Source organism: Quercus suber, unplaced genomic scaffold (assembly GCF_002906115.3).
Source record: "Quercus suber isolate HL8 unplaced genomic scaffold, Cork oak 2.0 scaffold_458, whole genome shotgun sequence".
Lineage (NCBI taxonomy): Eukaryota > Viridiplantae > Streptophyta > Magnoliopsida > Fagales > Fagaceae > Quercus > Quercus suber.
In genome coordinates this window covers 122949-195037 of record NW_027069909.1, presented here as the reverse complement: position 1 = coordinate 195037, position 72089 = coordinate 122949, and the positions used below count along the sequence as shown (strand labels likewise).

Sequence of the window (72089 nt, the reverse complement as noted above, 5' to 3'; positions counted from 1 at the left end):
GTACAAGGACAGGTCAACTGTAGTGTCAGGTGTTATAGAGATAGATCAAAAGAAATCTGAGTTTGTCAACTTAGATGGATTGACTGAAAGTACTGTTCAGAAAAATGGTGAAAAAGATAAGGAGAATGTAGATTCACAGGTAGATCAGAGTACACCTGTAGCTGAGTCCGCATATCTTCCAGGAACATTAGACCTCCACAGTGTTATTCACCTGCTTTAAATTATCTCCTATTTACTGATGGTGGTGAGCCAGAGTATTATAAAAAAGCCTTGCAATATGAGAGTTCAAGCAAGTGGGAGTTAGCCATGAAAGATGAGATGGATTCCTTGTTGGGGAATCAGACATGGGAACTAACTGAATTATCAGTAGGAAAAAAGGCTTTGCACAACAAGTGGGTTTAAAGAATAAAGAATGAGCATGATGGTAGTAAACGTTACAAGGCTAGATTAGTTGTTAAATGGCTCCAACAGAAGGAGGGCATTGACTACACAGAGATTTTTTCTCCAGTTGTGAAGATGTCAACAATTAGACTGGTGTTGGGAATGGTGGCTGCAGAAAATTTACATCTTGAGCAGTTAGATGTGAAGACGGCATTCCTTCATGGTGACTTGGAGGAAGACCTTTACATGATTCAGCCAAAAGGGTTCATTGTTCAGGGACAAGAGAATCTAGTCTGTAAACTGAGAAAGAGCTTGTATGGCCTAAAACAAGCTCCAAGACAATGGTATAAGAAATTTGACAGTTTTATGCATAGAATTGGGTTTAAAAGATGTGAAGCTGATCATTGTTGCTATGTCAAATTCTTTGACAATTCTTATATCATTTTACTGTTGTATGTGGATAATATGCTCATTGCAGGGTCTAGCATTGAGGAGATTAATAATTTGAAGAAGTAATTGTCGAAACAGTTTACAATGAAGGATTTGGGAGCTGCAAAGCAAATCCTTAGTATGAGAATCATTAGTGATAAGACTAATGGTACATTGAAGCTTTCACAGTCAGAGTATGTGAAGAAAGTTTTCAGCAGGTTCAACATGAATGAAGCTAAACCAGTGAGCACCCCCTTGGGTAGTCATTTCAAATTAAGTAAAGAACAGTCACCGAAGACAGAAGAAGAAAGGGACCATATGAGCAAGGTACCTTATGCCTCAGCTATTGGTAGCTTGATGTATGTTATGGTATGTACAAAGCCAGACATTGCACATGCAATGGGAGTTGTGAGCAGATACATGAGTAGGCCTGGAAAGCAGCATTGGGAGACAGTCAAATGGATTCTGAGATATCTGAAGGGTTTATTAGATACATGTCTTTGCTTCATAGGTGCAAGTTTGAAATTGCAGGGTTATGTAGATGCTGATTTTGCTGGCGATATTGATAGTAGAAAGAGTGCTACTGAGTTTGTATTTACTCTGGGTGGTACAGCTATATCATGAGTTTCACATCTACAAAAGATTGTTACTTTGTCTACTATAGAAGTTGAGTATGTTGCAGCAACTGAAGCTGGAAAAGAGATGATTTGGCTACATGGTTTCTTAGATGAATTGGGTAAGAAGCAGGAGACGGGCATTCTACACAGTGACAGTCAGAGTGCAATCTTTCTTGCCAAAAATTTGGCTTTTCATTCAAAATCGAAGCATATACAAACAAAATACCACTTTATCCATTACTTTGTTGAAGATAAATTGGTAATACTTGAGAAGATTTGTGGATCTAAGAACCCGACAGACATGTTAACTAAGGGTGTCACTATTGAGAAGTTGAAGCTGTGTGCAGCTTCAATTGGTCTTCTAGCTTGAGGACAGGAGGATGAGTTGCAGGGATGAGGGATTGTTTCTTGAAGGATAACGGTTTGATGTTGGTGATTGAACTAGTCTCCAAGTGGGAGATTTGTTGGGCTTTGTGGAGCCTAGTTTTGTTTGATCAGGTTTGATGACCTGACCTGACTCGAATAATGTTGCGTGGTTTTGAATGGAAGATTTACTGAGGCTTAGTCCATGGAGCGGAGGCTTGGGCCAATAGGCCCAAGTCGGAGTGCTCATGGACAAGCCTTCTGGGGGTCTGGGGGCAATGCCCCCAAGAAATTTTTTTTGGCCCATTTAGCCCATTGTGGAACCGCCTTTTGTAATTAGGGATTTTTAGTGTGGTGTTGTTGCCGTGTTTTGATATATAAAGAGAAAATATTGTAGCCGCAAGTTGTACTCTATATTCTTCCCTGATAATAATGATATCCCTGCAACTCCATGAACGTAGGCAAATTGTCGAACCACGTAAATACTGTCTCGTGCGTGTGGTTGTTTTTTTTTTTTCTTTGGCGTGTGTTTTCTCTATTTTTTTTTTTTTTTGTTTCTCACAGGTTGGAATTTTGGTTGAATTCCCCCTAACATTTTCATGGTTGATTATAGGTCCTATTTAAGAGTGTTTTGAGACTTTTTGGAGGTTGTTTCGGCTAGACTTTTAGAGAAATTCAAGTGCCGTAAGTAATTTGCATAATATACACAAGTTTGTTCATTAGGTTAGAAGCCAAAGGTTTTTCAAAAGTTATGTTTTTAAGCTTACGTTTTCTAAGTTTGTCAAAAGCATTTTTATGTTATTGAAAGAGAAACTTCAACTTTTAAATTATGTTTTAAAGAGAAGTTTTGAATTTTAAACAATGTTTTGAATGTTAATCTCATTTAAAAGATGATTTCTAAATTAAACTATTTTCAAAAAAGAAATGAGTTTCAAGATAAGTTTTCTAAAAAGGTTCTTGTTCTTTAAATTTGTTTAAAACCAAGTGATTTCAAAGTCATATTCCTATTTTATAATGGTATCAAAACATTTCTTTTAGCAAATTAAAATTTCAGATTTACGCAAGAATTGTAAAATACTTGTATAAACTCCTCAGTTCGAATAATTGTTAATATTAACTAAATTTTTCTATTTTGTTTAAAACTTTGCTTTTGTGATATGTGACTCAAAATAAGTGTTTTTTTTAAATTAATCAGATATATGTGTAAACTTGCTCACAGGGTTGTATGTGAGAATAAGTGTTAATCCCTCACTAGCAGGGTGAGATGTTGGTATCCGTTCACAGGATTGTATGTGAGAAGATGTGATACGTGTATATGTGACACTGTGCTCTGATCAATTATCTGTATGTATTTTCAAATGATTTTAAGATTTGATTACATATGTATTAAGTGGTTCATTATATGCTTTGAAATAATTACATTTGATATCATTGAATGAGTTTGTGAAAAATCAAAATACTCGTGCTTTGCTTGACTCTATTCTACTGTATTTTGTGTATAATTGCTTACTAGATGTGTGGCTCACTCCATCAATTATAATTTTCATATTAAATTTTAATTGAGAAATAGAAACTTTGGATCTCTTCGTAAGGTGCAAGGTAGAGTGTGGGAGTTTTAAGGCGACATCAATAATGCTTGAAGCTTTAAAGGATTTTTAGTTATTTTTATTTCACTTAAGATTTTATAGTATTTGGAGATTATTTCTAAATTGTGGATTTTAGTTATTGTAGGAGATTTATTAAGAGCATTGTTTATTTGGAGTTTATTGAATTTTGGAAATTAATTATGTTTATTGAGTTATGTAAGAACAGCAAGTCAGTCGTGCTTCTAAATTAATGTTCCATGGATTTGGGTTGTGACAAGTATAGGTAATCTTGTCAAAAACACTAAGTCTATTTTGGGTTTGTTCCAAACCCACGCATTCTCTCGCGTTAGGAGGTAGGGCAACGTTGTTGCTCATGCCTTAGCACAGAGAGATGAGCTTTATTTTCATTTGGTTTTCTAGATGGAGAATGTTCCATCAGACGTTTTGCATTTTGTGTTTCTGATTTTTACACTTAATTTGAATAAAGTACCATCAAGTATGGTTTTCTCAACAAAAAAAAAAAAAAAAAAAAATTGACACTCACCCAATTAACCCATTAGACAATTTAAAGTTTAGGACTATATTTTATGGGAGATATAGTCTTTTTTATTAAAAAAAATTAAAAGATAGAAAATATTCCAATATTTTAAAAGATTGAAAGCTCCTAGTTGTCTTATCATTCCTCAATTTTCTCTTGAACATGTTGTAGATTATATTTTCCTCTATTTTCTCGTGAAACAAACAAGATGTAAAACAAAGTGAGAAAGAAAACGAATAGGATTTGGGGCTGACCCTCCCTCTTATTTGATTTGAACTTCTTAGCCACCAAGATAATTTCAGCATTGATTCATAGTTGAAGATAAGAGATTTGCTTAAGGAAATCCATAGATTGATTCAAACACATAGATTGAGATGATGAAGAAAATGAACCATGACATTGAGATCTAGATTGAAAATTAATGAGAGAGAAAGAAAGGAAAATCTTGAAGTCGTTGCCATACCTAGGAGTAGATCTCAATGTTTGGTAGGAGGGAAAAATGAGAGGAAAACTTTAAAAAATTAACAAGAAAAAGAAAAAGGAGAAGGGAGAGAGGAACTAGGCGTTTGGAATGTTGGAAAATGAGAGGGAAACATAAGAATTAATCAACAAGAAAAAGGAAAAAGGAGAAGGAGAGAGGATCTTAGGTTATGTTTGGTAATAGTTTTTGTTTTCTATTTTCAAAAACTTGTTTTTTGGAATATTAAGAAAAAAAAAATTCTTGTATTTTTGAAATAAAAAACATGTTTGGTTAGTTTAAATTAAAAATAAAAAATAGATTTTTGAAGAAAAAAATATAAAATATAAAATATGTTGTTACTAGGATTTGAACTCTAATGCTAACTCACTAAATGAGTCAGATTAATTAAATTAAATGTGTGTTTTCAATAACTTTTGAAAATTAAAAACTGAAAACAACATTTTGCATGTTTTCAGTTTCCTTCATAAATTGAGTTTTAATAATAGTTTTTGTTTTCTATCAATTTTGGGTTGCCAACAAGTTTTTTAGTCTCAAAAGTAGAAAACTGTTTTTAGAAATAGAAGATAAGAGAAAAAAATAGTTACCAAACATACCTTTAGTATTTTGAATGTGGAAAAATGAGAGGAAAACCTAAGAAAATTAACAAGAAAAAGAAAGAGGAGAATGGGAGAGAAGAGGTCTAGGTGCCTACATTAGGGAATTAGGATTTCGATTTTGTTATGTTTTTGTTCATAAATGTAAATGAATAATCCACTAGGTAACTAGTGGGGTTTATCCATTAAGATCATTTAACTAATTTACCCAATATGTTTGTATCCATTCAACCCAAATGTTTAATTGAGTTGAGTCAAGACTTATCCAAATTAAGTAGGTTAATGTGTTTGGGTAAAAATTACCATCCTATCTAATACCATGATGTTAGAAATAAAGTCTGATAGGAATGTGTAAACTTTGGGCAATGAAAATGTTACTTGGGATGTGTAAGGGTGAAATGTATTAAGCCTATAAGGGAGATGTATATCCATAAGTATACTCATTATTACAACCTTATCTCATAAACTCTACAAGCATTCTAAGGTCCTATATATATATATATATATGAGATTACTTTACTGTTATTGTACACACATCTAAGAGAGATCAAAAGAATTGTGGATAACCACTTGAATATAAGAGTTTATCAATATATATTTCTTGTTTCTTTTACTTTATTTTATATATTTCTATCATTTTCCAATATGTTATTAGCACAATACTCTAACCAATTTCGAAAGGAAGTTGTAATCCTATTGTTCTTGAAACATCAAAGGTTATTTGTGTTGTCTTCTTAATTTACTATAAGTTTTCTTTTCTTCCTAGGAATTAGTGTTTATCCTATCTCTTTGTTATTACATTTTATGGTTATAATTTTAGTGATAATTTTAATTGATTAAAAAAATTTTATGGGTCTCATGTTATCTCTATATGAATATTGTTAAAATGATTAGTGATTAAAAAAAAAAAATCAATTATAGCTATAGCTATATGTAACATATATTGATAAATTTTGAATGTGTATGTATTGTTTCATTACAATCAACTTTTGAATATGTATGCGTAGTATTGTTTCATTAAAATTGTGTATGAAAAAAATTAGTTATTTAATTTCTTTTGTAATTTTATATTTGATATAGATGTCAAACCTTACAAAGCTTAAATTTGTTGCCCTTGACATCTTAGGCAATAATTCCTTATCATGGATCCTTGATACTATGATTCATCTAGAAATGAATCTTGATGAGATCTATGTTGATGTAATAAATCTTGAAGATATTATTATGGCAACAGAGTATCTTAGAAGGATCATTCAAAAGCAATAATTTTTATTTGTTATTATTTACATAAAAACTGAGTACTTTAATATAAAAGACCCCTTAGGAGAATTACAAGTTCTGGAAGAACTTAATCATCCTAAAAGCTCAGTATGACTAAAGTTGCAATAAACTAAAGGTGCAAGTGAGTTAATCTGGCACTTTGAAATCATCCCACAATTAAAATTATATAATAAAAGACACATATATCATGTTTCGAATGTGCTCCTACAGTAGCAATATCGAATGCATATGTTCATAAAGTGTTATAAACTAATATTTAATCTTCTAATGGTTGAATAAAATGATGAGTTATTGCTGAAAACCATTGAAGGGCCATGAAATTAAGTGTTATAGGTGCGGTATGGAAGGTCATTGGTCATGTACCTGTAGTACTCCTAAACATTTGGTAGATTTGTATCAAACTTTCATAAAAGAAAAGGGAAAGGGAATTGGAACAAACTTTGCTCATCATAATGATCCCGAAGATCCTATGAATTATGTTGATTTTTCCAAATGGAGTGGATATGACTCATCTTGATGTCTCTAATTTCTTTGAGGATGTTGATGGAAAATTTGATAATTTGATTGGTGATGGAATGTCCATACCAATTAATTATTTTCTTTTATTATATTATCGTATTCTATTAAGTATGATTGGTGATGGAAATGTCCATACCAATTAATTAATTTTCTTTCATTATATTATGACATTGAAATAAGTATTTTTATTTTGATATGTTTTATTTATATTTAAAGTAATATAGTTTAATTTATATTTTGCATATGTGAAGATGCATGAGTCATACTAGTAAAATCAATTCCAAGATGAATAGAGAAGATTTTTGTCTAGCAGACAGTGCAACAACTCATACGATCCTTAAAGATAAAAATATTTTAAAATTTTAAAATTATGCAAAGCCAATGTCAATACCATATCAGGTTCATCAAACTTAATTGAAAGCTTTGGAAAAGCGATTATCATGTTGTCAAAGGGCACAAAACTTTGTATTCTTCTAAATCAAGCAAAAATTTACTCAGTTTTAAGGACATACGTTATAATGGTTATCATATTGAAACTAATAATGAAGGCAGTGAAGAATTTCTTTATATTACTTCAATAGTATCGGGCCAGAAGTTCATATTAGAAAAATTGCCTATTTTCTCTTCTGGGTTATATTATACTATAATGAGAACAGTTGAAACAAATGTTGCAATATACCAAAAGTGTTCGGACCCAAAAGTTTCTATGCTTTGGCATGATCATTTTAGACATCCAGGATCAATAATGATGCATCGAATTATTGAAAACTCTCATGAACATCCCTTAAAGAACTAGAAGATTCTTTTATCTAGTGATTATCCATGTAGTGCATGTTCTCAAAGTAAATTAATTATCAAACCATCACATTCAATGATTGTTGTTGAGTGTCCATCTTTCTTAGAAAGAATTTAGGGTGATATATGTGGACCAATACACCCACCTTGTGGTCCATTCAATTATTTTATGGTTTTAATTGATGCATCAACCAGATGGTCACATGTATGTTTACTTTCTACTAGAAACGTTGCATTTGCTAGGCTTCTAGCTCAAATAATTAGGTTGCGAGCATAATTTCCTAATTATCCAATTAGGAAAATTCGTTTAGATAATGCTGGTGAATTCACATCTCAAGCTTTTAATGATTATTGCATGTCAATTGGAATTGATGTTGAGCATCCTGTTGCCCATACACATACTCAAAATGGTTTAGCAGAATCACTCATCAAGAGACTTCAAATTATTGCTCAACTTTTGCTTATGAAATCAAAATTACCAGTTTTTGCTTAAGGTCATGCTATTTTACATATTGCATCATTAGTTCGCATCAGGCCAACTACTTATCATATATTCTCACCATTGCAACATGTACTTGGCCAACAACCAAATATTTTTCACTTGCGCACATTTGGTTGTGCTGTATATGTACCTATTGTGTCCCACAACGCACTAAGATGGGTCCTTAATGTAGACTTGGAATCTATATGGGTTTTGATTTTCCATCTATCATTAGATATCTTGAACCTTTAACTGGTGATGTCTTTAAGGCATGTTTTGAGAATTGTCATTTTAATGAAACAATCTTCCCACCATTAAGGGGAGAAAAGTCGTTGCCTGATGCACGACGTGAAATTACTTGGAATGTTTCGACGTTATCTCATCTTGATCCTCGTACAAATCAATGTGAATTGGAAGTTCAAAGGATTATTCATTTGCAAGGAATTGCAAATCAATTACCAGATGCATTCATCGACAATAAGAAAATAGTGAAATCTCACATTCCAGCTGCTAATACTCTAGTACATATTGAAGTCCCTGTAGGAAAATTAGTTAATATAGCAGCAAATGAATCAAAGCTACACCTGAAGCATGGAAGACCTATCGATGTTAAAGATAAAATTCCCTGGAAGAGAAAAGTATAAGAAAATCAAGTTGCAGCCTATAAAGAGGCTATACCCAAGAAACAGGTCACAGAAATAATTGATCTATCCAAAACTTATGACAAAAATCTCCTGAAAATAAACCTTCTGAAGAGATATCCCCTAAAGTGGATCAAGTACCTGAAAATAACGAGACCTCGATACATTATGTACATACAGAAGAAATATGGGATAGAAATAAAATTGTTGTCGACAACATATTTTCCTATAAATTTTCCCTTGATATTACCAGAAGTAATGATAATGAATATGAATCACAAACTGTTGATGAATGTCAACGTAGAAATGATTAGCCAATGTAGAAAGAGGCGATTCAAGCAGAATTAAATTCACTAAGTAAATGTGAAGTTTTTGGACCTGTAGTTCGAACACCTAAAGGTGTAATGTCTGTTGGATACAAATGGGTATTTGTACGTAAGCAAAATGAGATAAATAAAATTATAAGGTACAAAGCGCGACTTGTAGCACAAGGTTTCTCATAGAGACTTGATATTAATTATGAAGAAACATATGCTCTTGTAATGGACACAATTATATTCAGATTTTTGATTTGCTAATAAGAAAATTTGGATATGCGATTAATGGATGTTGTTACAGACGCACACACATGCACTGTTACTTATTTTCATGCATTGTGTCTATTTTTGTTTAGCATATTGTTTAGAGTTGATTATGCTCTGTTTTAAGTTACTTTAACTTTGTTTTGGAACGAACTTGAATCTAATCAAGTTTTGTGTTCTAGTTTGTGTTTGTGCTCTTGTTTTCTATCTGCTTTGTGACATTTGTGCAGATGTCTCCTTTCAAACGCTCTGCAGTGAAAGGAAGCAGCACCAAAGGGAAAGAGAATGTTATTGATGTTGACGAACCCTCACCAAGGTCAAAAAGGCCTCCTTTTCAACTGAAGTCTATGACCCTGATTTGTTTAGATCTTATGCTGCCTTTCAGAACTATTGGAACTATTTTTGAGGAGCTCCTTTGCTAGTTGAAAGCAGCGTTGATCAGCCATCACTAAGGGACACAAATATACCCATTTGGTTTGCCATGAAAGATTGGAACTATCTGCTTTCAACTTTCGAGGATACATACGAGAACATGGTTAAGGAATTCTATGCCAATGCCATTGTCGTCGGAGAAGAGATTAAATGTTAGGTTCGAGGAAAAAGTTTTTCTGTCACACCAATGTACTTGGCGAAAATTCTACACATTAACCGGCCAATACTCCCCATACCGCAAGTATATGATGAGCTGAACCCAGATGAAGAGTATCTCAAATAGTCTTTAGGAGCCAATTTGGAATTCTCCTCCAATAAGAAGTCAATCAATGTGGCATCCCTTTCTCCTGAATTAAGACTTCTCTCAATGATCATGTGTAGCAATCTCTATCCTTTGTCCAGCATCGGATATATGAATCTTGGTCGAGCATTGTTTTTGAATGATCTGATCACTGACATGGTGATTAATGTGTGCTCTCATATTTTTCACATATTGGCAAAAACAGTTAACCAGACTGCTTCAAGGAATTGTATTCCTTTCTGTCGCCTTATTTCAAGGATTTTGCAGCTTAAAGGTGTCCGTCCATTGGAGGATGAGCGTCCATACACAAGGCCAAGTCCAATTAACATTCGATCTCTCCATGCGAGTATGAGCCATACCAAGAAGAACACCAAGCAAGAAAGTCATGCACCGTCGGGAACCTCGAGCTCTGCAACCTGTACCTATGATGAACAGTTCAACAATATCTCCACTACTCTTCAAGAGATTAGCACAAAGATGTCCGGGCTGGAGACTATCATGTACTCTCATCACAGACGTCTTGATTCACAGTTCACATCACTTCAAACTCAGTTGGATGAAATTCAACGGAAGCTAGAAGAAACTGACTAGCTATTATATGACAAAAAGGGGGAGATGATGTCATTGATAGGGGGAGTATGGTGATAGGGGGAGAAGAAGCTAGAAGAAGAAGCCACCAGTTCTTATGTTTGATGTTTTATGCTTACTGTTTTTACTGCTTATGTTTTAGACTTAAATACTCTGGTTTAATCTCAGTTTTTTTTCTGTTTTAATTTTGTGATTCTCTAAATGCTTTTGTAGCATTTATCTTGTACTTTTAAGATATTATGTCTTAAGTACCTCACTCTTGTGCCCTTGTAGGATTGTTCCTAGATGCAAATACTTCATGTATTTCGCATTGGTTGAGTGTTGGATTTGCAAATGATACTCTTCAAATGAGCTTATCATCTTGCATTTCTGTATGTTCATTCCTTATGTGAATGAGCATAGTGATCACTTTTGTATAGTGATTGCTTGTTTGATCTTGCCATGGTCTATTGTTTTTATTCCATTTTGCTTGATCATGCTAATATTGCTCTATATGCTTTTCAAGCTTTTCAAGTGTTGTTGTGTTTCAGGAGATACTTATTCATATGTTTCAAGAGCCTTTCAACTTCTAGATTAGGCGTGAGTGAGTTTTGCCTTTGTTCCCAAAGTCACGTTTAAGTCTAGAGTCTATTTTAGGGTTTCGTCACGGAATAGCCAAAGGGGGAGATTGTAAATATGTTATTTACAACTATGTATTTTGTTGGCTTTTATTTCGTGCCAAATTTGATTGTAATTATTATCAATCATTTATACCTTGTATCTATTGTGGGATTTGTTGTAAGGGTTGTGTGATAGAGAGAGAGTGTGAAGACTCAAGCACTTGAAGGCTGAAGAATTCTCGCGAGTATGTCGCGACCTAGCTTCCCGTAAAGTGAATCATGTGCCCTGTACATGTTGGAATGCGAAGAGTTAGGCCAGGTGGAGATAGCTGTGTCTCGCGAGTATCTCGCGAGTAAGGCCTTCCTACGAGACACCCGCGAGGTAATCTGTTCTGCCAGCCTGTATTGAATGACTCATACTTTCTGTGCCTATCCTATATATACCTTTATTACCCACAAACCTTACCCGCGAGACACCTGCGAGGTAATCTATTCTGCCAGCCTGTACTGAATGACTCATACTTTCTGTGCCTATCCTATATATATCCTTATTATCCACAAATGTTAGGGAATGCTTCAGAGAGAAAACCCTAGCCAAACACATTGAGAATTAGAGATTGTCATCGCCACCTTTCTCTATACACTTGCTTGTTGTATTTTCTCAACTCTTCCCTCTCCATTTCCATACCATTGAGAGGTTGATAGCCCAAACACTTATCACACCCTTTGAGAGTGTTGTGTGACGTTTTGGTGCAGCTGGGAAGCATTAGAAGAAGCCAAGGATGGCAGATGCAACATAGAGCTTGTTGCAAGATCCGAAGAGCTAGACAAGACACTGTTCCGGGAAGCCTTGTTGGAGTAGGAGCTTGGAGGGCTTAGGTACATCGGGTAGATTAGGTTTGGAGGGTCTCTTGCTAATCCATGTATCCCAACTGATTGTCTAGTGGATTGATTTCTGCTTGGAGGGCGGAGGAGAGATTTTTCTCCGAGTTCTTCGGTTTCCTCTTCGATAACACGTCTCGGTGTTATCTATGTTTACATCCTTCTTCCCTACTCTTGTTTATTTCATTTTTACTACTGTGTTGCTTTAAAATATGGATTAGAGTAGTTGTCTTGTTTATACCCTTATGTTTACACTATTCCGCACATAGTATTAAGTTAGTGTAAAATCAACCAAATCGTAATTTTAATTTGGGGGTCTAAATTGCTCTTGTGTTTTCAACACATTTTCGAGCTTTCACATACCATGTAGCTTTATGGGATAACCATGTATCATCTGTCATGTCTTCTGTTCTGATAAATACTGTAGAGACTAGAACTTTGAAAAGATACATCCATCTGTCATAAGAACTTGTCAAAGCTCTATGAGTTAATATATTTTGTTGGATTTCAGGAGGTAAAGTTCTGATGGCAAGCCTCGTTTTTTGCTATATCTTAGGGTGGAGCCTTGAAAAGCTTGTACCCAAAAGATAGCTTTTTAGAGACTGTGATTTTGTCTTTGTGGAGCTTGAATCTCCATCCTCCTTGCCAGGGAGTTGACAACTAAGTGCTTCAATAAATGCACCAGTGCTAACAAGATGTAATTCCAAAGCCTAAAGGGTCTTTTAGAATAAGGGTTTCTGTCTGAGGGTAAAAGTTACCTGTAAATTATCAAGAAGTAGTTTTATATGAAGAGGAAGGTCTATAAATTCTCCATCTTGAAACATGAGATCAATACAGAGCACTTTTTGCAGAATTACACTTTTTTCACCACATGAATACATTGCCTCTGCTAGCAACGTATCCTGAAAGGATATTGTCTCTATCGAGACACCTTCATGCCAATCCAAAATCCTTACTGAAGGCTTTCGGGATTTGGGTTGCATCGCTGGTGCCTTGCCTTTTCCTTTCATGTCTACTAGGGAGGTTCTTTTACTCATAGTAGTCTGTATATGGGTTTTAGGGAAAATATTATGTTTTGAAATATGAAATTGGGAATAAATTTTTTCTTGCAAAGCTTTTGTAAAATTTATTTCAAAAACTGTTCTATCAATGTCCTTTTGTAAAGTCCTTTTAAAATGTTTTATAATAAAGTCTTTTTTAATAAATCATATATAATAAAACAAACTTTTTTCTATACACCTTTGTGCTCTTGCTGAGTAGTGGTATAAGAGTAGTCATAATGAAGTCTTTCAATGTTACCGGAATTCAAAAACTTTATAAAATTTGCTATGATTCTATTTGTTCTCTATGTATTACTATATGACTCATTCTGTGAAAATATGTGAAATAAAGCTTCTCCATAAAGTTTTTTAACAACTGCTAAAATAATCTGGGGAAAACCTATTAGAGACTTATAATTAATTCTATCTGTCAAAAAAGTAAATCTGTCTTTACTCAAGAAATTACCACAATTAATATCTTCTTTAATGATTAGTAAAGGAGAATCTTTCAAGACTTCTTTTATTAAAGCATTTGTTACATAAGTATTTGAGATTACTACAAAGGGTGCAAGAATGCCATTTATTATAATTTTGTTTGGTACATCTGTCAAACTTTCAGTTCGTTTAGTCCAATCATATTGACTTGTAAGCATAATCCTATCTTTTGTACTGAATTCTTTTTCATAAAGTGTTTGGACTATTGTTTGGATTATATGTTGGTACCTATGCAGAAGAGCAATAGGGGAATAAGAACAAATCTCTGTCTCTATGTCTTGTTTAACCTTTTTTATGTCCTTATCAGTTAATTTGTGAACAAGTGATATTTCTATCTCTAACAATGACAAACCTCTTTTAATTCCATAGATTCTTTCTTTATTAATATCTTGTAAGATAGTGACTTTATAGGGGAAATCAATTTCGTTTGGGATAAAGGGTAGGAAGGAATTGTAACACCCCAAACCCATACCAAGGATTTAGATGCATAACCTGTCTTATTAATAATCAGCACTAATATGATATCACCACAGCACCATCAAAGAAAGAAATAAGAAATCAGAACCCAAAAAAAAAAAAAAAAAAGCCGAAGAAGAAAAGAAAGCCCCAAGAAGTGGCGACCCAGGCTGGCGTACCACAGCACCATCAAAGAAAGAAATAAGAAATCAGAACCCAAAAAAAAAAAAAAAAAAGCCGAAGAAGAAAAGAAAGCCCCAAGAAGTGGCGACCCAGGCTGGCGTGACCCAAGGCCAGGCCACGCGACCCAGGAGGAGTGAGCCCCAGGCCATGCGACCTAGGCCTCGCACGAGCCCCAGGCTGCGCGACCCAGGCCTCGCGCGAGCCCTAGGCCGCGCAGCCTCTTTCTCTCTCTCTAATCTGGTCTTTCTCTTTCTCTCTGATCTGATCTGATCTTTCTCTCTCTCTCTCTGATCTGATCTAAACTGATCTTTCTCTCTCTCTTATCTGAACTGATCTGATCTTTCTCTCTCTCTAATTTGGTCTTTCTCTCTCTCTCTCTCTTCTCTGATTTGGTGAGGTGAGGCGCGTCTGAGACTTAAAATTTTTTGAAATTTTTTTGGTTTATAAATCAAGTCTTTGAGACTCGATTTCCATGTGGTTGCCACATGAAAAAAATGCCACATCAACCCATGAAAATAGAGTCCCAAAAACTCGATTTATAGGCCCTAAATCGAGTCTCTTAGACTTGAGATGCTAGTAAAAAATATCGTTTAGGAACCGAAACTACTAACTAAATAGTGAGAAAAAAAAATTAGTTTACTATTTTCCCCACGTTTTCCAGTAGAAGTCTATTTAGGGTTTCACAACGGTTCGCCATGTAATATAAATACAAAAATTAACCTTAAACATCCACCAAACTTGGTAGAAGGAGAGGAGGAAAAGTTGAGAGGAAAGAGATTTTCTCGAGTTTTACAATCATTCAATCAAGAGGTATGTTTCCTCAAACCCTATTAGATTGCTTTTAACTACTATTTCAAATTTGTTTAAAATCAAGTATAAGATGATTGCTTTCCCAATAAGAACGATTATAATTTACATCGATAGTGTACAGTGATTTTAAATTCTAACTCAAGAACGAATCGAATCAATTAATAAATTATTTAAGTTTGATTCGTCAATCTTTCAAGTCAAATAATAGATTGTTTAGAAAAAATGTAATCTTAGCCAATTTTAATATGCTATCTCATTCTATTATTCTCACTCCATCAGCCTATTATCAATTTTGTTTTGCATAAATCTCACTTTTGATTCGATTTCCTTTTTCGTTTTTTAATTGTCTCTCACCCCCTTCTGTCTCTTCCTTATAATTCTTCAATCTTCTAATTAAGATCCACATTCCCGAATCCAAACCAGTCACCCCTCGAGCAAAAATTGAATTCCTTGCATAATATTTCACCACAATGCCACATTATTCTTTCTTAATTATACCAATATCAACGTGCTAATCCAACAACACAAATATTAAGTAATCGGTGAAACCAACTGTGATTGTATTTGTTAAATTAATAATGAAGCTGGGATAGTTGCTATAATGTCGCATATTGGTTAGATATTGATTGGAGGTGCATCGTGTAGGTGTATTTTGAGTCGCACATTGGACATATATTCACTCGATTGCTCGCTGATGTGGCTAACACCCCACAAGGTAAGTGGGGGTGTTTGTGATATCCCAAATTGATTGAGTATGTTTTGTGTGGGTTATATTTAGGCTTCCACGTCTAGTTATAAACAATTACAAGGAGTCTAATTTTATTAGTCCCCTATTTGAGACTTTTTGTATAATACTATTCTTTTAAAATATATATATTTTTAATCAGGTTTGCAGGGCCGAATTGGAAAGGATTATTATGACACCAAAACATTTGTAGAATGGCAATATTGCAAAGTGGTAATAATGGTGAGCAGTATAGAAGTGAGAATGGTGTTTTGCCTAAACTCATCTGCTGCTGGTCTAGACACATTGTTAGTTTGGTGGAAAAGACTTGCCTTGGACCCTAGCAATCCAAGAGGATCGAGGTCGTTTCGGAAATTTTGGAATCAAACTCTCAAAAGTGCGGAAATCATTGTCTTTGAGTGATGGGGAATCTCCTCAGGTAAGCACTCAACTTAATTTGTTTTTATCTTTAATGAATGTGTTTTTGAAATTTGGAAAAAGGATTTGTAGCCAGAATTAAGGTTCCTCACATACTTTTAAATTTTGTCAAGCAAATTCCTTGTTTGGGGGTATTAAAAGAAGAAAATGTAAATTCCATCCAGGATTTGTAGCCATGATTTGGGGGCACCAAATTCTTTATTCAAATTCAGCCTAAATATGACCAACCTGATCGGTTGACCCCACAAAATGTCCGTTTTGATTTTACTACTTCCTCAATTTAAAACAAATCTTTAAAAAAAAAAAAAAATCATATACATGAAATTCTCCTAGATTAATTATTCATGAACCTTCTAAATCTGTCTTTAAATCTATCAATTTTAATTCTAAGTGGTTCATTTAAAACCGCAAATTAATAACCTTCTCATTCATTTCCTTAAGAGAAAGAGGAAATATGATCAATTTGTAAAAGGTACTAAGTTGACAACCGCTTCTGCATTGGCTAAAAAGGAATCTGATAATCAAATATTCAAAAAATTGGGAAATGCCCGGTTTTCTTCTGTTTCATGCTTACTCAATTCAGTAGTCACAACTAGTTTTTTTTTTTGGTGAAAGATGATTCATTAAAAACAACTAAATAAGTACATCAGGTTCAGGACACATCCTGCTAACATACACCCCATTGAGATCATCCTCAAAAACATCAATCAAGTCCACAGGCGGACTATGAAAAGAAGAAAAATCACCATCTAAACTAAAATTCATCCTAGCAAGGCTATTCGCACACCTGTTTGCCTGATGGAAGCAATGCTTAACACAAATCTGAGGAATGCGGAAAGCCAACAAACTGCAGTCATCCAAAATACGAGAAATGGTATTATTTACATAGGATGGCTTGTTTAAAATATCCACAATAGCTTTGGCATCAACTTCAATCTCAAGAGAAGTAATATTAAGATTGCAACACAAAATAAGGCCCTCCCTAAGCCCTCAAATTCTCTAGCAAAGCTACTGGTGATGCCAATACACTTGCTAAATCCAACAATCTACCGCCTTGCATCATCTCTATTCACACCCTCACACCCTGCTAAACCGGGATTCCCATTGGCTGAACCATCAGTGTTCAACTTCATCCAGCCTTGTGGCGGTCTCTCCCATCGAATGCCCTTCAGCACTTTACGAGTTTGTAGCCTTGGGGAAGCAACACAATGATAATACTCAATTGCTTGCTTCACAACCTCCATAGCAAGGCTCGATTTTCTATTCCTCTTATTGAAAACCACATTGTTCCTGCTCTTCAAAACATTCCATATAGCTATTGGAAAAATAACTTTCCAAGGAGGTTGTGTAGCACAAAGACTGCTCATCATCCTGCCATTAAATGACAACCAACTTTGAAGATCACTCCTCCAGAATTCATGATTCGAAGAAGAGATTCCTAGCTGATGCCACACACATTTAAGCTAATGGCAATCCCTTAAAGCATGTAAAATGGTTTCAGATCCTCCCTGGCAGATTGGACACATAATATCTTGAGTTATATCCCTTCTCTTAAGACAAAATTTGACTCCAATACTATTATGAGCACATCTCCAAAGGAAGGTTTTAATTTTTAGGAGTGTTTCTGCTTTCCAAATCCAACTTGCCGAGAAAGGAGTAATTGTATCAAGCCCCATTACAAGCCTATAAACACTTTTCAAATCAAAAGTGCCTTAGGGAGAACTAGCCTAAGTCAACTTATCAGCTCCTCTACTCATGATCGTCACTGGAATGGCTTGAATCATCCTTTTAACTTCAAGAGGGATCTCAAAAGGAATTTTTCCCTAATCCCAACCCGTGTCTAAAAAGATATCCTTAACTTCAAGAAGGCTAGCTTCTTGGGTAATGGGACCATGTATAAGCTCTCTAAGTGATAGGGAAAAGTGGTTGTCTCCGATGATCCTGCCAAGCGAGATGTAGGCGAAGAGGCCGCCTATTCTAAATCGAACCATTCTGATGAGGAGGAGGCACGATGCGATCCTGATAGTGAGTGCGCTCCTCTCATAGACCTGTGTTATGATACTCATGCCCATTTTTTGAAAGTTCCTGGTGAGTACATGCTGCTACCGCCAGGCCATGTGTGACTTACCCTTTGCCGTCGCAACACGGGTATATCTTGGGCTCTGTTGGCTCCTTCTACTGGGTGTACCAAAATGAGCATCAACATTTAGCCCCTTTGAGCATATGAAGCATTCCTGCCGTTCATATGCAAATAAAAGGCTTCCCTGTCCTTTTTGTCTTTTCTTCTTCTTTTTCTTTGTGGGCTTTTCGAATAATGGAGGACTTATACATATGTATATATTTTTTTCTTGCCATGAACAGTGTTGTCTCTTTGAATTTCCTAGTTTAGCAGTTATTCTGAAATGTAGCCGCCCTTTTATTAATTCCATTCCTTCTTCGATGGCTGACCCATCGCATCCTTTCTTGCTAGTGTTAATGACGTTGGTATTTAAGAGAAATCCCTTTCACATTCCAAACATAAACACTTTCTCCCTTTCCAACACAAACACTTTCTTCATTTCCCTTTCTTTACCGTGTTCTCCCTCTCAAACACTTTCATCTGTTTACTCCGATTAACTGCTGCAACATGACGCCGGCGAAAGGCCAAAGTTCTTCCCGCCGTAAGGGAAATGAGATTGTCTTTGATCCTCCTGCTGCACGCGAAGTAGGCGAAGAGACTGTGTATTCCGAATCGGATCATTCTGACGAGGAGGAAGCACAGCATGCCCCTAATAGTGAGTGTGCTCCTTTTATAGATCCTTGGTACAGTATCCATTCCCATTTCCCAAAAGTTCTCGGTGATTACACTCGCCGTCGCCGCCAGGCCATGTGTGGCTTGCTCTTTACTGTTGCAATAGAGACATTTCTTGGGCTTCGTTGGCTTCCTCGATTCCTGACCTCGTCATCCGCTAAGGCATTTCACTCCCTATGCCCATTCACTTCGAATTTGGATCGGGCACCACTTTGGGTTGGAAGGAATGGGTGGATAGGAAGTTGTCAGACACGGGCTTCATAGGGTTGCTATAGTAGGTCGGTGTATTGAAGGCTATAGTTTCATCCTGTTGTTTATCTAACTATAGGGACCTCTTCAACCTCCACCATTTGGTCCACTGGTGGTGTACCACCACTCACACTTTCTTTTTCTCCTGTGGTGAGATCATCGTGACTTTGGAAGATGTAACGAATCAGTTGCTTTTGCCTATCCTTGGGGATGTTAATCCTGGCGCTTTAAAGCTTTCTCTGGAAAAGGAGGCCGTGGAGGCTGAGTTGAAGAAAAAGATGAATGGCAATGTGAAATTGTCATTTTGGGTTGGTTCCCCTTTCAAGATCTCCGTTACTGCTCATTGTGCTGCCTTTATCACGTTCTGGCTTTGTAAGTTTATCTTTGGCTCTCATCCTCACTATGTTGTGAAGCCTTTATATTTTCAATTAGCTATTAAGATATCTGCAAGGATAAGTCTGCCATTGGCTCCCATGTTCTTGGGACATTTATATGTTTAATTAGACATTCTATGGAGCGATGAGAATCAGGCAGGCTCTTGCCACATCGTTACTTCTTTTGTTCACAGTACTATTTTGTAGCACTTGTTGTATGAGCGTTGTGCCAAGCACTTGGCGAAGTGTAGGCCTGTCCATTTTGCTAAGGAGAAGTATCAGTCGTGCCTGAGAGTCATTATCGATTTCTATGGTATATTTGAGTTTGACTTTCCGTTGGCTTTTTGTTGGGTTGGTTTAAAGTCAATTGATCATCCTCCTGTTGAGTTTTTTGATAAAGGAGTTGGGTTTTCTTGGAAAGTGTACAGGAACTTAGATACAGGTTACACATGCGCAGATTTTGTTATGGGTCCATTTGTTGACACTGCCGGGACCACCACTCTATTGACCGGTTTTGAGGAGAGAGGGATTACTTACTTGGTAGCCACCAACGCTGGGTGGTTGCCTTATCTGGCTGACGAGGGCATTAGGTTTGTGCACTATTCTGCCAACAGGGTGAGAAGACACTTCGGGCTAGATCAGGACATTCCTGATGATCTTTCTTTCTTTATGGAGTCTCCCACTTCCATTCGACCATTCTTGCGGCATGATGCCTTTGAATTCTGGAGCAAGCATTTTACTACGGTTACTATCCCAAACTCGCAGAGAGAGGGCATTTGTACTCTTGCCATGCATTGATACTGGCAGGCTGTGATGACTTCATTTAAGCAGGAATTGAGGGGTAGTTGTGGTTTTTCTCTTATTCCTCCTGATGGGCTTAGTACGATCATTTCAACCAACTCTTAGCTGCTTCTTCCCTCTAAATCTATGTTGGCATATGTAAGCAGAGTTGGTCTGCCCTTTTTGAGTGGGTTGAGGAGGATAGAAGGTGGTTATGGCATGCTGGTGACTATCCTACAGGTTGGGAGAAAAAAGTAAAGGTGATAAACATTCCTGTGCCAAGTAAGAAAGGTTCTACCAAGCCTAAGTCCACCAAAAAGGGTGATGATTCTTCTAAGACTTTCTTGAATAAGAGAAAAACCACGGTTACCCATCAATCCTTGCTCAAATGAAGTCATCACAACCTGCCAATATCTGTGCATGGCAGGAGTACAAATGCCCTCTCTCTGCAAGCCTGGGATAGTAATTGCAGTAAAATGCTTGCTCCGGAACTCAAAGGCATCATGCCACAGGAATGGTCGAAAGGAAGTGGGAGACTCTATAAGGGAAGAAAGATCATCAGGAATGTCCTGATATAGCCCAAATTGTCTTCTTACCCTGTTGGCAGGACAGTGCACAAACCTAACGCCCTCGTCTGCCAAATAAGGCAACCACCCAGTGTTGGTGGCTGCCAAGTACGTAATCCCTCTCTCCTCGAAACCGGTCAATGGAGTGTGGTCCCAACAGTGTCAACAAATGCACCCTAACAAAATCTGCGCATGTGTGACATGTACCTAAGTTCCTGTATGCTCTCCAAGAAAACCCAACTCCTTTATCAAAAAACTCAATAGTATGATGATTAATTGGCTTTAAACCAACCCAACGAAAAGCCAATAGAAAGTCAAACTAAAATCTACCATAGAAATCGGTAATGACTTTCAGGCATGACTGATACTTCTCCTTAGCAAAATGGACGGGCCTACACTTCGCCAAGTGCCTGGCACAACAGTCATACAACAAGTGCTCAGAATAGTGCTGTGAATAGAAGAAGTGACTATGTGGCAAGATCCTGCTTGATTCTCATCGCTCCGCAGAATGTCTAACTAAACATATAAATGTCCCAAGAACATGGGAGCCAATGACAGACTTATCTCGACAGATATCTTAATAGCTAATCGAAAATATAAAAGCTTCACAACATAGTGGGGATGAGAGCCAAAGATAAAATTACAAAGTCAGAAAGTGATAAAGGCCACACGACGAGCAACAACGGAGATCTTGGAAGAGGAACCAACCCAAAATGACAATTTCGCATTGCCACTCATCTTTTTCTTCAACTCGGCCTCCACAGGCTTCTCTTTCGAAGAAAGCTCTAAAGTGACAGGATCAACATCCTTAACGATGGGCAAAAGCAACTAATTTGCTACATCTTCCAAAGTCACGGTGATCTCATCGTAGGAGAAAAAGAAATTGTGAGTGGTGGTACACCACCAGCGGACCAAATGACGGAGGTTGAAGAGGTCCCTATAGTTAGATAAACAGTGGGATGAAACAATAGCCTTCAATACACTAGCTTGTTGTAGCAACCCAATGAAGCCCGTATTAGACAACTCCCTATCCACCCATTCCTTCCAACCTAAGGCAGTGCCCCATCCAAATTCGAAGTGAATGGGCACGGGGAGTGAAGTGCCTTAGCAGATGACGAGGTTAGGAATCGAGGAAGTCAATGGAGCCCAAGAAACATCTGTATTGTGACGGCAAAGAGCAAGCCACACATGGCACGGGGGCAGTGGCATGTAATCACCTGGAACTTTTAGGAAATGGGCATGGATACTATACCAAGGATCTATAAGAGGAGTGCACTCACTATCAGGGGCACGCTATGCTTCCTCCTCGACAGAATGGTCCGATTCGGAATACACGGTTTCTTCGCCTACATTGCATGTAGCAGGAGGATCAGAGACAATCTCCTTTCCCTTACAGCGGAAAGAACTTTGGCCTTTCGTCGATGTCATGATGCAGCGGTTGATCAAAGTAGACGGATGAAAGTGTTTGAGAGGGAGAACACAATGAAGAAAGGGAAATGAAGAAAGTGTTGTGTTGGAATGTGAAAGAGATTTCTCTTAAATACCAACATCATTAACACTAGCACGAAAGGATGCGATAGGTCAGCCATCAAATAACGAATGTAATTAATGAAGTGGCGGTTGCATTTCAGAATAACTGCTAAACTGGGAAATTCGAAGAGACAACACTGTTTATGGCAAGAAAAAAAAAATATCCATGTGTATAAGTTAGGGTCCACTGTTTGAAAAAGCCAGCGAAAAAAAAAGAATAAGAAAAGACAAAAAGGACAGGGAAGTCTTTTATTTGCATATGAACCACAGGAACGCTTCATATGCTTAGGGGGCTAAATGTTGATGCTTATTTTGGTAAGCCCAGTAGAAAGAAAAAGCCTAGCAACGTGGGCAGGAAAGAGTTAGTGATTGGATAGAAAAGTCATTAAGCCCAAGCGACAAGAATAATAGATTATAGGCCCTTAAAATAAACAAATGGGCCTTGAGGAAGCAAATGGGCCTAAAAAAGCCCAGAAATAGAGAATGGGCCATAATAAGCCCGAAGTAATGCAAGTAAAGATAGTAAGAGGTTGATGAAAAGTCCATAAGTCCCAAGGATGAAGGATAAAGTAATTGGGCCAAGAAAGCCTAAAGGAGTTAGTAAAAGCCTATGGGAACGCAGAATTAAAAAGGGCCGAGGATGCCTAAGGATAGTAAATAGGCCAAGGATGCTCAAAAGGAAATAAATGGGATATAAGAGCCCGCGAGTAATGTAATAAAAAGCACAAGGACCATACTGAGTCATTGAGGGAAGAATAAGCAGCAAGCCCAAAAAAGCCTAGCAGGCTTGGGTCAAATGACATCATAGCAGGAATGGCAGAGTAGTGCAGCAAGAAATGGTAGTAAGATTGTAGAAAGGAACAAAAGAGTAGGCTAAAGAAAGCAAAGCCCACAATCAAACAAAGTCCAATTCCTAAGGGGAGCAAGCCATAAAGAAAGGGAAATTAGAAAACAGCTCATGCCATAAGAAGTGAAGGATGGATGGCAGAATATGTAACAAGCCTCTAGACCACGATGAACGCATGAGCAGCAGGCAAGTTTTGGACGTACACAGAAGTGAAGAACGCATAAGGCCCAGACATCACCAGCCTGTACCCAGCCAATACAGGAAGTGGTGGGTCATGGGTTAGAGGTAAGAGGTAAGAGGACATGGTCTGGCGGTGGGGAGAAGGGGAAAACTTATTCTAGGGTTCATGCTTAAGCTCTTTTGGGGTAAATGTTCTGTTGGGATGACATACCACCCAAAAGAAGTAAGGATGAGTTGGAACCACTAGGTGCATGCCATGAGGGATAGGGAGAGAGAGCATCCATACCGTAGTAGGTAAGAATGTCATGGCAAACAAACAAACAAAATAGTCTTCTTTGTCTGGCGATGAGGAGTGGCACAGCCAGCATAAGTAGTTAAGGGCTAAAATAGTAAAAGCCAGCCACGGCAAGCATTATAAAAAGGACATTTGCCGTGCGCAGTAGGGGAATCACGAACACAATAATAGGAACCTTTAGGAGAATCGTGACAAATAAGCAAGCACTGAGAAAGAAAATGAAAAGAAAAGAAAGAAAGAATTAGAAAGAATAAAAAACGAAGAGTATAGAATGACAGGCATGCACCAATAGGTTGATCCCCTCTTTCCTTCTAAAGCCTTGCTCTCTGCTAAAGGCAAAAGATTCCTCTAGGCACAGGCCATTTAGCCTCGTTCCCTTAAAGCAATTAATTTCATTTAAGGGTGATTATTTGCATTTAGGAAATGGTCCATTTTTTGGTTTTGGCCTTGTAATATAATTTGGCATGGTAGACTGATATTTCCCTCTTTGAGTCAACAAACTCAATATTATTTTTTCCCCACTTATTTCTACTATTTTATGTACGGGGCGTCTTTTGTCGCTCCCCTTCATTTATTCTGTTTGAATAGTGAACACATTTTCTTTTGTTATCTTTATTACATCTGCCAGCCATAACTTTCCCATAGTAGCTCCGCCTATCATGGGCATGTGATCAAAGCTTTGGCAAACCGGGCATAGTTTGTGCATAAGTCGAACCAAGGTGGGTTACAATTAGACTGGTTCTAACTTCTTAATCCAGAACACTTGGGTCCAGAACAGCAGGAGGCAACCCAACCTAATATTACAAAAAGGCTCACCACAACGATGATGTGGAGTATCCGGTGGAGGGTGAGTCACTTGTGGCTAGGCGTGCTTTAAGTGCCCAAGTCATAGAGGATAACATAGAATAACAAAGGAAGAACATTTTTCATACTAGATGTCACATCAATAACAACGTATGTAGTATGATCATTGATGGGGGAAGTTGTACTAATGTGACCAGCACTACTTTAGTTGAAAAATTAAATTTATCTACCTTAAAACACTCTAAACCATATAAGTTGCAGTGACTGAATGATTGTGGAGAGGTTAAGGTAAATAAGCAAGTGCTAGTTTCTTTTTCAATTGGGAAGTACAAGGATGAAGTACTTTATGATGTTGTTCCAATGCTTGCAGGTCACATATTATTGGGCAGGCTGTGGTAATTTGACAGGAATGTCAATTATGACGGGTTCAAGAATAGACATTCTTTTGTAAAAGACAATAAAACCATTACTCTTGTACGGTTGACTCCAAGACAAATGTATGAAGATGAAATGAATTTGAAAAGAGAGAATAAGTTGAAAAAAAATTCTAAGAATGAGAGTTCAAAAAAAGACGATGAGAAAGAGAGTGAAGGGAAAAAAAGAGTGAAAAGAAAAAAGAGAATGAAAAGAAAAGAGAAAGTGAAGAAAATGAGAAGGAAAAAAAAAAGTGAGTTTTTATGCTAAGGCAAGTGATGTTAAGGGTGCTTTTTATACAAACCAGCTTATATTTGTAATCTTGTACAAATAGGCATTTTTTAATACTAACAAACTTGACGAATCTTTGCCTAGTGTTGTTGTCTCTTTATTGCAAGAATATGAGGACGTGTTTTTTAACAATGTGCCTAGTGGATTGCCACCTATTAGAGAAATAGAGTATTGAATTGATTTTGTGCTAGGTTCAACAATTTTGGCCGACTGGCCTATAGGAGTAATCCAGAGGAAACAAAGAAACTTCAAGTAGAGGAGTTGTTGACCAAAGGACATGTGAAAGAGAGCATGAGTCTGTGCATAGTGTCGGTGCTACTTGTGCCTAAGAAGGATGGAACTTGGAGAATGTGTATTGATTGCAGGGCTATTAACAACATTACAGTAAAGTATAGACATCCCATCCCTAGGCTAGATGACATATTGAATGAATTGCATGGATCATGTATTTTCACAAAAATTGATTTGAAAAGTGGGTATTATCAAATTAGGATGAAAGATGGTGATGAATGGAAAACTACCTTTAAAATTGAATGTGAATTGTTTGAGTGTTTGGTAATGTCTTTTGGTCTAACTAATGCACCAAGTACATTCATGAAGTTAATGAATCATGCATTACGTGCTTTTTTATCCAGATTTGTTGTGGTCTATTTTGATGATATTTTGGTGTATAGCAAGAACTTAGATGAACATATCAATCATTTGCATTGTGTACTTGATGCCATTCCTTGATAGCCTTCACCTTTTTCTCATCCCTTTCAATTCCTTTCACGCTAACGACATAACCAAGAAATACAACTTTGTCCATGCAAAAGGAACATTTCTTTAAATTGACATATAGTTTTTCATTTCTCAAAACATCAAGCATACAATGCAAATGATCGATATGCTCATCTAAGTTCTTGCTATACACCAAAATATCATTAAAATAGACCACAAAAAATCTGTCTAGAAACGCACGCAATGCATAATTCATTAACCTCATGAATGTACTTAGTGCATTAGTTAGACCAAAAGACATTACCAACCATTCATACAATCCATATTTAGTTTTAAAAGCAGTTTTTCATTAATCACCCTCTTTCATCCTAATTTGATGATACTCACTTTTCAAATCAATTTTTTGTGAAAATACATGATCCATACAATTCATCCAACATGTCATCTAGCCTAGGGATGGGATGTCTATATTTTATTGTAATGTTGTTGATAGCCTTACAATGAACACACATTCTCTAAGTTCCATCCTTCTTAGGCACAAGTAGCACTGGCATCTTGTACAGACTCATGCTCTCTCTCACGTGTCCTTTGGTCAACAACTCCTCTACTTGCCTTTGAAGTTCCTTTGTCTCCTCTGGATTACTCCTATAGGTTGGTCGGTTAGGAATTGTCACACCTGGCACAAAATCAATTTGATGCTCTATTCTTCTAATATGTGGCAATCCATTAGGCACATTGTTAGGAAATATGTCCTCATATTTCTGTAACAAACTGTTGTTCCTCTTCAACCCTCTTATACTTATCAATTCGATCTATGAGCTGATGTACATTGGTAACAGGTTTTCCAGTTAAAGATTTCCTTAAGCCATGCTTGGTAGGCATGCCGACCTTGATAGTGCTGATGGCTACGGCGTCAAAATCACCATCTATTTTGTTGAACATCTCCTAATATCTGTTCGAATATGTTTTCAAGATCTCTCCTTCTCTCATGGACAGAGACAATAAGGAATCTAAAGGTCGAGGAACCCTACTGCACGTAATGAAGTGGGATCCAAATGCCTGAATGAGTTCCTCAAAGGAATCAATGGAACTTGCCCTCAGACTATCAAACCACCTCATCGCCATAGGCCCCAAGTTGGATGGGAATACCTTGCACATCAAGACCTCGTTCTTGGAGTGCACAACCATTCTCTGATTGAAGTGGCTAACATATTCCATAGGGTCTGTTCGACCATTATACATAGTGAACGTGGGCTGAGTGAACCGTCGAAGAAGTCTTCCTCCCTCAATCTTGCGTGTGAATGGTGATCTAAAAATTTGGTTGAGTGCTCTACTTATAGCACCATTTCCCAGGCCTCTCGAAGAGGAATTTTTGTTTCTGCACTCGTTAGGGTAGTCTTCATCATACGAGAAAGACTCACTAGGAGGAGTCCTTAATCTGCGCCTAATAGCTACCATCCTCTTCACCATCGGAAGAGAAGTCAAAATTGGAAGGGGCTCGCCTTCACCGTTCATTGCGTAAGCTTCTCTTCAGGTGATCAATCTTTAGATGCATGGCTTTGGTATTTTTCTTATAAGAGAGATGGCTATCACCCCGAGAATGGCTCCTACTAGTGTGGGTAGTATGCACACTCCCCTTCTGGTCTTTTCTTTGTTCAAGATTATGAAACTGATCTTGACGCTGAGACCCCATAGATTCTACCTGGTTTGGACCTGAACTTATCATCGTTGAACGTTAAACTCACTGTAACACCAGTATTTCCCACAGATGACGCCAATTGTAAGGACCAGATTTGACTCCTTAGTCCAAAAAATGGATGGACTTAGGCCCAAAAAGCCCAAAACAATGAATTTATAGAGAATGTGTTGAAAAAACTGGGCTTTAGTGAAATAGTCAACAAATAAGGTAGGTCTTGATGACAAGGGAATGAAGATAAACAAGTTTAAACTTAAGAAAATCGTCCTCGACAAAGTCCGAGGAGATTGGTTCTTTTGTATTGATCCTTAAGTTGGATTACAAGTTTTTTTCTTGATTCTTACAGTGTTTTTTTTCCCTTTTCTCCGATCTCCCATTCCTCAGGTGTTCCTTACATTATATACCCCCCCTCAATTGATCTTCACACTCCATTTGTTGATCATTCAGACTATTACTTGAGTGCATGTCCCATCGGACACCCTCTCTAGTCCTCTGTGAGTTGGGGTAGTCAAGGCAATATTGTTCAGGGGTCTTCTCCACATAAATGCGGCCAGAAAGTTAGTTACAGAGTATTCAATGCAGTTGTAGCAGTTTTTTCTTAGATATTTTTGAGCTTCCATCCCTCTTATACATTCATAATACATGTCCCTATTAGTGGAATTTCCTGGAAGGTCACTTTGAAAGATAGGATATACATTTGATCTGTGCTTTGTTTATCCGAAGAGATACTCCTCTTCGAACCACCTTCCCCAACCTTTCTTGTTCGTAACTTACTCATGAGATTTTGAACTTAACACCTTCACTATTGTTTACTCGTCCTTGGACCAACCAACGTCATCGGCCAATGCCCAAGGCCCAATATATAATTTTGGGCCCTTATCCCTACAATTATTGATAATCAACTGTGTTGTGTTTGGTGGTGATTTTAAGCAACCGTTAAGTCGTGAAGCCTAAGGTTTGTATTTAGAAAATAGTTAATTTGGAATATAACATTGCTACTTAAGTTTAGTTGCTTTAGCAAAAATTGAATCAAAAACTAATAAAACACACAAATGAGTTTAATAATACACGCAATACAAAATATACCAAATACTTATGCAGTTAAGTTAGTCAAAATAATTATATATTTGTGACTTCGTGAAGTTTTTGTTCCTCTAATAGAGAAGTTTTATTTATTAAGAACTTTCATATGGAAAAAAGAGAAGATTGCCATATTTTATAATCCTAATAATATGGAAATTTATCTTCCAACTTTGTCAGAAATTGCATTACCAAAACAAAGTTGCCAATAATGAGTTTTCAAAATAAGGCATACTATGAATGGAGGAAAGAGAAAAAAAAAAATTTGATAAGATGTTTGCATTTTTATTTTATTAAAATAATATTTGCATCCTTGAGTTGGCATGAATCACTATAACTTGTGATTTTCAAATTTGTAATTGTACATAGTATGATTAAATCGCTACATTACTCATATTGTTTGTCTCTTTTGTCTATAAAATAGAACACTAAAGATTACAAATTGTTTATAAGGAAAATTATTGATATATGAGAGAAAACTAATAATAAGATAGTGATATTAAAATCTTCCATGGTCTTAGACAATACAACATGAATATGAACCGTCCTCAAAAGTTAATTATTCTTTTGTTGTGTATGTGTTGTTTGATTTTAGATTTTCTTTCTTTCTTTCTTTCTTTCTTTTGATTAGGGATTACCTGGTTTCTTGTTTATTTGTATAGCCCTCTATTAACATAGAAAAAGACAACACAAAATCAGCTATTGACGAGCTTCCACCCACTGATATCCTATAATACATGATTTCCTATAGTGGATTAATGACTTAGATCAGATTTTCAACTTCCAAATTTTAGCTTTAATACATTTACAAAATGCGGTAAACTTTACCATTGGTGTAAAAAATGGGCTTAATATATTTTAGGGAAAAAGTGGTTGTAAACACAAAATCTCAAGTTTGGAAATTAAACAATTAAAATGCTTCACAAATTATAAATTTTTATTTATGAATTCTTTCTTTTTTAGAATCTTATTTATGAATAGCTGAGTACAAATTCTATTTATTTAATTCTTTTATGAAAGAATAATCTTCAAATTCAATTTTCTTGAAAAGTTCTTCAATCCACAAGTTGTGCAGATGAAGTCTTGATTTGAACATAAAATATTATTTATTTTAGTTGGGGGATGAATCGAATAGTTTTCACTACGAACCTTAGGCTATGAGCTTGTTAGAGATTCCTTGTTCTTCAAGTTCTTTAAATGTTCTTCTAATGTTCTTTGAGTTTTTCCAAATTTGAAGGTATCTGGGTGGAAGCATTTTAAAGATCTTGAATCCTTAAAATTTCAATTATTTAGGGCCTTTGAAGGTTGAATCAAATAACAGTCACTAAAAAGTTTCTTTTTACATAATCACCATGCAACAAGATTTATAGAAATTTTTCCCTAAAAAAAAAAAAAAGATTTATAGAAATTGATCTTATGCCCGTTTGGTAGAGTAGTTTGAGTAATGTTGTTTGTATTTTTTTGAAATACTTGTGGGTGAAAAAGTGTGTAGAAATACGTGTAATGTTATTTAAAAACTGAAAATATGCTGCTAAAATGTTCTACCAAATGAGGCCTAAATTTTAAGAGCATCAAGTAGCTTATATTGAAATAATATCTCTACATTCTTTAGTGCGATATAAGACTTTGAGCATTGATCTAAACTCCAAACTTCTACAATAAAATTCATAAGATACTTATCATTGTCAGTCTCATTTGCTACAAGTGAACCAATATTTGTTTCACTATCTCCAAGTGGAACAAAATCTTTATTTGAGAGGAATGATTGTGTCACTATCACTTGAGAATACCGCTAGAGTTATGGAAACTTATTGTTTTTTTTCTAAAAATAATTTTGTTTAATTCTAAGGCCTTTTTAAATGTAATAATTTTTTTTAAAAAAAATTATGTCATTTTAAGGCACTTAATGGCAAACCATCTAACTTTTACGATGATAATAATATCATTAATGATATTTGCATATGAAAAAAAATATAAGATGACTTGAAACCTGATTACTTGCTTAGAGCATTCCTATTAAGAATGATAAAAGGGCTATATGCTAAATTTTAGCATCAAAACACCAAAAAAGTAACTCCATTAAAGCTTTCAAATGGTTAAATTTTTGGCATACTTCTACAGTGAGCTTGTATTAATACAAGCTCACTATAGCATAAATTGTAAAAAAAAAATATTTTTTTATTCTCACAACTCTCTCTCTGTTTTCAGTTCTCTCTTTCTTTTTCCTCTCTCCCTTCTCTCTTCTCTCTCTCTCGATGGATGTGATTCAGTGATGGTTCTAGTTCGACAATGGTTCTGGTTCGGCAATGGTGGTCCGATAGTCATGGGTCCAATATGGTCTGATGGTTCGTTGTGGTCTGATGGTCTCCCTCTATTCTCTTTTCTCTCCCTCTGTTCTCTGTTCTTTGTTCTCTCTTCGTGGGTTTGCGTGGATCGAAGGAGTCGTGGGTCGGAGTGTGGGCATTTGGTTTGGAGTGTGGATCGAAAGGTGGATCGAAGGGTGGGTCTAATTGTTCGTGGGTCAGAGTGTGGGTCTGATTCTTCATGGGTCATCCTTTGTCGGGTTCCACTCCTTTAATCGAAGATTTCTCTCTCTCTTCACTCTGATGATCGCTACCTCCTCATTGGATCCAATGGCGCTAGTTCGTTTTATTGTTTCTTCTTTCATACTCTGTTTTTTTGTTAATACTACTCTTTGTTTGGTTTCCTAGAAAATGGGGGGAAAGAAAAATCAAAATTGGAAATTGAGATATTAATGTATTGATTTTTGGGTTCAATTATAATGGGGTTCGTTCAATTTTTGTTCTTTTTCACATTTAGAGTTTCCTTGAATCTCTGTTTACTTGCTGAGAAAATGGAGGAAAGGAAAATATATAGTGATTTTGTTCTATCTATAATGCTTTGCACCTTCAAAATTGTTTTGTAGTTGCCATGGTGGTGCTGTGACTTGTGGTGGTGGTGGTGGCGGTGGCTGTGGTAGGTTGTGCTTGCTACAATGGTGGTTATGGCAAGTGGAGTGGTGGTAAGGGTGGTGGAGGAGGGGGTTGGCTGGTTGTTATAGATTTTTGTGTACTTGTTTTATTATTTTAATGAGTAGTTTATTTTATTTAAATGAAATGGTAAAAAATATAGAAGTTTTGATATTTGATGAATATTAAAGTGGGATGGTATAATGAATAAAGTAGGTTTGGAGTCCAAATCTTTTGTCTCATCAATTGTGCTCCACCAATAAAATTTAGACATCTAGCCTCTCTCATTAAATGAGATATCTCATAAATGAGACAACTAGCCTCTCTCATTAAAGTCAGAGTTATCTCATTTAATGAGAGAGGCTAGCTATCCATATTTTATTAGTAGAGCATGAAGTAAAGCACGAAGTAGAGCACAATTGATGAGATAGAAGATTTGGACTCGTTTTTGAAGTGTTAAATGCTAAAAATTTTAAAATTCTTGATGGGAATGCTCTTACAACTTGTTTTTGACCTGAGCTAAAACTTGGCCTGTTTGTTAGGTCAATTTTGTGTATATGTATGTGAAATGGATAATACTTAGGTAAGTCTCAAAGTAGTGATCCGAGCTCTCATAAAGTGGGTGGGCTCCATGGTGGGACCCACGTGTGGGCATGTGGGGCCCACTTTATGAGAGCCCCAATCATTGCTTTGGGACTATCTAAGTTTTTCCGTGTGAAATAATGGATATAAAGGAAGGTGAGATAATATTTTCTCCTGCAAAATTAGTGTGCGTTTGGGATTGCTTAAAAAGCCAGATTTTTTTACTATTCATGGGTCCTATTACACTTTTTAGTACTATTCATAGGTCACACTATACTATTTCAGCTACCGTTTAGTTTTATTTACAGTATTTTCAGTAAAAAGTTTTTAGTTTCAGCTAAATAAAGGTCCGTTTGGGGTCCGTTTATTTTACTGAAACTGAAAACTTTTTGTTAAAAGTACTATAGATAAAGATAAAAATTAGCTAAAATAGTACAATGTGACTCATAAATAGTACCAAAAAGTACAGTGGAACCAATAAATAGTAGCAAAAATAAGTTGAATAGTAAAATAAGTTGACAAAAATAATTTTTATCAAACAGACACAAGCTGTTCCCAAACAGATGCTTACTCTCATTAAAAAATGAAAGGTCGTGTTAACACCAAAAACTGATTAGTGTCTTGATCTGATAATAAAGAGCTATTATCAAGAGCATACGCTATAACTTGAAACTCTCTAAAAAAAAACTATTTTATGTCACATCATTATATTTAATGCCAGATTTTTAACAAATTTTTTGAGTTTCATTTATAATTTCAATTATATTTTCAGTCACTTTATTAATTTATACAAACTTTTTATTAAATAAACCCCATAATAACTAATTCTTAACTGCACCGGCTAACATTTCCCAAAAATGAAATCTACTTTAGTAAATTGGTAGACAAACTCTTTGACCTTACTTCCGATTTAACAGCTTCTGAATTTAAAAAAAAAAAAAAAAAAGTCTCAATTGACAGCTTCTAAAATCTGAAGTATATAATTTCTCAAAAAAAAAAAAAAAAATCTAAAGTATAAAAACCGAATCGAAAGGCGCAGAGAAAGGATAGCGAAAACTAAGATAGAAAGAATTTAGAAGCTGTGAGAGAGAGAGAGAGACGGAGGTAACGGTCTCTCTTCTTTCAAATGGAGTCCACACTATCTGCAACAACCACGACGATAGCGCTTTTCACTGTCTCCAAAGCTCTAAACCGCAAGCTCTGCCGAACACCACTGAGTCAATGCCTCTCGAGTCAACTCTTGACTCGCCGATTCCGATGCATTTCCACCCATTACCACCACGGCAATCCTTTCGCTTCCTCTTCTTCTTCGCTGATGAAACTGTGTGCTGCTTCAGTGCTTCCAGCGCGGCGCCGTTTGGAATGCGTTGCTAGCTACGCTGCTTCGTTCGCCTCTGGCGGTGGAGGCGGCGGTGGCGGGGTTGGCGGAGAGAGCAGTGGCGGTGGAGGTGGAGGTGGATCGGACGGTGGAGATGCGAAGGCGAATTTGGTTGCCAGTGGAGCCCAGGAGGTCTCCGCGTTGCCGTCTGATGTGATTGTACTCGACGTTGGAGTACGAACTCTCTCTCTCTCTCTCTCTCTCTAATATTGCTATGTATTTTGCTAAATGGTTGTGTTTCTGCGTTGTGTGTGTATGGCAGGGAATGACATGTGGAGGATGTGCAGCTAGTGTGAAAAGAATTCTCGAAAGTCAGGTAAGTTGTTATTAGTTGAATTTGGTTTTTTATTTATTTTTAAAGATTGTTAGGAGGTGCAGTAATCTGGTGCAATGAACAAATTAGTTAATGGAAATGAATGTAATACGAGTTGATCAAATGACTTTTAAAAATTCGGTATTAATGAACGTATGTATGAATTATATGGATTTAGATAATTCAATTCACTAGAGAAAAAGTAAAATATTGATTTGTATTAATTATAATTTTTTTGTAGTGGTCAAGGGATACTAAAGAGTGAGAACCTTTGATTTTTGCATTTGTTAGAACTATGGTTAAATTATTAAATTCACAATTTCTTAATAGTTTAAGCTTTTGGGACAATTGGTTATAGTAAGAGATCATGGGTTGGCTCCACTTATTAACGGGAGTTTAGGCCCACATGTGAGGGGGAGTCTCCCTCCCCCCTCTCTTTGTTTCACATGTTTTGGGTTCCGCTTATTTTGCTGAAACTGAAAATTTTTTTGTGAAAATACTATAGATAAAGGTAAAAGTTAGCTGAAATAGTACAGTAGGACTCATGAATAATATCAAAAAGTGCAGTGGGACTCATAATAGTAAAAATAAGCTGAATAGTAAAATAAGTTGTCAAAAATAATCCATGCCAAACGCACATGTAAGAACTTTGCCCTGTTTGGAAAACTAAATTCGTGTACTTCATTTTAATGTAATTTTGGACATGTAATCCAAAAAAGATAAGATTGAAGGTGGTTTAGATTATCCGGAATGTTACATTACACCCTTACACCACGTTTTGAAATTCCAACTCAAGGAAAAAATTGTAAGAAAGTATTTAGGCTGGTAGATGTAATTACCCAAGTATCATTGGTCTGCAAGGAATGCCAACCGTGACCATTTTTCTGCAATCATATTTGAAAACACGTGTCAAAAATTTGAGGAAAATTGAGATCTATGGGGGGAGTTCGCAGTTTCTTTATTGAGTCCAAGTTCTTTCAATTAATTTTAGAGGAAGGGGGACGTTATTTCTTGCTACGGATTTATGAGAGGGGCAAATTCTTTATGAGATTAGTTTTCATGGGCAAATATGCTGTACATTGGCTGATGAAGAGTATTGAAGAACTTGTTATAGGGGAGAGCTCCAAACAGTTCTTTCTCTTCAGAGAAGGTGGCACTGCTCTTACTCTCCAAAGGAGCTCCAACTCTTCAGGTCAGTTCTTGCTATTGACTGAGCTCAAAGCTGTTGGGTCTAGGAGATCAATCATTATCCCTGAAGGTAAAGAGAAAATTGGTTGGAGGGCTTTTGGTCTTGAACTTAGAAAGTTGCTGAATCCATCACACTATGCAGGGGGTGGATATGGTCCTCCAAAATTTATTCCTCAGGTGTGGAGGTATAATTTGGAGGCACTAAACTCTAGAACCTTTGCTGAAGTTGTGCAAGGCTCTCATGAAAGATTAGTTGAAAGAAAGCAACTAAAGCAGCTTGGTTTCACAGCCAAGGGGAAGTTGACACAGTTAGGAGAGAAGGATAAATGGGTGAATCTGAGATTTAAAGGGGCCAAAGTGGGAGATTTTCCGGTGGGCAAGTCTGATAATGGAGGTGGTGGAAGGAGACAGGAGGGAGTAGAGCATTAATGAGGAGGAAGGGGTAGGTGAGCAATACCTGGCAGACTCTAGGATATGTTGCCCAAACTTCAGTTTGAATTCAAAAGTTGATTATAAGGGGAAGAAGAGTGATGCTAGAAGATTTTGCTGGACAGGTAGTGGTCTTATCGTGGAGGTTGATGTGACAGGGAGCAGACTGGTTTTCTGGGATAGAAAGAAAGGGGGAGATACGTTGCTCAGAAGGAAATCACGGGCAGAGGACAGGGTCTGTTATGCTCCAAAGACCCTTCAATGGGTTGCATGTGGGAATAAAAAGGCTGAAAATCTGCATGGTTTGGGCCTGGGCTCAAGCCCATTGCTGATCGAGACTCATATGACCCCTTTTAGCTCTTTTTTATTGGGCCCAAGTACCTTTGAAGTGGGTGAGAGCTCTGTTAAGGGCGATGGAGGATTAACCCAGGCTCCAACTCCAGAGGTGAGACCCATGGTTTCTACCCAACCCTTCGTCCTTCAGCCAGAGGTGCCGGACTGGAGCGCCGGGCCTCCGACGGTGGCCGACGGTTCTTTCTCCGCCGGTCTTAGCTCTGATGAGCTCATGGTGTCACCGAGTAAGTCCGCTACGGCGATTTCACGGCCATCAGTTGAGCTCCTCCTATTTGGCTTCTTCTGGAGCCTTTCGAGGGCTGGGATTGTGGCTTTGGATGTCAATGATGGGTTAAAGGGGGCTGGGACAGCCGTGCCAACCTCAGGCCACCTGATGTCATGGAGCAGGATTTGTCCAGATTAGCGGAGATACCCACGAAGGCTGTGTGCGTTGTTCCTGGGGAGAGTGGTTTGGTGGTGGGAGATTTGAGTCACTTGGATATGGGCTTGGGTGGAGAGGATAGTCTAGCAATCCCTTTGATGTCTATTACCCCTTCTGGGTTACCAGTGTCAGCCGAGTTGACTTGTGATAATGAGGCACTGGTTAATACATTGGATATTTCTAGTTGGGTGAAGAATAGACTTCCTGGTTTTAGTAAACTGGTGGGGTTGCCTCTAAGTCGACATGAGAAGTTATGTATTGCTTTGCTACAAAAGATTGAGAAGGAGACGGAGGAAGCCAAAGTGTTAAACAGGAAAGTCATAGTTCCTAGAAAAGCTGCCAATAACAAGGAAAAAGGGATGAGAGAGTTGAGGAATTTACATTCTAGCCTTAAGTGGTACAATTTTATAAAAATTTGTATCAGGAGTCAGAAGAGTGGAGGCCTTTTGCGGAAGGCTTGAAGTTTGATCAGATAGACGGGTTGGAGAGGGCCTGGATTGAGAGGAGGTTTGAGAAGGAGGAGATTCTTATTGCTGTCAAGGAGTTGGTTAGGGATAAAGCTCCAGGTCCAGACGGTTTCACTCTAGCCTTCTTTCACCATTGTTGGGGAGTGGTGGAAAGAGACATTCTTGCAGTTTTTGAGGAGTTCTATCTTCACAGTAAGTTTGAGAAATTTTTAAATGCTACTTTCATAGCCTTAATTCCTAAGAAGAATGATGCTTCCAATATTCGAGATTTCAGGCCTATTAGCTTGGTGGGGAGTTTGTACAAGATTTTGTCGAAGGTTTTGGCAAACCGTTTGAAGCTGTTTTTAGATCAACTAATCTCTGAGACTCAGAATAGTTTTGTGAGAGGTAGACAGATTCTTGACTCTGTCCTCATTGCCAATGAGTGTGTTAATAGTCGAGTAAAGAGTAAGACTCCGGGGGTTATTTGCAAGCTAGACATTGAGAAAGCTTATGATCATGTGAATTGGGAAACTCTTTTAGATCTATTGAAGAGAATGGGCTTTGGGGAGAAGTGGTGTAGATGGATTCGCACTTGCATCTCTACTGTCCAGTTCTCTATTTTGGTTAATGGGGCTCCAACGGATTTTTTTAGGAGCACGAGGGGTTTGAGACAAGGGGATCCTTTATCTCCTATGCTGTTTCTGGTCATTATGGAGGTTTTAAGTAGGATGTTGAAGAGAATTGAAGGTGCCGGCCTGATCAGGGGTTTCAAGGCTAATGGTAGACGGGGGGAAGGGGAACGTGTATCGCATCTTTTGTTTGCGGATGATACTATTTTGTTCTATGATGCGGAAGTGGAGCAGATCCTTCATGTCCGATTGCTTCTCCTCTGTTTTCAGGCAGTGACAGGTTTGAAGGTTAATGACTCGAAGAGTGAGATGGTTCCAATTGGGAAGGTTTATAATTTGCAAGCATTGGCTGAGATTCTAGGTTGTAGGATTGGAACATTGCCTATGACCTACCTAGGTATGCCGCTGGGGGCTTCCCATAAGTCCTCCTCTATCTGGAACCCTATATTGGAGAAAATTAAGCGGAAGTTGGCTGGGTGGAAGAAGTTGTATCTGTCAAAAGGTGGAAGACTTATGTTGCTTAAGAGTACTCTAGCTAGCCTACCTACCTATTATCTATCTCTCTTTACCATCCCCTCGCATGTGGCTAATAAGATTGAGAAGATGCAAAGGGACTTCTTGTGGGGGGATTCAAAAGCTCATTTGGTGGGGTGGAATAAGGTGAGTGCTCCTAAGGCGAACGGAGGTTTGGGAGTAAGGAAAATTACTACTTTTAATCAAGCTCTCCTAGGAAAATAGTTGTGGCGGTTTGGGGTTGAAGAGAATCGTCTTTGGAGGAGGGTTGTAGCTTTGAAGTTTGGGGAAGAGTGGGGGGGTTGGTCTTCCAAGTTGGGTAGGGGTGTCCACGGATGTGGCATATGGAGAAGTATCCGGAAAGGTTGGGAGGTGTTTAGAAGATTCATTCAGTTTAAGGTAGGGGTGGGGGATAGAGTGAAATTTTGGACAGATCAGTGGTGTGAGGAATCATCACTCTATATTTCCTTCCCGGCTGTGTATGGGATTGCTTATTATAGAGAGGCATCTGTGGCCTCTTCTCTCGAAAGGTTAGGGTCTGAGGATAGGAGAAGCTGGAATGTTCGCTTACTCAGGGACCCAAATGATTGGGAGTCAGGTGAGGTGGAGGCTTTCTTTCGAACCTTGGGCTCTAAGTTACCTAAATCAGAGCACGGAGACCGAATGAGGTGGAAGTTGTCGAAGAAGGGGGATTTTGACATCTGCTCTTTCTATGATAAGCTTCGGAGTCCCTCGCCTATTATCTTTCCTTGGGAAGGTATTTGGAAGGTTAAGGCCCCTCCGCGCATCTCTTTCTTTGTTTGGACTGCAGTTTGGGAGAAGATCCGTTCAGGGGACAATTTGCAAGGTAGAGGCTTTGATTTTGTTGACTGGTGCATTATGTGTCGATGTAGCGGGGAGACGGTGAATCATTTGCTACTCCATTGTGTCAAAACTCATCAGCTGTGGAGCTTGGTTTTCAGATCTTTTGGGATCTCTTGGGTTATGCTAAGATCGGTTGCAGATACGCTTTTTGGTTGGTGGAATTGGTTGGGAAAGCACTCCTCTAGCATTTGGAATTTAGCTCCTCTTTGTCTAATGTGGTGTATCTGGAGGGAGCGAAACTGGCGAACTTTTGAAGACAAGGATAAATCCGATGACCAGTTGCTAGCTTTCTTTAGTGGCTCTCTTTTTGATTGGTCTAGGGCTTGGGGACTCACCTCTAGTGACTCTCTCCCTTTGTTCCTCAGTTCTCTTCTTTGTTCTTAGTTTTTGTTGGCTGTTGTTTGTTTTGTTGTTTTTCCTGTTTGTTTCCTCCCCTGTATCCTTTGCCTGCCTTATGTTGTTTTCATGAGGTAGTTTCTTAATATACTTCTTTCTTACTTATCAAAAAAAAAAAAATTTGGACAGCCACAAGTGTCATCTGCTAGTGTGAATCTGACGACAGAGACAGCTGTAGTATGGCCTGTATCTGAAGCCAAGGTTACAGCGAACTGGCAACAACAGTTAGGAGAGGCACTAGCAAAGCATTTGACAACCTGTGGTTTTAATTCTAACCTTCGAGGTAAGCATATGAAAGTTTCATCACCTCCATCATCGATATTATTGTCCTTGTTCACATTGTAATGATCATTATTACCATTATTATTGTATATATGATTGTTATCATCATGATCATTGTCATCATAATTCTTTTTATTTGACATTTTGACTGGTACTTATAGTTCTTGTTAAAAAAAAAAAAAGGTTGTATGCTTGTGTGGTTCATCTTGTTCAACAGTCTGTCTTGTGCTTGACTTTTTTTCAGGCAAGATTTTAAATTAAAACATACCTTGACTACGGCCAATGTTTTGTACCATCTGAGCCAACATCCATGCACATGTTTGTTTGTTCTTTATTAAGAATATTTCAATGAAAGAGCTGTAGAACGTCTTCACAATTACATTTAGGAATTAGGATTACTATTAATATCATTTAGAGATGTGAATCTTCAATCCTTTGGGAAAATTGCAAGTTCTTGAAGCCAATAGCCTTGTAGCTTAATCACCTCTCCATGCACAAAGTGCTTGGGGGTCTAGGAGGGAAAGAGTTTGAGCTGCGGGATTAGCAGCATATTGTAACTATCTTAAATTGAAGTTCTTGAAACTCTGAAAACTTTCTCATGAAATTGGTTAAAATTCAATGACTTGGTAATGTTACTTACAGAAATTTTCAACCATAGTTGGTCTGATGTTGGGTTTCTTTTGGTCTGTTGCACTTCATTTAGATGGGTATAGGGATACATGCTTTATCCATATATGGTTTAGCTCTAGGAATTCTTGTAGATCCTGCTAATTGACCTTGTTGCTTAGAATAATTTTTCTGAGTCATGCTGGAGAAGAGCCTGCTCATTTGCTACTGTATGCTACGCACTTTTACAGTGATATCAAAAGCAGGTGGGAGTATTTGCCTAGGCACTGATGTGTGTGAGACTTGGTTTTAGGTTTACGTTCATTCACTTCCGATAAAGACATTGATTGGAATAGTGTATCAAAAAAGGCAATATCGGATTCATCTAAAAGTAAGTTTTGTCCCATTAGAAGAGGTACCAAAAACAAAAAGGAACCTGACACAATCCGTACAAATGTGGGAAAGAGAAGAAAAAAGAGGTTTTGTGATTAGAAAACTCTCTTCCTTGATCTTCTCCTTGGGGGAACATAGTTGGCTGCCAATCCAGTTATTATTGTATTGTTATTTTTATTATAATATGCAATTTTATTGATATAGGGAAGCAGTGTACATAGGATATATGTATATATATATATCATCACCCTAAAGAATTACAATGCTCAATAATTACAATCTAAAAGAAACTGAGCAATAAAGTCTACAACAGTACACGCAGCCGTGCTGCCAAATGATCAAGCCCCCTCAAACACAAACCTTACAATTAACTGTTTCAATCATTAAGTGAACTTTTTTTTCTCTCTCCAAATACCCACAATAAATTGTGGGGGATCATATTCCAAACAGAAAGTACCCTTTCCAAACTAGTTCCTCCACCCATCAAGTACGTCCAGAACCTGCTTAGGCATTACTCAATGTAATCCGGTCATAAAGAAAACAAAGGACCTCAGCTCATAGACCACCACACAATGGAGCGATGGACGATCTACATCTCCCCTTCCCTTCTACATATACATCACTAATCCACTATTGTGATACCTCTTTTAATAAGTCTGTAGACAATTTCACAAGCTTCTATCAACACAAAAAATCAACTTTCTTTGGTGTTTTACTGTATCAAATACTCATTCAAGGAAATATCTTAGATTGGAATGTTTTTATTCACTCATAGAATGAGTGAACATCAAACTTACCATGTAATCTCCGCCTCATATGATCTAAACCTTTCCCTCTAGGGATATTGGAATGTAGGATTTAAAAGAAAGAATCATTGGTTTCCAACTCCCAATAATGAAAACCTTTTACAAACCTGATATTACATGTGTGAGTTCTCCAATAATCTAGATACCCAAACCAAAGTTCATTGATGCTAGTGATGGAAACAAGGTGGGAGTTTCCCTATCGTTTATAGAGCCCAAACAAGAGTTCGTTGAAGCCAAGGATGGGAATGAAGCGGATTTTAAAAGAAAATTCCTTTAACTTAATAGGTATTCTATGATCACACAATACTCCTACTGTGCTTTTCCACTTCATCCACCTTGCTCATAATTAAAATTTATCCAGCGACATATAAACAATAAAAATAGGACTCAATTCAACTTAAATTTAACCAAACAAGGTCCCAAGAGAGTTCTTCATCCAAAACATCCCAACTTAATTCTTGAGCACAACCAACTCTTCCTCATCTCTCAAAAGTCTTCAAAGGGGGTTGCCTACGGTCCCCATTGATTGAATGGAATCTCATGTCCAGAATTAGAGGAAAAAAAAAAAAATTAAGCAATGTATATAAGAATGTCCACAATAACTGCAAAAGGAAGAAACAAAAGCCCTATAAAACTACACTAAGAAAACCTCTTCATTTCTCAACAACCACACAACAAAAATTAAAAATTAAAAAAGAAGAAAGAATTCATGTTTTAATATTAACCAAAGAAAGTCTTAAAAACTCATCATAATTTTTTTTTAAAAAAAAAAAAATAAAAAAAAAAAAAAAAAAAAAAAAAAAAAAACCTTGCAATGACTAATCGTTAATCCAATAAAAAGCTACAAAAATGTTAATCCAACAAAAATCAAAAGCTTTTTGTACACAGCTTAGTGTATATAGGGTATTTCCTCTTTTTCAATAAAAGTTATTACTTATATAACAAAAAAACCCACGATTCCAATCTGAATGCATGCTTCAAAATTTTCTAAAAAACATGGACAAGAACATAATAACATAGCCCAACATAACCAAAACACTAAGCATGCGGGGGAAAAAAGATCGGTTGCAGGAGAATTATGTGTTAGTAAATGCGACCATGGTACGCTAGAATGGGATGAAGCCAGAGGTGGTGGCATTTCCAGACTACAACTCAGGTTTTTAACTATGTCTCTCTCTTTCTCTCTCTATGGGCCTCCTCAAATCACCACTCCTTGACTTCACTTCCCTGTTCACCTACCTCACCCTCACCCTCATATCCCAAACCTTATCTTAGAAAAAGCCCTCCATAACAATGGTGGTGACTTTTGATGAAGGATGAGAGTGGAACTAGGAGACGGAACATAGTGATCCAAACAGGATTGGATCAGAGAGAGAGAGAGAGAGGCGGGTGGCAGCATTCTGAACAAAATGGTTACTCTTTTTTTCAATTCCAATTGTTGAAATATTTTAAAATTATTAATTAATTATAAAAATGTATTTTTTATATCTAGGTTGGGTGACGCAGGACAATCAAAACAAAATTGAAACAACGGAAAAATAAAGAGATATGACCTAGGAGTCAGCACCTAGGCCTTGCTTGGAGTCAACACCAAGCGGGGAAACCACTAAGAGTCAGCGCTTAGGGTGGACCTAGAGTCAGTACTAGACAAAGGAAAAACCAAACGACCATTTTTTTCATTCATCAAAATATCAACTATCTCCTCAAGGAGTACAATAAGTTACTTATAAAGGATTGCTAAACTCTAGTTCTAATTGGCTAGGAAACCCTAATTGTCTTATTACAAAAATAACCTTGCTTTCCAAATTAAAATACTAATAGCCCAATAAACTATTAGGACCTAAAATATAAAAATACAATTGACTTGCAAACATAAATAATATTTAAATAATAATTTTCTTGCATTTCCCGCATCATTGGGTTTATGTAGGGGATTATAAATCACATCTGTGCCTTGAACCTACCGTGGGTTTTGAAAACAAAAAGGCCCGCCCTCACTTCATCCTCTTGTTGGGATGGGGTGGGCAAAAAATGTCATCCTTGACTAAAGATTGCTTATCTACTGCCCCTCTCATCCTTTTTGGCAGTATTTTTATTATTAGCTATGTGTTTGTATGTATATTTTGGGTAAGTTGTTTTGCTAGTTTGTCATTTTGACCTTTAAGGATCTCCCACATTGTCCAAACTGAATTCTCTTTTAGTTTTTTAATATATAGAATCATTGAAATTTGTAATGTCTATTGAGTTTGTTGTGGATATATGTGGTTCAAGTCTAAAACTTTGAGGATGAGCTTCATGTTAAGCTTAAGCCACTTTGGAAGTGTGAGTGTAAATGATTTGAGAAAGTTGTGACCATTCTCACTACTAAGCTCTCATCATTGGAAGAAGATGGAAGAAATACTTGAAGGAAATATGATATTTATATACATCATGATTGTTGCTTTGTTCATTCAACTGAAAATAGAAACTTAAGTTTAAGTATCTAGTCTTCAAATTATGAATCCTTATGTAGCTATCCATTAAGCACCTCTAACTACAAATGAAAATAGAAATAGCAATATTTCAGGGTTTCATATAATTTATGTGAAGCTTGGTGGGTTAAGTGGCAGGTCAGGGAGCTATTGAAGGAGATATTTCACCGTAAAAATGCAAATGATTTCTTGTGATGAGCAACCATAGTTTGTTATGGTATGTCCCTAATTCATTGGGTTTTCGATTTCTGTGACTTGTCTATATGATCAGAATCTTTTTAAATATCATCTCCAGTATATTAGATATGAAAGGAAAGGCTTAAAAAGTCATTATTGATAATATAGTATCTCACTTCAATAGGTGAGTCTCAGAAGCTACATATGGTGGATTGGTCAGAGGCATTTCTGTTGCTGGGGAGCCATTCATTTCGGAGAATTTGCTGTTACATTCTGAACTTAGCAGTTATTAGTTATACATCAGAAAATTGGGGGCTTCCTTTCTTATAAGTTGTATTTAAAGTGTATGATAGTTGAGGACTACACATTGTGTATTACTTTGGGAATTGCTGTTATTGGGATCTTCTTGCCCACAATTAAGAAGGGATATTTCAGAGCTCTTAGTTGTAAGGTTTTATACTGTGCATGTTCTTGTGAGGGATTTGTTATGAAGGACTAGTCGTGTAATCAGGAGTAATTTAAGTTTTGATTTAAGAATTAAATTTAAGTTCAGAAATTGTTGTTATCTGTGTGTTTACACATCCTCTCTATTCTTTGTAGGTCTATACTTCAAAAAGAATTAAAGATATTTAATGCATAAGGCAAGGCTTATGTGGTTAAGTTCTATATTTTTATATGACAATGTTACTTTTTATTTAGTTTGGCCTTGTGAATGACTCATAGAAATCCTTTCATCTTTATGTTCCTTGTTATTGTACCTTCTATTTGCACATTTTGGATGCTGGTTTTGTTGAGGTTCCCTCACATTTTCTTCATATAGGAGTAAAATTGATAAGTATAAAGAGATTTCTTTTGAATTGTTGTTAACGACAAATGTAAAGAGAGCTGTTTCTTTTTTTTGATAAGTAAAAAGATGTATATTCAAAGAGCTACCTCATGAAAAACAAAAGGAAAATGCTTCTTTTGACAAAATAAAAAGAGAGTTCATTTGAACTTATCAAAGAACAAAAAGATTGTTTGAGATATTAGATAAACATAAGGAGAAGTCATTTAAGAGTGTTGTCCAACTGCCAAGAGCCTTATAGCTTAATTAGCACTTCCCGCTGTTTTTGACAGAGATATCTAGGTTCAAATTCCCCTTCTCCATTGTAACTATTGAATTAAAAAAATAAAATAAAAATAAAAAAAAGAAAAAAAGAAAAAAGGAAAAAAAGAGAGGTTTGTCCAACTGAACAATCTTTATGATAATCAATCTAAATTTCCCAAGCGGTACATCCTGACAAAAAATTGCCAGTTCACACACTGCAATTTTTTATGAATGTCAACTATATTACAACCAGTAGAGTGCAAAGCTCTGCCTAAGATTCAGTCTATGTAATTTATTTATCTACTAAGTTAAAGATGGCTTAATTTCTTGTAATTTGAGGTCATCTGATACACCAAATGAAGTTTACTACGAATAGTACATAGGTTAGTTGGAAAGCATGCAGTATAGATTCCTAACGCAAATATTCTTCATGGCTACTGACACAATATTAGGATAGGGATAAAAATGTCGGTGGTTTTTGAACTAGTATATCAGCATGCTTATTTATAAAAAATGTGTTCCACTTAATTGATGTTTTCTCTTACATGTAATTTCACTGTTTTATGCCTCTTCTTCACTTGGGGACGGTGCTAATAATTCCACGTCTTATAATGGGCATACTAATTCCCCAACATATAAAAAGCACCATCCAATTGTTAGCTTGAAGTTTGTGTGCAAAATCAAGGAGTAGCTTTTCTTGTAATGGTGACATGGTTTTCTTAAATCCTAATACTGCAACATGTCCAAAACATCATTGAACTTAAGATTTTGCTTCTTCTTCCTTATGTTACTTGCTTTTTTTTTGGAGTGACCAAAATTTACTATGTCAAAGCATAGATCCTAGATGGAGCTTAATTCATCTAGTCCACCTGCAATCTTGATTGCAAGTACACTTGATTTGTTAATATTTGCAATCATTATGAACTGATCTACATGATGGCTTGACTTCTTTGCTGCTCCTGTATGTGCAGATTCAGGAAGAGACAATTTCTTCAAAGTTTTTGAAAGGAAAATGGAAGAGAAGCGTAGTCGTTTGGAAGAAAGTGGTAGACATCTTGCCACAACTTTTATCTGTTAAAAAGTTGAGGCATTCATTGTTCATTATATTTCAATAGGGTATTTTAGCTGCTGTTATAAAAAGTATTAAATTTTCATGTCCTGATGGTTCATATGCTGTGAAATGTGATGCTAATTTCTTAAGCTTCTTTAGGTCGTAATCTTGCCGTTTCCTGGGCTTTATGTGCTGTCTGCCTCTTTGGTCATCTCTCTCATTTCTTTGGAGCTAATGCTTCATGGATCCATGCATTTCACTCCACTGGATTCCATCTTTCCTTGTCTTTATTTACATTGCTTGGTCCTGGGCGTCAACTGATCCTTGACGGTGTGAGAAGCCTTCTCAAAGGGGCTCCAAACATGAACACATTAGTTGGTCTAGGGGCTCTATCATCATTTACAGTCAGTTCATTAGCTGCCTTGATACCGAAACTGGTAGATTCTGACCCTTAACTCCAATTGTCTTTGCTTTATTCTATAAATTGTACTGCATATTTGTGGATGAATACATGGTTTGAATTGTATCATATGTCTTGGTTTTAGTATCTAGATTATGATCGCATTATGGATACTTTATATTTTAATGCAGCAATAGAGTTATAATCTCGGTTCATCCGGTAACAAATTGTGCTTGTTTGCTGATATGCTGGGAAGATACAAAATGCAGCATAATTTTCTTTCCTTTTTTCTTAATATAAATTGCATATTTCTTAGGAAGGGACTGATAAATTATCAACTCATGCATACATTAGAGTAGTCTTTTTATTATTTGCTTTGTTGAAATTGTAATTTGGCCAATGAGCTCTTGCTCCAATGACACCTCCCCTTTTAAGAGCAAGCTAGAGGATGAAGCCATGGCTTCAAGGCCCACCAGGTACGTGTGAAACTTACCAATAAAATAAAATAGCAATTAACTTAGAAAAGTTGAGAAATACAGGAAATGGTGCCTTTCCAAACCCTAAAGTCCATCTGGGGCCCTCAAATTTATAAAAGAGATTGAGGAGATAACTCTTTGAATTTGTCTAAACGGAAAGGACTTAGCCATTGATGTTCCAATTTTTACATTTTATAGCCTAGTTATGGACCTCTTAGAACTGTGAAAGAATTGACCCTACCTAGTAGCCTTTGAGAACTTTATTTTGACTTATGAAACTCTTAAAAGTTACATTTAAAGAACAGAAAATAATTATTAATAGTTATATTTCCAAAGAGGTATGATTAGTCCAAAATCTATTCCAACTGTACTCAATGATCACATCATATTTCAAAAGTCTCCTATATTCTGGAGAAAATGGGCTTGGTGCTGTTAATTTCTGGAGAAGTTAGATAAGCAACATTCATACTCACACATTTAGATTCAGGTAATTAAGTACTGACCCATTGTCCAACATATATACTTTAGCTTTTGGCATCAGTTTCTTGGAACAACATTGATGTGTATGAATTTTTAAATTCAAAATCCTAAAAGTAGGTCTGTAAGGCTATATTATATTTGATGATAGGTTGCTTGAAAGTATTCCTATGAGCATTGAAATTTGCCAGTAATTTGGGATTCATACTGGACTGCTAGAAGCCTAGAAGTGCCAAACGAAGTCAATTTTGGAGGAGCTTCTGTGTTCAACTGATACTTGCCCTGTGTTTTTGTTAACAGCTTATCTGGGTTGGGTATCTGGCCAAACAAACAGAAATATGTGGGGAATGAATTTCCCATTTCTGTTAATTTGAGATAAAATACCTTAGTGCTTGATTAAATCGAAATTTGCAGTTAATTAATTTTTATCTTTTATTGTTTGTCTAAATTTGCAAATAACTAAATCCATAATAAAGATTCTGTACTTCTCTCTATTATGTTATGACTAGAACACAAAACTATACTGCATGGTTGTGTTATCAATTTGGAGTTCTTCTTACTGATACTTTGTTTTTTCAGTAAAACTATAATTAGTCTTAGTTATATACATTAGCTTAAATCTGGAATTGCAAACACTTAACCAAAGGGGTCTTTTTTTGGCTTGATTAAAGTTGATTTGTTAATATAAACCTTTAAGATCTAGGGTGCATCTTGCCTTCATAATAAGAAACTAAGTGTGTGACTGATTACAATCAATGCTGTAGCCTCTGTAATAGATGTGTTGTATGCAGGGTTGGAAGGCTTTCTTTGAGGAACCGATAATGTTAATAGCATTTGTCTTGTTAGGAAGAAATCTTGAACAGAGAGCTAAAATCAAAGCAACCAGTGATATGACTGGACTTCTCAGTATTTTACCATCAAAAGCTCGGCTTTTGGTCAATGATGATGCAAAAGAGTTGGGTTCAATGGTTGAAGTTCCTTGTAGCAGTCTTTCTGTTGGAGATCAAATTATTGTGCTTCCCGGAGTAAGTATTTTGGTCTCTGGCTCCCGAATATTTGAACTTTGATTCTTGCATTTTTTGTCATCAAATTGTTTTTTATTTACAACTTGTGGTGCAAAATTTAATACAACCACTTCCAGTTAAAATTTATAAATGTAGCAGGTATTTATCATTTTCACCCTGTAGATATTATGTGAATCCTTTAATACATCTTCTCCTTTTATCTTAGGATCGTGTTCCAGCAGATGGAATTGTCAGAGCTGGTAGAAGTACCGTTGATGAGTCTAGTTTCACAGGAGAGCCACTGCCAGTGACCAAATTACCTGGGGTATTACTACTTTTTTTTCCATATAACTCTTTATTATTCTCAAGATTCGATTTCCTCCTTATAGCATTGTTGCAAATTGAATGCTTATTCCCTAAGCAATAAGCTTTTTTATTGCTGCATGGATCATTGTCACTTAAGTGTACTTTATGTCTGTGCTAGAGTCAAGTTTCAGCTGGAAGCATAAATCTTAATGGAACCCTTACAGTTGAAGTGCGGAGACCAGGGGGTGAGACTGCTATGGGAGACATTTTCCGTTTGGTGGAAGAAGCACAAAGTAGGGAAGCTCCTGTACAGCGGTTGGCTGACAAGGTTCTTCTGAATATTAATTCTAGACATACAATTCTGTAGTGGCTCTAAAAAGGGGTTTCTTCTCAGATATATGCATATTTACAAGCAATGATATTTGATTTTTAAGTGTTGAATAAAGGCTAGAATGTTGCTGTTGGTTTTTTGTTTTTTATTTTTTATTTATTTATTTTTCTGTGTATTATTTTGTATTGGATTGGTAGCAACCATCATTTTCAACTTCTGGCTCCCTTAGTTTTTATATGTTCCATATAGGAGTTAGTAAATTTATCAATCCTTGGTAGAAAGTTTACATAAAAATCTATACAAGGAGATCTACATAAATTCATTAAAAAAGGGGTAAAAGTAAGCTTTGAATTTACACAAAATTCAAAACAATCTTGTTGCTAGGCTTCATACTAATAGACAGCATACATAACAAATTGCAATTGTTGCTTGGAATCCGCTTTGACAATAAAGAAATCGACCACAACGCAAGCTTGTCATCATCGTTGCTTAATCTGGTTGGAAGTTTGAGTGTAAAAGAGTAATCAAGTGAGAGAGAGAGAGAGAGAGAGAGAGAGAGATGTCTGCATTAAGGGGAAAAAAGATGATGGAAGAAAGGCAGCTGCAGAGGATAGAGGGGGGTTATGGTGTTATTTTTTTTTGGGGTATGTTACACATATTAAGTGGGTTTTGAATTCACAACCTCACCCTACACTTGTTCTCTTGGGAAGGGAAGTCACCATTTGAGCTAGTTTGTCGGCTGTAGAGAAGCTAGGGTTTAAATAGGTAGGGATTTCACTTGACTTAAATGTCCTTGGGCTTGTAAGCCTACTAATAGTGGTTTGGCCTCAGGTCCATTTGCTAAGTGAGCTTGCACTCCGCTTGAGTTCTGCTAATTTGTTTCCCAAGCTCAATAGCTCATGAATGGATCAACTCTTTTGCAGCTCTCAACTCAACCAAGTTTTGGCTCTCTTTTGAATTTTAAGCGAACTTTGACCAGGAGCCTTCAAAATTGGTATTATTTTCAAAAAAAAAAAAAAATACGAGAGATAATGAATGGAAAAATTAAAGGACATAAAGTTTTGAAGCAAAAGGGTTCAGGCCAAATCACCTCAGGAGTCTTATGTGAATAGACTACAAGAGGAAACTTCAGATGCACATTTGAAACTACCATGTTCCATTTGAGTCTTAAGGTCTGGGGTATTTGGTGTGCTGTGATACCATACATGATATGTATATTATGCTGTATACAATGGTTTACATTTTTGGTAGCTTATCTTGAGCTCATGTGTCCAATTTTTATTATTTTTACTTTTTTCCTCACAAGGGGTGATTGGAGGGAAGTCAATGACCCAATGTATGTGTCAATCAAGCAACACAGGAGACTTGCTGGTTGTTTTGAAAACATGCAATGTATAAATGGATTGGGCATATAGCTTCGGTGTCATTTAACAGTAATATAGGCGATCTTACATATTTTGTGCTTAAGTCCTAATAAATATGTGTCACCTCATTCTTATTCATCTCATAGCTTATTGGTGGTAGTTGTATGTACATTTAATGGTGCTCCTTTAATTGTTTATTTAATTTAATTTAAAAAAAAAAAAAAAAACAAAGTTCATTTCAGTTTGAACTAGTAGTAGTGTTCAATCACATTAAACAAAATGCCAATTTATCCTCTTTTTATTTATTTTTTTGGTTTCAACAGGTGTCTGGGCACTTTACATATGGAGTAATGGCACTTTCTGCTGCTACGTTTATGTTTTGGAGTCTGTTTGGTGCACATATTCTACCTGGTGCTTTGTATCAAGGAAGTTCGGTCTCATTGGCACTGCAGCTCTCTTGCAGTGTTCTGGTATGACACTTGAAAATTACATCTAAACCTTGAGCATTCAGACAAATTTGTTGTTGGTATTGAGTAGAATTGTGTGGTTAACTGAGTAAATCTATCATCTCCTAATTAAATTATCGATTCTCTCAAAAACTTAAGGTATTAGGAGATAGTAGATTTAATCATTTAACCACATAATTCTAACACTCTCCCTCACGTGTGGGATCAAACTTCCTTTTAATAGGTGAAGCTCAGCACATGAAATTTTAAGTGGGAGGTAGTGTGGAGGAGACAAGGATCAAACTTAGGACTTTCTGCTCTGATACTATGTTAAATTGCCGATTCTCCCAAAAGCATATGCTATTGGGATATTGGAAAATTAATCCCATAATTCTAACAGCTCTAGTACTTTTTTTGGTGCTGACATTCTCCATATGGATTTTATGATATAAGCAAGAAAAGAAAGAAACAAAAGGTTTAGGGTATAATAAATCAGGCCCACACCTTAGCACAAGTTTATATTAGAGTGATATAGCAAGATGTAGGAATACCCTTACGTTAATATAAAATGACATGTGAATAGATGTACTCAAACAGTTATGATGCATAAAAACAAAACTAATCATCTGGTCTAGATTTTGGGGAATTTTTATGTTTGACACCATGTCTGTCAGAGAGGACATTTGTGTCCATGACCACATATCACAGGAGAAAGATATGGGGGACATTAAACTTTCCATCACCGCTGTTTTTTATTGCAAGTGTACAGCTTATCTTTACAAAAAAATTTCTTCCTATATTGTTATTTGTTGAGTATGTACATGGGTTCAGAAAAATCTTCACTATATATATATATATATAGAAAATCTCCATTACAGCATTAGTTAGCATTTGTCTTACTTATAGATATAGACATCTCATTGAGCAATTTGTAATAAAAAGTTAATCTAAAATCAAGATCCATTTTGAGCTTCAATGTGTGGCCCAAGCAGCTTAGGCTTCTACGCGTAGCTCAGTCAGGTGTAGTAAGCTATTACTTATTAACTTCTATGGACTTCAACCTAGTCTTGTCAAATGTCTAATGAAACTCCTGTTCCAATTCACTTCGAATATCTGCTGTTGCAAGTGAGGATTTTCTAGGAACAAATTTCCTCTATTCTTTCTGCCATAGTTTTAGCCTTCATTTGTTCTTAGATCATGCAGCATGTTCTTTTCCATGCAGCAGTAATCCTTTTTGTTTCCTGGACCCAGGTGGTTGCTTGCCCTTGTGCGTTAGGCTTAGCCACACCAACTGCCGTGCTGGTACCATCTATACAAATGGCTACTTCCTTTTTGAGATCCTGTTGAACTTACATGTGTTATCTCATTTTGTTTGAAATTGAATGTATTCCAGGTTGGAACTTCATTAGGGGCAACAAGAGGACTGCTGTGGCGTGGCGGAAGTATCTTAGAGAAGTTTGCAATGGTGAACACTATTGTATTTGACAAAACGGGGACTCTTACGATTGGCAGGCCTGTTGTGACAAAGGTTGTGACTCCTGGATGCATGAGAAGTACAGATTCAAAGTTGAGTGGTGAATTTTTTATTTTTAAATATTTGCTAAATCAAGTGGAGAACTCCTCTTAATGTTATGTTTAACTTTGACTTTATTGTCAATTTTATGAGAAAAGAGTCTTTTATTTTTTTAATGAATATGTTATTTTGAATGAAAAGTTAAAAGGGGGAAAACAGGTCCTGTATATCATAATTAATTTTCAAGAGATCAATTCAAGATTTGTGATCAAGCGAAATCTGGAAATCATGAAAATGTGTTTACATTGTCAAGTGCTATGAACACCATATCACTCATCTGTGAAAGTATACTAAACAAATTTGTCATGTTCTTGCTTTTTTATGATTCCTTGTCATAGACAGTACCCCATTGAGTCAATTTTTGTTTACAATCTAACTAATCATGTGTTACACTATGTTTGGGAGTTTATAAAAGAATGGAATGGAATGGAATGGATATGGTGTATTTTTTTTTTCTAGTGTGCTTGAGAGTTTATAAAAGAAGGAATGGGAATGAAAGATATAGAATTTTACTAGTACACCCTTGACCTTTAATTTGTCTTTTTTAAAATAGTGATAAAATTAGTATTTCACCTCCATCTCATTAAAGGAATGAGTGTTCTTCTCCTCTTCTCCTTTGTAATTAATTTTCTGTTTTGTTTTCTTTTTCTCTGTATTTTTTGTTTTCTTTGTGCTTTTCATGCATAAAGTAGCTTCTTGAATATACATTTTTCTTACATATCAAAAAAAAAAAAAAAAGGAAAGAGTGTTCTTCCCATATTTGGGAGGGAATGGAATGGAATGAGCATTCTCTCATAGATGTGCCATTCTTTTGCCCTAAACCCCCAAACATGGGAATAGATGGAATATCAAATTCTTTTTGTTGCAATCATTTTCCTTCTTCCAAATGGACCATTAGTGTGTGTGTATTGGATAAGTTCTGCTAGTAGGAAATATCAATTAAGAATGAGCAGTTGTTTACTTCATAACTGGTAAATTACCATTTGTCCCAAAAGCCTAAGTAGATGTGAAGCGAGAAATTTAATAATTTGGTTATTATTCTCTCTCCCTCATATGTGGGTTTAGAATTACTGTTAAAGGAGACCCAACATGCAAAACTTTTGATGTGGATAAAGTGTTCATGTTATTTTAGTTGTTTTTATGATCTTATATTATTACTTCACAGATCATGATATAGTACCCCGCAAAAAAATTATGTTTATCATTATAATCAGCTAAACTATTGTATTTATTTTTAATATTGCTAAAAATCGGATCATGATTTATAAAATTTAGGGTTGCAATTCACAAAACTGTGATTCATTTCAAAAGGTGGTGGTACACTGTTCTACATATCTTTTGGGGGCAAAAAGCCTTAGACAGTGAATTGGCATGTTCTGTTAGGATTCTTTTCTTCTAGTAGATCTAATACAACAATGAGAATTTGTTATCCCTTTTGGCCCTTTTAGTTTAGCCTTTGCTTATATGCAGAATCATAGTTTCAGAACCATCTAAGGCTTGAGTCTAATTTTGTAGTGAAGAGGGATCTGGCATGAGTAAGACGGAGTGTAGCTTAAGCAGTGCAGTTAGCTAGCCATCTTTGACCTCAGCCCTGTAAATGAATTATGATGTTTTTATGGTAACATTCCTTGTGTTCAGTGAATTTTTATTATTTCAGTTATGCATCTAAATAGTGGTAATGATTAAGAGTTTTGCAACCTACTCGTTTGATTTTCTTTGATGCTAGCATACCACATGAAAACTAACTTCCAACTCCTAAGTGAATAGGGAACTTTCCGGGATTAAGAATTGTTGAAAGGCATAAGAAACTGCTAGGTTTGTGTAAAATATGGATGCATTCTATAATGCTATGAAACATGATTCCATTGCATTGTTTTTAGATTCCCTTCTTACCTGTACATTTTTTTTTTGATAAACCCCTTCTTATTTGTACATAGTTTTCTTTCTTTTGTGTTTTTGTGAGTTTGCTTTCTTTTGTGTTTTTGTGTGTGTATATATATATATGTATTTGCTACTTCATTTTTCTTGCATGGAGTAGCCTTGATTAATAAATTTTATATTACCTATTAGAAAAAAAAAAAAAAAAAAAAAAAATATTTGGAATCCTGAAATGTTCTTGGATGAAAGATTATACATCCAAAAGTAAGGAAAATTTCATTGATCACTCGGTTTTGCCAACAATGAATGGATTGTTTTAATACAGAGAAAATGCTCATCATACATGGTCTGAAGTTGAGGTTCTCAAGTTAGCTGCTGGAGTCGAGACAAATACAGTTCATCCGGTTGGGAAAGCAATTGTGGAAGCTGCTCGGGCTGTTGATTGTCAGAATGCAAAGGTATATTCTTATGTAACTTGATGAATGTCTTTTCCATTTAGCTTTTCGATTTTATTGTAGACTGTATATATTCCAGCTTAATCAATGTGTGTCATCCATTAAACTTTTTAGCTTCTATAAATGTAGAGCATATGTAGTCCATGCAATGGTTTTTTAATCTTTCAATCTCTAGAATTTGGAATAAACTAAACCACTATGATCTTGACTTTGATTTGTGCACCAATTTTCATTGTCTAAGATGACCCTTCAATATCTGAATATCTGGATGCAGCCGGTCTGCCTAGAAAAATAGGTTTTGTCGTCTGAAGTTTATTGTGAACCAGAAATTGCTAGATGATCTTCTTTCAAGTTTGACTATTTGCATCAATGGATAATCTTAATCTCAACTTCTATGTTTTTGCAATTGTTTTCAGATATATTCATAAAAGGTTTGTAAGATCATTCCATTTGGATTGAGGCAATCCATTTCTTTTTTAAATATGTGCAGACTACAAGAAGTTTGCAAAAAAGCAGAGTAAAAATAAAAAGATGGCAAAATTACAATTTACACCCTCGAACTTTGCCCAAAATTCAATTTAGTTATGTAACCGTTTTTTATTCATTTCAGTCTTATAAGTTTTACTCTTGTTCAATGTAGGCGTTTCATCTAATCTATCACATTGTGCTGTTAGGTGTCTTAAAAATGACGCCATTTTGGTATATTTGAGTTTCTTAAAAATAAAAAATAAAAAAATAAAAAAAAATCCAAAAAACTTTTTTTTTTTTTTTTTATTACCCTCTCCCCTCTCACTCTCCCTCTCTTTCTGATCTCTCAATCTCTCTATATCTCTCTCTCTCTCACACATACTTCACCATCGGTTTCTATTTCTTCTAGAGTCGACAATTAGATTTTGCTTAAAATGGACTTGAGCTTTTTCAATTTTTCAAATTCATTACCATCCATTCGAGTTCCAGTTCCCCTACCATTGCTGGAGCAAAAGGAAGAGAGAATAGAGATCAAGAATAGGGAAGGAGAAGACTCGAGCGAAGATGAGAAATTCTGCATTTTGGGGCACCCATTGTGTTTGAAAAGGCCGAGTATCTCTTTCAAAGCTCTACAATGTGATTTGCAGTTGAACTCGGGCTCAGGGCAATGATAGCAACAAGGTTGAATCGTGGATGTACGCGGCGGATCTGAACAAGTTCCTCAATGTGTTAAATTGAGATGGAATTTTGGAAAATTGAAACATTTTTTTTCTCTCTCTCTCTTTATAATTGTTGTTGTGACTTGTGGAGATGAGGATCATAAAGAGGGTGATCAAGATCAATTGGTATATATATAATTATTTTTGTTTGTGAGGACTGATAATATGTGCACTAGGTTTTGTACAAATGTCATAATGTCATAATTGGTCTCCTTTGATTGGGTTTCTTGTATCATGATTGTTTTGGCAACATTGGTCCCCTTTGATCCTGTATCTGAATTGATTCGACCTCTTTTTTTTCTTTTTCTTTTTTTTTTAATGTAAGATTTGTTAAAAAAATGTTTCATATATGTGTTAACATCCATAGATTAAATTTTACTAACGTGTGTATATATAATGGAGTTATTTACTTATCAAAATATATAACCTATCACTTGTCCCAAAAGTTTTTGTTTTTAGAAATTGATGAATTTAATAATTTTACCATTATTCTATTATTTTTACTCACATGTGGGTCTAGACTCCCCTTTAATAAGTGGAGCTCAACACATGATAATTCGAACTTCTTAACTTGGAGGTAGAATGAAGACAAGGTTCAAATTTAGGGCCACCTATTCTGATACCATGATAAACTACCACTTGTCCAAAAGCATAGGGTGTTAGGAAATAGTGAATTTATTCATTTAACCATTATCTTAACATATAAAATATCATATAAAGAAGTGGAATCATATTGCCATTGTGAAATTTTTGGGAGTCCATGTTCTTGCGGGTCTTTTTTGTTTGCTCCCCCCTTTTTTATTTTTTATTTTTTACAATAATATTAATTTATTAATAGGAACCAACAGTTTGTTAACTTTCTGCTGAGATTCATGGTCACTAGAAAAAGTAAGGTGTCTATTAAGTGAATGTTTAATTACCAATTTAGATTGTCTTTCTCTCAGTCCTTGTCAGTCTTCATGCAGTGGACGGGTTTAATATGCTATTTGCAAGTTGCAACACCTGATAATCTATGCTCAACAATTAGTTGGACAGTTTCAGCTTTTCTAAGGGGTTTGTAGAACCCTGACTGGAAGCATCTGGCTTCTTTATGCTGCTGTATTTTCTAGCTCCAGCTTCTGCCTGGGTTGGAAGTACTTTTCACATGTTTTGTATAGATTTCTCATTCTGTCTTGAGAAAATGACCTCACATGACGAACAATACCTTCTTTTTTTTCTTTTTTTTTTCTAATGATCATTACAGGGTTCTAGAATAGATTATATTGTTCCCAAGGCATGCATTATTGGGCTTCTAATGCATTAGGTAGTCTTTTTTTTTTTTTTTTTTTTGGTGGATGGAACATTCTTTGAAGAACCTGGGTCTGGTACTGTAGGAATCATTGAGAACAAAAAGGTCTCTGTTGGCACACTGGACTGGATTCAAAGGTATTGTAGCATTTATCTCTTTTATATCTGACTGGGCTCCACTTTAGAATATCCACAATTCTTTTCATTGCATTTGGACTTTATTGCAATGGATCTTCATGTCTGTAATGTCCTACCCTGTATGGATTCTGCTCTGCATTCCATCTGCTCTTTTTAATGTACATGATTTCTTTTTATGCTTCTTCTTGTTTAGTCTTCTCTCTCTCTCTCTCTCTCTCTTCTTTTCTTTCTGAATAGTAAAACTCTGTCACAGCTTTTTAATCCATCTTCTAGAATTCAAACTTTTAAAGAAGACCGTTCTGTTATGTTAAACTATAAGTTTCCAAAACTACCTTTCATATTTAAGATTTCACCAATTCAAATTCGAAACGAAATTCCTTTTCCCTCCTAAATATGGGGGAACTTTTTGGATATAATATCAAATATTGTAAGCAACCTTGCAAATCCAACCGCAAGCACCTTTACCAATCCATTCATTTAATTTTACTTAACCATTCCCCTTCTTTTTTTCAACTTTTCTTCTCCCCATTATTTCTTATCTAACCATTACTCTCCCTCCAACTCTTCCCCTCCTTTTTCACTCTTCTTCTTCTTCTTCCCACTATTAATCCCCACCTTACTGTCACTCTTCCTCCAACCTTCCTCTACCTCTTTGAGTTTTCTTCTCCCCATCTTCTTTTATATAAATTTGCTATTATTCCCTTTGAACATTTTTCTCTCAATCATGGGTCTACGATTATTTGGAATAAAGATGCTACTCATTATGATTATGATCCATTTATCTCCACAAGAACGTTCACATGAGGTATGCAATAAAGTTAAATCTGTTGACCTTGTATATATATAAAAGAGAAATCCATTTTCTTTGGTTTACCCTTGGACCTTGGTTAACAATTAAAATACTTGAAGGAATCTATAAATTGCTTCTAACAGTGGGATTTGGAGGTTTTTTTTTTTTTTTTTTGAATTTTGAATTTTGAATTTTGAATTTTGAATTTTGAATTTTGAATTTTGAATTTTTTAAAAATAAATGGTTTTTTTTTTTTTTTTTTGAATTTTGAATTTTGAATTTTGAATTTTGAATTTTGAATTTTGAATTTTGAATTTTTTAAAAATAAAAATAAAATCATAATAATATATATACTTTTTTTCTTTAGGCATGGAGTTAATGAGAATCCATTTCAAGAAGTGGAGGATGTTAAGAATCAGTCTGTCGTCTATGTTGGAGTAGATAATGCGCTTGCTGGTCTTATTTATTTTGAGGATCAAATAAGGGAAGATGCTGGATGTGTCGTTGAATCTTTGACTAGGCAGGGAATTAACATATATATGCTGTCTGGGGACAAGAGAAGTACTGCCGAGTATGTTGGGTCCGTTGTTGGTATTCCAAAAGAAAAGGTATGAGATATTCAATTATCCTTTAGTTTGCAATGTGTTGATTATCCTTTGATTTCACAATTACGTTGTCCACATATACCTCAACCTTCTTATGGTCATGTTGGGAGCAGTGCTGTGGCCAGTTATTGATAAGCTGTCACCCGAAGGGCATCAATATGTCATAGCATATTCCCATTCTATCACAAAAGTCCTCTTTGTCATATCCTTTGGTGGAAGATGAATGAGCTTGTTAGGATGAATGTTGGTTTTATAGTCTAGATGGAGCCAGACTAATGAGATTTATTATGAGAAGAGAAACTCAAAAGGGCTACATGACTTATGGGAGCAAGTAATAGCCCTTGATGAGTTGTCCTTTCCTAATAAAAAAACCTACAAAATTGTGTTTGGAATTAAAAGGTGATTTCATGAGTTATTTGGTAGCAAAAATAATGTGGGGATTTCAGAATTTAAGGAAGAAGAAAAAAAAAAAAGAGGTTTTTATGGTTTGTTAGGGGTTGTATGAACGGTACCCGTAAACAGTACCATAAGAAAGATGAAAAGAAGAAAAGTGAGAGACAGAAGAGAAAGAGAGAAAACATCACACAAAGGCCAACATGCCTCAATGCTCAAGACACTCGATAATTTTATCAATCAACTCCTATTTCTGTTGAATACTTTGAGCACAAATATATTCAAGCTCTTTTTTGTACTAGTAGTATTAGGACTCTTAGTCATAATAGGACTACTAGTTTGACTAGTAAACAAAAACCTAATAAAACATAGAAAATAAAACCTAAGATACTTAGAATCTTCTAGAAAATTCTGTTAATTTGCATGAATTGTGGAAATTATAGATTTGCCCTGACTACAAAATTGATCATAACTAATAAAATAAAAATCCAAATAAAAATCAGTTTTAACCGTGAAAGCCTCATACTTAGACCTTTAAAACCACATGAATTTTACTTCAATTAGACCTCACATGTGGACTCCCATAAAATAATTAAATTGGCAAATATACAAACTAAGAGCAAATTAATCTTCCATAGTTGTATCACCATGTCACTTTTTCGTACTTATTGTCTTTGGAATCATGTAACACCTACAAGAACAGTTACCCTTGCTTTGATGGGTGAGTTCTTTTTTCTTTTTCTTTTTTTTATAAATAACAAAATATCATTAATCAAAGGCCCTAAGTAGACCAGGAGCGTACATGGAAAGGGTTACATCAAGATCGAAAATTACAATAATCGAGCATAACAAAAAGATTAGAGCAAGAAAGAGAAGAGAAAACAAAACACCAAGCAAACAAAGAGTGGAGGAGGAGAGATTTAATCTCAAGAATCGATTGTTCCGTTCCCTCAAAGCATCTACTGCTCCTTTCCCGCCAAAGACACCATAACACACAATGTGGGACAGCCCACCATAGGTCTATATTGCACTGTCTAAATGGACCCTGCCAAGATGCAGCTAAGTCTGCAACACTTTGAGGCATCACCCAAATCACACCAAAAAGGATCCAAACCATAGACCATAGCTAGAAGGCAATGGGACAATGAAGAAGAAGATGGTTTACCGATTTATGCTTCTTTTACACATAACACCAATCCATGACGGGGACACCCTTATTCCATAGTCTATCAAGGGTCAAAATCTTGCCTAAGGCAGCAGTCCAAGAAAAGAACGCAACTTTAGGAGGGATCTTTGAGCGCCACACAGGGTTCCATGAAAAAAGGTTGTCAGGGGTCAAGATTCCAATGAAGCCTCTAATTAGGAAAAGACATGACATCCACAAGATAAGAGACAAAAGATTTAACACTGCCCCTACCCCTTGAGACAAGCCCAGGAGGGCATACAATTACAACTTTGGAACCAGTCAATCAAGTGTAAGGGAAAATAAACATTTCATGACTTGATAGGCAATAGACAGCCAAAATAAAGGCTAGTGTCCCACCTGGAAAGAAAGACAAAGCTACTAAAAAGCCACAAGTTTCAACAAGGAAATGAAGATTAGTTTCTATCAAGGGGACCCGCTATCTCCCATGTTGTTTCTGGTTATAATGGAGGTCTTTAGTAAGATGTTGAAAAGAACTGAAGGGGCTAGTTTGTTTTGCGGCTTTAGGGCCGATGGTAGACAGGGGGGAGGGATTTGTGTCTCGCATCTTTTGTTCACGAATGATACGATTCTGTTTTGCGATGCTGATGAGGAGCAGATTCTACATGTTCGGATGCTTCTTCTTTGTTTCCAAGCAGTGATAGGTTTAAAGGTTGATGCACTGAAGAGTGAGATGGTTCCCATTGGGAAGGTTCCTAATGTCCATGCCCTGGCAGAGATCTTGGGATGCCGGATTGGGTCTTTGCCTATGAACTGTCTTGGTATGCCATTGGGGGCGTCCTACAAGTCCCCCATTGTTTGGAATCCTATCTTGGAGAAAATTGGGCATAAGTTGGCCGGTTGAAAGAAGTTATATTTGTCAAAAGATGAAAGACTAACATTACTTAAAAGAACTTTATCTAGTCTCCCCACTTACTATTTGTCTCTTTTTACCATCCTTACGCATGTGGGTAATAAAATTGAGAGGTTGCAAAGGGATTTCTTGTGGGGGGACTCCAAGTTTCATTTAGTAGGTTGGGATAAGGTGTGTGCACCTTTGATAAATGGTGAGTTAGGAGTAAGGAAATTAACTACTTTTAATAAAGCCTTACTAGGAAAGTGGTTATGGCGGTTTGGGATTAAGGAGACAAGGCTTTGGAGAAGGGTTGTAGCTCTCAAGTTTGGGGAAGAATGGGGGGGATGGACGTTCAAGCTAGGTAGAGGGGTGCATGGGTGTGGCTTGTGGAGAAGTATCCGTATGGGATGGGAGGATTTTAGCAAGAATATTTTCTTTGAGGTAAGGGTGGGTGATAGCGTGAAGCTTTGGACAAATCAATGGTGTGGGGATTCTCCACTTCATTTGACTTTTCCGAGGGTGTATGGGATTGCATCCAATAAAGAGGCATCGGTGGCCTCTTCTCTTGAGCAGTTGGGGTTAGAGGAGCGGAGAAGCTAGGATGTTCATTTTATTAGGAGACCAAATGATTGGGAAATGGGTGGTGTGGATGATTTTCTCCGTACCTTGGGCTTAAATTTACCTCCTACTGAGAACGGAGATTGTATGCGATGGAAGTTGACAAAGAATGGGGACTTTGATATTCGTTCGTTTTACTATAAGTTGAGAAGCCCATTGCCCATTATTTTTCCTTGGAAAGGTGTTTGGAAGGTTAAGACTCCTCGGCGTGTTTTCTTCTTTGCGTGGACTGCTGTATGAGATAAGATCCTTACAGGTGATATTTTGAGGGGCAGAGGGTTGGTTCTTGTCAATTGGTGTATCATGTGCCGTAGTAGTGGGGAGATGGTGGATCATTTGTTACTTCATTGTGGAAAGGCTTATCGGCTGTGGAATTTGGTGTTTGCCAAGATCGGTTGTGGATACTATATTTGGTTGGTGGAATTGGCTTGGGAAGCATGTGTCTAGCATTTGGAATTTAGTTCCATTATGCTTGATGTGGTGTCTTTCAAGGGAGCGAAATAGGAGGATGTTTGAGGACATGGAAAGCTCGGATGACCAGCTACTGGCCTCTTTCAGTGGCACTTTGTTTGACTAGTCTAGGGCTTGAGGACTCACCTCTAGTGATTCTCTCCCTATGTTCCTTAGCTCTCTCTTATGTACTTAGTATCTTTCTCGCTGCCTTATGTTTTTCTGCATAAGGTAGTGTTTTTGAATATATATCTTTATTACCTATAAAAAAAAAAAAAACCATTTAAGATTCCAATGAAGCCTCTAATTAGGAAAAGACATGACATCCACAAGATAAGAGACAAAAGATTTAACACTGCCCCTACCCCTTGAGACAAGCCCAGGAGGGCATACAATTACAACTTTGGAACCAGTCAATCAAGTGTAAGGGAAAATAAACATTTCATGACTTGATAGGCAATAGACAGCCAAAATAAAGGCTAGTGTCCCACCTGGAAAGAAAGACAAAGCTACTAAAAAGCCACAAGTTTCAACAAGGAAATGAAGATTAGTTTCTATCAAGGGGACCCGCTATCTCCCATGTTGTTTCTGGTTATAATGGAGGTCTTTAGTAAGATGTTGAAAAGAACTGAAGGGGCTAGTTTGTTTTGCGGCTTTAGGGCCGATGGTAGACAGGGGGGAGGGATTTGTGTCTCGCATCTTTTGTTCACGAATGATACGATTCTGTTTTGCGATGCTGATGAGGAGCAGATTCTACATGTTCGGATGCTTCTTCTTTGTTTCCAAGCAGTGATAGGTTTAAAGATTGATGCAGTGAAGAGTGAGATGGTTCCCATTGGGAAGGTTCCTAATGTCCATGCCCTGTCAGAGATCTTGGGATGCCGGATTGGGTCTTTGCCTATGAACTGTCTTGGTATGCCATTGGGGGCGTCCTACAAGTCCCCCATTGTTTGGAATCCTATCTTGGAGAAAATTGGGCATAAGTTGGCCGGTTGAAAGAAGTTATATTTGTCAAAAGATGAAAGACTAACATTACTTAAAAGAACTTTATCTAGTCTCCCCACTTACTATTTGTCTCTTTTTACCATCCTTACGCATGTGGGTAATAAAATTGAGAGGTTGCAAAGGGATTTCTTGTGGGGGGACTCCAAGTTTCATTTAGTAGGTTGGGATAAGGTGTGTGCACCTTTGAAAAATGGTGAGTTAGGAGTAAGGAAATTAACTACTTTTAATAAAGCCTTACTAGGAAAGTGGTTATGGCGGTTTGGGATTAAGGAGACAAGGCTTTGAAAAAGGGTTGTAGCTCTCAAGTTTGGGGAAGAATGGGAGGGATGGACGTTCAAGCTAGGTAGAGGGGTGCATGGGTGTGGCTTGTGGAGAAGTATCCGTATGGGATGGGAGGATTTTAGCAAGAATATTTTCTTTGAGGTAAGGGTGGGTGATAGCGTGAAGCTTTGGACAAATCAATGGTGTGGGGATTCTCCACTTCATTTGACTTTTCCGAGGGTGTATGGGATTGCATCCAATAAAGAGGCATCGGTGGCCTCTTCTCTTGAGCGGTTGGGGTTAGAGGAGCCGAGAAGCTAGGATGTTCATTTTATTAGGAGACCAAATGATTGGGAAATGGGTGGTGTGGATGATTTTCTCTGTACCCTGGACTTAAATTTACCTCCTACTGAGAACGGAGATTGTATGCGATGGAAGTTGACAAAGAATGGGGACTTTGATATTCGTTCGTTTTACTATAAGTTGAGAAGCCCATTGCCCATTATTTTTCCTTGGAAAGGTGTTTGGAAGGTTAAGGCTCCTCGGCGTGTTTTCTTCTTTGCGTGGACTGCTGTATGAGATAGGATCCTTACAGGTGATATTTTGAGGGGCAGAGGGTTGGTTCTTGTCAATTGGTGTATCATGTGCCGTAGTAGTGGGGAGATGGTGGATCATTTGTTACTTCATTGTGGAAAGGCTTATCGGCTGTGGAGTTTGGTGTTTGCCAAGATCGGTTGTGGATACTATATTTGGTTGGTGGAATTGGCCTGGGAAGCATGTGTCTAGCATTTGGAATTTAGTTCCATTATGCTTGATGTGGTGTCTTTCGAGGGAGCGAAATAGGAGGATGTTTGAGGACATGGAAAGCTCGGATGACCAGCTACTGGCCTCTTTCAGTGGCACTTTGTTTGACTAGTCTAGGGCTTAAGGACTCACCTCTAGTGATTCTCTCCCTATGTTCCTTAGCTCTCTCTTATGTACTTAGTATCTTTTATTTTCATTATCTTTATACTTTTTTCTTTCCCTTCGTATTTTTCTCGCTGCCTTATGTTTTTCTGCATAAGGTAGTGTTTTTGAATATATATCTTTATTACCTATAAAAAAAAAAACCATTAAAACTTTTAGAACTAGAAGACTTCTATAGAAGATTTTGTTTAAGAGTAAAGTAGGAAGTACCTAATAAAGTTATCAATATCGTATTGTCGAAATGGCTAGAATATATAACCAAACTAGTACATATAACACCCTTGAAATGTATCACTTTAATTTTGGGGAGTTTGGTTTGTGCTAGCAATTTTGGTGATTTTTTAGTATCTTGGCTGGTATGTAAAACTTAATGTTATTTGAAAGAATTTCGAACTCCCAAGTTATTTTGATGAAATTGGTTTTGCCAGAAATGACTGAGATCCTTCAGTGACAGTGGTAGTGGTTGGTGCAGTTTTGGTGGGGGTTGGAGAGGTAGTGCTCTGTGGTGATCGAGTTCCTTCAACAGAGATCGAGCGGATGATAGTAACAATGAGATCTCTGCTTTTTAAGGCAGAGGATCGACCATGGTTAAGTAAATTGAAGAAAGAATTTCTAGATAAAGAGAGCTTTTGTGGCAGATTCTATGCTGATTAGAAAGACAGTTAATCATCTCTTCTTTAATGTGTAGTAGTGAGGAGCTTTGATCATTGGTTTTTTCCCTATGTCTAGCTTTGTGGATTATGCCAAGTTTGGTGAAGAAACTCTTAGCAAGCTGGGGAGGTTGAGTTACAAGTGTATAAGCTGCCAGGGAGACAATTAATCATTTTTTTCTTCATTGTTTAGTAGACAGGGAGCTTTGGACATTGGTTTTTGCCCTTTATGGAGCTTTGTGGGTTATGCCAAGTAAAATGAAGGAACTCTTCGCAAGAAGGGGACATGGAGTTAAGAGACATCATAATTCAGAAAGTGTGGAATCTTATTCCTTGCCTTTTTTTTTTATGACGATGATTCTTTGAGATAGAGGGGTGTTCACACTAGGTTTATGAGTGAGATGTTTGGGATCTGTAAGGAACCAGTTGGTTTGAAATTCGCCACCCCCCACCCCTCCCCCGTCCACCTTCTCCCCCTTTTAACTGCCACTATAGTAGGGTTGATTGTTGCAAAGTAATGAAACAATCAATAACATTCAACAATGAATTTTATATTAGTACATAAGAGATTTTTCATGGTAAAATGTCATAAACATGCTGTGATTGCAGGTGCTCTCTGGAGTTAAACCCGATGAGAAGAAGAAATTCATAAGCGAGCTTCAGAAGGATCAGAATGTTGTAGCCATGGTTGGTGATGGAATTAATGATGCTGCAGCCTTGGCTTCATCAGACGTTGGAATTGCTATGGGTGGGGGTGTAGGAGCTGCTAGTGAGGTGTCTTCTATTGTGCTGATGGGCAACAGGCTCTCGCAGGTATCTTTTGAACTATACACTTAAAAGAGGAAAAAAAGAAAACAAAAGAAAAGAAAGATATCTCTCAAACTCACTTTTAAAAACTGTGTAACTTGCTCTTAAATGTTTTGTTCTTGAGAATTTAGCTTCGTTAATTAGCCAGGAATCCAATTGCTGGACTTTGTTTTGTCTCATATGATGCACATTTGTTTTCTTTGCTGCTTAGAATTTCATTTACATATTCAGTTCTGAACTTTATATTTTTTGGATATTGGGTTTGCTTCTCTGCATAACATTAACTAAGAAATTCAAGATGTACAATACTGAAGGCGCAGCTTGGCACAAAGAAGAAACAAGGCAAAACAGAAGTGCTTTCCCATGAATAAAATAAGAGTCCTTTTATTCAATGGGCTGACAGTGGGTATGCCTTTTTCTTGAGGCACATGGCTCACAGAAAGCATGCCTGTACTAAAATCTGTCTCTTTTTTCTTTTCTTTTTTAAGTAAGTAAATATTTCATTATATAAAGGCAAAGAAGTGAATCCTATGTGCATTGGATGAATACAAGAGGTACACAAACATTAAACTTTGAAATTACAACTGTTAAATTACTGATTGTCCCAAAAGTTTAAGCTATTAAGAAATGATGAATTTAATCACTTAACCATAGGTCTAACACTCTCCTTCACTTGTGGGCCTAGACTTCCCCTTAATAAGTGGGGGCTCAACAAGTGAGAATTTAACATTTTAAATGGGAGATAGAGTAAAACTAGGAATCGAACTCAAGATCTCCTGTTCTGATACCATGTTAAATAACCGATTTTCCTAAAAACTTAAGCTATTAAGAAATGATGAATTTAATCACTTAACCATAAGTCCAACAACAATTATCAAGCATATTAGTTAAACTTGCAAAGGAGATTAGAACTAAAGCATTTATCCACTCAAATAAAGAGTTGAAGAATAAAAGTTTTAGGGGCAAGACAGAATTTTCACAACCTTCAAAGCTCCTGGCTTCTCTCCAAATACACCACATTAGCGAGGGAACACATTCCAAATGCCTACATTGCTGCATCTACTAAATCTGTCCTGCCAGCATGCTAAAAGCTTCACTACACATGCCATAACCAATGAACCCCAAAAAGACTGAAAACAATGCTCCAAAGCTTTTCAACAGCACAATGGAGAAGTGGATGATTCATATTTCCCCCGCCCTCTTACACACAAAATCATTCTACAACAGTTAATAGCCGCTTTCTGAGATTATCCACAGTTAAAATTCTACCCAGTGCTGCTGTCCAAAGAAAGAAGGCCACTTTAGTTGGGACTTTGGGCATTTTATAATATGTTTTTAACTTCGAACTTTTTCCTTCTAGACGGATTCCAATATAGTTTATCTACCCCACCTCTTCTTACTTTAAATGAGTAAATTGTGTCCATAAAATATACGAAGGAGTCCAACTCACAATTTTGTACAATTCTAACAGAACTAACTTCTTAGTGGAAAGTATTCTCCAAAAACATAACATATCAGCCACTGAAGCCTCTTTGTTACAAGTAGTACAAAATAACTCTGGACAAAGCTCCTTTAGTGGTTGACCACCACACCAAGAATCATGCCAGAACCTTATACTAGACCCACACCCACTTGAAACTGATGAAGCAAGAAAATTTATCTCACCCATTTCAAATGGTCTTCCATTGACTGACTCCATAAGGCCCTTACCATACCAGAACACCAATCCCCATATACTGCAATATTTTTGGTCCACTACCTTTCTCCATAAGGCCTCCTTCTCCAAGGCATACTGCCAAAGTCATTTCCCCAGTGTGGCCTCACTAAACAAGACAGTTTTTGTGCCAAGCCCTGACATTGAATTAGTTAACAAATTATTTTTCCAATTAACCAAATGAAACTTAAATCCATCCCCTACTCCACCCCACAGGAAGCCCCACTGTATTTTCTCTATATGACAGGCTACTCCCATGGGAATAGGAAATAAGGATATGTAGGCAAATTGGATAATGTGCTCTTGATTAGTGTGATTCTGCCTCCCTTAGAGAGATAAAGCCTCTTCCATCCTGCAAGGCATCATTCCATTTTTTACACTATAGAGTTCCACACAGTCTTCTCTTTGAAAGTAGAGCCTAATGGAAGAACCAAATATTTCAAAGGTAAAGTCAACACCTTACAGTCTAGAATACTTGCCAGGTTTTGCCGCATTCTGCACATTACCAACCAGAACCAATTCTGACTTCCCCAAGTTAATCTTCAATCCTTAAACTGCTTGAAACCACACACACACAAAATCCTTCAAATGCCAAAGCTGATCTAGCTTATCATCTGCAAAGAATAGATGCAAAATCATAAGCATAGTAGCAGTTGAAGTCCCAACTGTGAAACCTGAAATATACCCCCCCCCCCTCTCAACTATCCTTTCCATCAATCTACTCAAATCTTCCATAACAATAATAAATAATAGAGGAGATAGCGGGATTCCCTACCTCAAACCCTGAGAGCTGTGAAGAATCTGCTCAGACTACCATTAACTAAAACAGAAAAGCAAATGTGAAAATTTATCTCACCCATTCCAAATGTTCTTCCATGACTGACCTTGTAAGAGGCCCATTAACCCTACTTCCTCCACTTTGCATTCAAATCAAACCTATGCAAAATATAAATGAGGAAGTTCCAATTTACATGATTGTAGGCTTTCTGATCGGTGCAAAACTGCAAGTGCACAGTATCGTAGTTTTATAGTAAAGTGATGAGAAGAGTATCGTCCTCAGGGATGGTAACTTACTTTTGACAAATACCAAAATTATGCTAATCTCGATTTTATCTAGAGAAGTCACTAAGGTTGTTGTAATTGGAATTTAAAATAAAATCAAAATAAAGAAAATAAGCAGAGGAAAAAAAATATGTTGTTCAAAGATCAAATTAATGGGAAGAAAACTTCTAGGAAATCGATTTCACCTAATCCCTCACTATGCTTTACTCATCTAGCTAATTTAATTTAATTCTCTCTGTTTGTTAGCAATCTCCAAAAAACATCCAAAAGCCTCTTTCGACAGTCAATTGGAAACATTCTTGTTCATCAATTTACACAAGAGTATGCAATTTAATAAAGTAAGAAAGCATTAAGACCAATGATTTTAATACTACACAAGTTCATACAAGTCTTTCGATCTCTATATTTACCTATGCCGAAATATTCAATATCTATCTATAATTCCCTCTTTCGATAGCAAATCACAAAATCAAAATCATCTAATTAATGGCCGGTTAATTAGAAGCAATAAACTCAGAATAAATCAGACAAACATGAAAAGAATTAATTCAAATTAACATAGAAAAGCAAGCATAGTTCGGAACTAGATTACATCGTTTTCCTAGAATAAAGAAAATTTAGTTCATGCTGAAAATTAAACTCAACAGAAACGAATTCACCATAATGTTTCTAAGAAGATTTGAAGGAAAAAAGGAACACAAAAATCTGCTTTAGCCTCCTTTCTGCTTCAGCCCTCCCTTTTTTCTCTGTTTCAGCTCTTTCTCTTTTCTGTTTCGGCCTCCTTTTTCTTCTGCTTCAGCCCCCTTTCTTTCAGCGCCTCCACCTTTTTTTTTCCAGCCGTGGTGCCCTTTTTCCTTTTAGATGTGGTGCCCTTTTCAGCCCAAAACGTTTGTCTTTTTCAGCTCATTGTTTCAGCCCAATACCTTGCTTTCTTCAGCCCAAAAACGTCCTCCTTTTAGCCCAAAAACGTTGCTCCTTTCAGCCCCTATTTCAGCCCAAAACGTTGCTCTGTTTCAGCCTCTGTTTCAGCCCAAAACGTTGCTCTGTTTCAGCGTTTTTCCTCTGTTTCAGCCCCTCTGTTTCAGCGTTTTTCTCTTGTTTCAGTCCAGCCTCCCTTTTCAGTTTCAGCGCCTCCCTTTTCTTCTAAACGTGTTGCCCTTTTTCAGCCCAAAAACGTTCCACTTTTCAGCCCAAAAACCTTCCTCTTTTCAGCCCAAAACATGGCTCTGTTTCAGCCTTTTTCTCCAACGTTTTTTCTGTTTCAGCCCTCTTTCTTTTTAGTGTTCAGCTGCCTCTCTCTAACTGCTTCATGTCTCTTTTATTTGGTTAAATCTTTATTTCCTTCAAATCTGCAATAAAATTTAAATAACAATAATGAAGTCTAAAATCAACAAAAATAAATAAAATTAGACTAAAGTTTAAAGTTGAGAAGTGATAAATTATGCCAAATTATGCAAGTCATCACTTTCTCCAAGTCAAGCTTGCACTACACCCCTGGAGTTTCCGATTTCAGTTTGCTGTCTAAACACTTGTTTCGAATAAGGACAGAATCTAAAATCTGTTAACAAAAGCATTTTGAGAATCTGACACCACCTTCTCCTAAACCGTCTAGAACTTAAGCAATGATCTTATAGACCCAGAAACTAGGCTAATTGGTTGGAAATTCTTAAATCTCCAAATCATATTCAAGCATTAACGTTTTTTTCCCCAACTTGTTCTTTTTCAATTAGCCTCTGTGTAGTAATGAAAAGCTATCCTATAATGTGTATTTTGTGAAAATGCTGTATCACAAAGCTTTATCTGATCCCATTATAAGTAATCCTTCATGTTGATTTGGGATCGTGTACTGTATATTGGTTGGTTGACCTAGATCACCTCCATGCAGTTGCTTGATGCTTTGGAGCTTAGCAGGCTAACGATGAAGACTGTCAAGCAAAATCTCTGGTGGGCTTTCGCATACAACATAGTAAGTGTTTTTCCGCATCAAAGCATAGCTGTTTCCTTTGTTCTTCTCCTTTTATTTTATTTTTTAGTTCATTTGAGCAGTGTTAGTGCAAGCACTTAAGAAGCAATGTTCATATACCATTTCTTGTTTTTCCTCTTCCTATCCTCTATTCCCAAACCACCTTCTTCCTTTTTGAGTCTTTGCAAATTAGAACCCTACAGGATTTATTTTAGCACTCAGCTTCTGTGTGTTCTCTGGTCTCTGTTCTGATTAATGTCAGCCTTGGTCACCACTTTCCCCACTTATTCAGGTGCTTATCTTAATTCACAAGATTTAGCATTTGTTTCTGACCCTTCTATGTCATTTATTTGCAAATTGTTTGGAAAGATATGGTATTTGCTTTGCTTGCTCTTGAAGAAAAGTTTGTCTTATGCCATTGGTGCTTATATACAGGTTGGAATTCCAATTGCTGCTGGAATGTTGCTGCCAGTAACTGGGACCATGTTGACTCCATCAATTGCTGGAGCCCTCATGGGTTTGAGTTCTATTGGTGTGATGNAATATAACCTAATAGTAGATTGCAATTTAAAAAAATATTGAGTAAGGTTATAATCTTAAAGCTATAACCAATTTTGTAGTTAAACTTTAAAAAAAAAAAAAAAAAAAAAAAAAAAAAAAGGAGATTGTTAGGAAGTGCTTGCAATTTGACTGTTAGTATTGTGGGGTAGCTTAAAAAAATGTTCTGACATGTTTTCCTTTTTATGTTATTTTCAATTCAATACTTAGAAGTTAGATTATAGGTGAATGATATTTGTGAGAAAATAAAATATCAAAATGAACTGATAATTTTAGTACACCAAAAATTCCATGATATATCATACCGACATAATACTATGATTAAGGATTAGTATTATCACCACGTATTGCCCTAGTATTAGACATCATATATATATATGCAATAAGGTGAGCATAGCTCAAGCTTTGCAATCGTTTCAAAATTAATTATTTCATTATTTTATGCTTTGTAGTCTCTTCAACTCCCTCAGCACACAATTTCCTCCAGAGGAAGGTCTGAAGAGATTCTTCTATAAAAAGTGGTGTTTTTTCCTCATTAGGAATAATGGATAAGCCCAAAACCTTGGAGATTAACTAGTAAGCACCTTCTTATATTTTCAATTGTTAAAGTTGTGTGATTGTGTGGGATTATTGAATGATGAGCGGAAGTATGAAAGAGAACAAATATGAAGATTACG

General features: G+C 36.6%; 1 protein-coding gene across 1 annotated transcript; it reads left to right on the top strand.

The window, feature by feature from the left end:
- Nucleotides 1-33407: 33407 nt before the first annotated feature.
- LOC112032422 (copper-transporting ATPase PAA1, chloroplastic) lies at nt 33408-71462 on the top strand. Its single transcript, XM_065762434.1, has 17 exons — nt 33408-33954; nt 34043-34096; nt 39466-39619; nt 46130-46204; nt 46369-46646; nt 48354-48587; nt 48793-48891; nt 49051-49200; nt 50891-51037; nt 52265-52315; nt 52407-52579; nt 54790-54924; nt 57436-57531; nt 58689-58929; nt 65918-66121; nt 70777-70857; nt 71290-71462. The coding sequence occupies exons 1-17, from the start codon at nt 33529-33531 to the stop codon at nt 71434-71436; spliced, it is 2745 nt and encodes a 914-aa protein (XP_065618506.1). The 5' UTR covers nt 33408-33528; the 3' UTR covers nt 71437-71462.
- The last annotated feature ends 627 nt before the right edge of the window (nt 71463-72089 follow it).